The following is a 72,089-nucleotide window of genomic DNA, read 5'->3' on the forward strand; positions in this document are numbered from 1 at the left end:
CTCCTCTCTCGGTAGTCTCATATCCTCCTTTGGCTTACAGTACCATCTGTATGCTGATGACACTCAAATTTATCTGTCCACCCCTGACTTGTCTCCCTCAGTCCTGGATAAGGTTTCATGCTGCCTGTTTCTCCCCCTCAAATTCCAAATCCTCCCCTGACATATTTCTGTTAACAACACTGTTATTCGGCCCTCCCCTCAGGCACGCTGTCTTGGCGTCACCTTTGATTCTGCCTTCTCATTTACCCCCCATATTCAGAACATTTCCTGGTCCCGTCATTTTCTTCTATGAAAAATTTCTAAAATCTGCCTCAACCTGTCCCCTGAGACCACCAAACTCCTTGTACATGCTCTTATCATCTCTCGTCTGGACTACTGTAACCTCCTCCTCCCTGGTATTTCACTAACCTGACTCTCTCCTCTACAATCGCCCCTGTTTGCTCCTCCAATGACCTACTAATAACTTCCTCACTCATAACCTTAGCATACCCACGGCTCCAAGACTTTTCTAGAGCTGCCCCCACTGTCTGGAATGGTCTTCCTTGCCCTATTCAGCTTGCTCCTACTTCTGTTCATTTAAAGGACTATTCAAGACCCATCTTTTCAAACTCACCTACCTGTCCTCTTTTGTCTCCTAAACCCTCACTACTTCCCACCATTCTATATCCCCCCTCCTATTGTGTAATACTTCCCCCACCTCTTAGATTGTAAGCTCCTCGGGCAGGGTCCTCACCTCCTCATGTGTCACTGTCTGTATCTGTCTGTCATTTCCAACCCCTACTTATTATACAGTGCTGCGTAATATGTTGAAGCTATAAAAAAATATTATTTATTCATATTAATAATAATAATAATAATAATAAGAAGAAGAAGAATTCAGTTGCCGGCTTGCTGGTGGAATCTATCATCAGGGATATTTTTATGGAAAGCAGTTTAATTAGACATCTTCAGGTACCTTCACAGCAGATTCCATAGAAGACCACAAAACGGTCTGGTAGGCAAACTCAGACCAGGTTTTTTAATCCAGGGCCAAAATCTTCCCAAGATCATCTTCTACTCATTGCTATCTAACGAGCTCATGAGGAAAATTTGGAGGTTTCCTACAAAAGTAATTGGTCAATAGAAAAACACAGGAGGTGGGAAAAACTCGTCTGACAACTATGGGAAGCTGGCTGAATTTTGCATATGAGAGCATCTTTGGATTTAGAGCCTCTGGGCAGATATAGATGAACAGAAAATGGGGCCTCTAGGCAAGGTAGCAGCTTTGCCCTTCCCCCCTTCATTCCTTTAAATGCAAAGTATAAGGACAGCAATAGGCACTGAGAAGCTGCCCCATCTGCATTGTCTCTACTGGTGTAAGCCCATCAGACACCAACTGTCAGCAAGCGGATTGTCCCTTGTAAAGAGACTAGCAGATGCACAACTTTGACCAACTGTCCTGGACTCCTGGTATAGTACAGGAGCAGAAGGGCTGTGGGTTGGGTTATCCATCAGACCCATGATGTGATTTTGCTTCCAGGGCACTCAGTAGGAAGTGGTGCCATGGCATAGCACAAGTGTTCAATGACTTCATTTTCTGATATTAATAACCAAAATTACACAGAACTCAGAATAAAATAAATAAATGAACTTTCTGACTTTAGCAAATCAGCAGTTTTTCTGGATTGCATTAGAAGCTCACTGAATGCTTTTAATTGTTGCCTGGAAGTGCTCTTCAACAAGCACTTTAGAATCATTTAAAAATTATGAAAAAATGTTGGCCTAATCATAGGAGTAATGAATCAATGAGGAATATTTACAAAACTTGTTCAGTCTGTAATGTCAGCACCCCAACACAACTTTTCAATGCACTTGAACTGCTAAAATGCTGCATGCATTTTTTTGTATGTTATGCAGGCAATTAAAAAAAGAAATAACGGTCTGCCTCAATGCAATGCATATTAGCCTGTGCCATACAGCGGGTCACAAAATGAGAAGCTGCCGCAGCGGGTGATCTGGGCTATTGACATTTCCAAAAGTGTAAAATGCTTTTTCCTGCAAGCATAACAACCCAGGAGGTAACAGATAATACTAGATGCTGCTTACGACTATGTACACACACGCAATAATCATGAAAGATCCTTTCCAATGACAAACGACCGCAGATACATAAATAAGCGCTGTACATACAGCACCATTCTGTTCTATGGAGAGGGGAGGGGGGAGAACGACAGAACGGCAGCCAGCTGCGCTCTTTCCCCCTTCACTTCCATTACGATCGCTCATTGTCACCGATTGGCACTTTGCACACGTAAGATTCCTGTCTGATATCAGCCCTGAGACGATTATCGGACAAGAACCATTGCACGTGTGTACCTAGCCTAAGCAAACATGGTGCTATCTTTCTGGATAGCAAATTAAGGCATTGTTGGGGGAGTGAAATGTAATAAATACTACTAATCATTGCATGTACATAACCAAGCATTGCACACACCTAGCTTGAATACACGGAGCAGCCAAAATAATAAAACACTGACAGTGAAGTGACTTATTGATTAGCTTATTGAAATGGCACATGTGCAGGGGTGAGATATATTATGGAGCACCTGAGCAGTCAGTTGCTAATGGTGATGTACTGGATGCAGTAAAAATGGAAAGGTTAAAGGAGAAGAGTGACTTGGTTTGATATGGACCAAATTGCCATAGCTGGACAAATGAGTCAGAGCATCTCCAAAACAGTCTCGATGGATACCTCCTATATGCTGTGGTTGGCACTAAAACTGGCACTCCAAGGTAGGAGAACAGGGGAACCAGCAAGGACGTTATAGATGCCCAAGGTTAATGGTTGTTCATGGAGGAAGGGGTTTATAATCTGTTTGATCCCAGATAAGATGTACTATAGCAAAAAACTGCTGAAAACCCAATGCTGGCCAAGGTATAAGATTACACAGTGCATTGTATGGTGCCAAATGGCCCCAAAGCAGTCAGAGTGCCCATGATGACTCCTATACACTGCTGAATGAATCTATAGTGGGACAATGAGTCAGAAATGGACCATGGAGCAATGAAAGCAGATGTCCTGGTCTGATGAATGGCCTGGTGAATGTGTGCTAATTGGGCACACATAATTTGTGCTATTTTGTGCTACATAAAATTGTGGACATTATTTGTCATTTTTATGTGTTAATAATAATAAAACAAAAATAATAATCTAATAAATTCTTATATTCTGAATGACAACTTTCGCCTTTATATTGCACTAAATTCACAATCTGTATTAGAGACGGAAAAACAAGGAGGCGCAGTGTGACGTCAGTGTAGTGTTAAGTTGTATGAGACAACTGTTACCGAGCCGTACGCTTCAGTATTGTTTCCACCATTACAACAGTCACCCCGCTCCGCAAATACCGATTCTCATCCCATTGTTTTATTTTATTTATTTCTCAGATGTTCTTTGAGGTAAGTATGACCTTAACTGTATTTTCTTTAACTGTTATAATTAATGGCATCAGAAAGTTTGACTTTGATAACTATTAATTCTTGTTTGGTCTTAGATTTGAAATAAACTCAGAATGAGTGAGAAAAAGCAAACAAATATTTTGCATTTCTTTAGTAATACCAAAGATAATGCAACTAATGATAATAGTAACAATAGTAATACTTCACTTAACCGTGAGCTGATCAATAAATCAGAGCCTCCACAGTCCTTGTCAGCACCATTAGGAAGATCATTATTTTACAAATCTATTTATCTTTTAAAAAAATCATAATAATGGTCCACGGGATTTTAAATTATGAATTTCGTAGTCCATGAGGTCCAAAGGTTGGAGACCGCTGGCTTAAAGGATCTCCCGCCATTGTTGTGGTGCCAGATAACACAAGACCTTCAACTTCAGATTTCTCGTAGACTCCATGCCTTTTGTTCCGCTTTAGATTTCTAAGGATTTATTATACTTGGTATACACTTTTTATTACATCACATGGAACATGCACAAATATTGATCACTTTTATGTAATTGTATTTAGCTTTGGAGGAACTACTGCATTGCTGCACTTTTTTATGTAAGAGAAAGTGATACAGAGCAGAGGGAAGGGTCTTGTTAGGAGGGGGAGGGTTTACTCCTGTAGGCTGCAGCCTGTGCCCTCCCCACTTTTCCTTGTCTCTCTCTGCACCTTCTCCTGCTCTTCAGACCCCTCCAACTCCTGCACTGAGCCTTTATCCTCCTGCAGAACAGGAGGTGGGGAGAGAAGATTTTATACATTGTATCACACACAGGATTTATAAGATGGTTGGGATACCTGGACCATTCCAGTGTAAGTACTGATTACTTTTATCCCTTGTTGGCAGCTTTGGTTATTTCCATGTTGGTGGATGGGGCAGTGGAGAAACTACAATCTCTGTGCAGGAATCCCACATCCTACCAATGGGGTAACGTCTTGATATTTTGCCCTTCGTAACACTTTGCTGCACACCCAAACCATCCTAAAATGCAATTAAAAAATTAGTGCAAGTATAGTTGCTGATTGTATCTGGGACGGTCCAAGGTTTTTTAAAGTTTGTCTCAAAAACTGCTCCTTGTTTTTGTTTATCTGAACTGGCCACCCTATATATTTTTTGTAGAGTGAATATTTAGGACTGACGCCTTTTTATTTCTTAATTTCAAAAAAGAGGTTTGCAACAACGATGGGGTAAATCTTTATACTGTGCCGATCATTACATTTGCTTGGAATTTGTTAGAAAAAAACTGTCAGGGAACATTGCTATTTTTGGTAGAAATTGAGGTATTGGAAGTGATTGGTCGGCCATAGGAAATACAGAGCCCCCAGGGTCTGGATTGGGGTTATGCAAAAATTCTCTGCGTGCTGGAAAATCATTTAAAGCGGAATGAACATATTCATCTCTTCCTCATTCAGATATTTCTACTTTCTTGAGTGCACCAAAAGTTTTGAAAAACTATTTTTAAATATAAATGATACCATAGGATGGAACTGCCATTAACTATTGTTTGTGTGTATATTAATTTATATTCAGTCCCTGGAAAGTTGGGATGCATGCTTACCACTTTGCAGTTTGTGTGGTCTGCAGACCATTGCTGATAAAACAGATTATCTGATGTTGGTTCTGTGTGATGGAATTTAAGGCATGCTAGGGTGTCATGGGACTTTTTATCAATATAAGGGAAACTGCTGAAGGTGATACCAGTAACAGCAAGAAGAATGGGAGGATGAGATAAGAGCACAATATGTATAACTGTACAGTGTCTCCTCCATTCCCAACCACCACGAAGTGTCAGAGCCAACGTAAACAATCCATTCTATTTGTGTGCAGTACCGGGTTGGTCCTACTAAAGCAGTTGACAAATCTAAGGCAGGGATTGTACGGTCACTGGTCAGTAAGTGATTCTAATTCTCTCTATGTATAAGATGAACTTTGGTTGCTTGGTTAATGGACTCTTGCACTTTGTCATTGCTTCTTGAGCTTATTTAATATTTTTGTGTATTGTGGTTGGGGTCATGTCGGTGAGAGGTCTTGGTGGGGGGTGGTAATCCTGTGGCACTTACTGTGTATATACAGTTAGCACTGCTCCATACTCTGTTCTGTAAATATTATGTCTCCGTATGGTGTGATGTTTATTTCAATATATAGCGTTACGCTTTGTATACAGTTCACCACGCTCCGTATCCTTTTTTGGTCCTTTGGTACGATGGGGGCCATGCCCTATCACAATATAGTCAGATCTGCTTTAAAGGGCTTTTGTATATGGCTTTTGTGACTAAAAGTAGATTGGGACTTTAGGGGAGAATAGGTAAACCTGTTGAGGTCCCCTTTTCACTTATCGCCTAAAGGCTTGAGTTACATCCATCCATGAACACTTTAAAGATGGACCAGAAAGGTGTATTATGGTGCCATATCTGTGCATTGTCATTCAAATAAAAACACCCCCCCCCCCCCCATGCAGTTCCGCACACCAGAACACATGTATGTGAATGTTCATGCATTCTATATTCTGTGTTTTTTCAGATTGTACCTAAACTCCAAGAGCCCATTCCAGCCTTTCCACTGTGTTTTTTTTTTTTTTTTTTTATAGAATCACGCGTAACGTGATCCAACTAAACAAAAACCTTGTGCTCAATAAAAAAGTGTATGTGCAAAAACACCACACAAAAAATGTGCACTGGGGTACTATTGTGATCCCTCTTCAAAAGAGGAAGGGCCACCCAATTTCCCCAGACCCCCCGAAGCGGGGCTGCTGACGAGGGCTGGGTACTGAGTCCATCCAGTCGAAGCTGAAATGGACCTACTAGCCCCTCTGGCCAAAGCCAGACGGGGTCCTTTTTCTCTATGGCACTGCGTAGGCAATCCGTTCTGTTAACTTGCGGTATTTTGTGCATTGCTGTAAGGCAAGGCGTGTATTTTGTGTTGGCTGCCTGAGCACCACAACATAGGCTTTAACGCACCCACGGCATTTCTTTTTTCACTTCAGAACACCACAATGCACCCTAAAGAGCATATGCTCCTTGTTGCTCTATTCTGGGCAGAGCATTAGGATGCTGTTCAAAAATCAGTGGCATCTCACCTTGGGGTGCTATTCAACAGAATTCGTAGTTTTGTATCATCTATGGGAAATACTCCCAAAAATGTCATTCATGGTGTCTTTTATAGGACAACTTTATCATTAGGACAGGTTGTCCTTTGAGGCATGCCCTCACTCTTTAAGCACACCACCTGATCCACAATTTACCTGTGCACTTTCCACTGTGGATCCTGCCTGGGGCTGTACAACCCTTCTCCTGGGGCATCTACCTTTATATGCACTATGGCTCCATTCATTCCCAAGGGAAGATGTAGTTTTGGTGGCTCTCCTAGTATAAATGAATGGGGCCACAGCATGCATGGGCATGAAAGAACACGATCCAACAAGAAATATATACGTTTTTTTCTATGTAATATTAGATCTGTAACCTCTCTCAAAACAACCAAAATCTTGGAACTTTATCTTTGGGCTCCAAATGGGGGCATGGTAGTATAAAAACTAAACCATTACCCGAGGGCTAATTTTTGTGTGAACTTTTTAAACTACCATTATTAAGTACCAGTTGGCTTTGTCATATGCCTCCATAGCTGTCCTGAAAAAGAACATAGGTCTATCCCTCCCTCCTCTCCATTTGTACACTACCAGAATTTGACTTGGTGATGGAGAAACCACACAAGTAGCCAGTCAGTTGTGATGATGAAAGGAAAGAACAGTTTGACAAAGTTGAGCCCATCTTGGTGTTGCTTTGTCTTTCAATGACAAGTCATGCAGGGTAAGAATTGTAAGTGTTACTGAACTGCAGAAAAAACAGGTCTCCTGGGCTGTGCAAACCTCAACATTGCAAGGGCAGAAATTCCAAATCTTTAAAACGTGTAGCAGCTCCCTTCCCATCTCTCAACTTCTATAAAGCTTTTTTACAATAACCTTTCATAGAAAACACACAAAATAAATCCAAAAGCTTGAAATGACTATTTTTACTTTTTGGCATTCCCATTTATCCCTGGATTCCGGGGCCCCAGGCAGCTGCCCATTCTGCCCTTATAATTTGCCAAGCAGAAAGAAAATCCTCCCACATGTTCTTGAGGTCCTTGTACATCTCACACACCTTCTACCAGCTTTATCCCATTTGGGGCCCAAAAATAGGGGCTATCCTGTGAAAAGTTGGACTTTTGGGAGAATTGCATTAGGATTACGCAGCATGTTGACACTCTTTCCATGAAATCCATTTGTTCAATGACATGTCAAGTTTCTATATCGTTCACCATGGCCTAATAAATCTGATGAGTGGCCCAGAGACTGTAATACTGCATGGAGCCAAAGTAAATTCCTATTTCTCTGTGGACATTTCCAGGCCCCTCGGAAGAAATGTCTAAGTTATGGTGTGTGAGCTTTCACAGAGCCAGCCCGTCTCCGCAACAGCTGCTATAGATTATAGGCCGAGACTCCATTGATTAGAGGTTTTTTTAAACAGACAAAACTGACCCGCGTAAAAATAGATTTTCCTTGAAGATTTTTTTTTTTTTTAAACAAAAAATGTGTTTCGGGTTTGCAAAGTGTCCCCACATGTGTTTGTCGTTATTGCCATACACATGTGCGATGCATGTGTGTGAGCAGGTAAAAATATAAACTCATTTTAGGGATACATCTTTGGAGCCAGACTGTCTAGCTTCCAAACATCACCCCGGGCTCCAACGTTACAAGGAAATTCTTTATAGAAATATCTTAATTCAGCCTTTCCACAGATAGATGAAAAAGGCTACTGTCCACGTCTGTTGTTTTAGAAGTTGTATTGTGTGTGTGTGTGTGTGTATATATATATATAATATAAATATATATATATATATTTATATATATCTGTGTATATATATATATATATATATATATATATAAATATACATTTTTGGATCTATTGGAAAGATCTGTTGAAAAATCAAACACTTGCAAAAAGCAATTATTACAGCTACATTTAAATATGAAAACCCTACACCCGAGTCAAGAAGATGACTTCCATCTTCAGCTAAACCGCCCAACCTGGTCACTGAACCGCCCACAAAGCTGCTAATTGGACAACAAAGGAGCTTTGGAAAACTGATGTAGTCCTCACTCTGCTCTCTTCTCCTGTTGGGAAGTTTTCAATGTTAGATTTGACAGCACTGAAATGCTGTTGGACTGATTGGCTTACATTTTTCTTTCTTCCTGTGCAAGAAACAAAAGGAAAATTAGATCCTGTTACTTAAAATAGTTTTTTTTTTTTTTTTTTTACTATATATAATGAATGAAAACATTTTTTTCGTAATTTCAAACTATTAAGCTTTAAGCCGTGACGTAAAACAATCTTTTTTTGTTTGCCATCATCCAGTAGGCACCAGCTGGAATTTTAACACGGGGTCACGGTGTAAGTGTCTGCACTAAATGCCGAAATGAAAGACATGAGACATAATGGGAGTGACTGATATTCAATAACATCTGCAGTATATCCCATCTACATTTTTGTCATGTTTAATACAGGGGGTGGGGGATAGATTTCGGTTAATCAGTTCAGAAATACATCTCCATTTTAGAAAAATAATTTGAAAGCAACTCACAATAACTTTAATAGGTTTATTTCTAAAAACGTATAGTACATACCCCTTTGGCTTGCCCTGTACCAACAATGGGTGGCTACTGCAAGAAGATAGCAGGGAAACGGGGTCTAAATAGGGCTGTCCCAATACCAAAAATGAAGACCCTACTCCCCAAATTTATCCCTACTCCCCAAGTTTATGTTGTCAACTGTGTATCGGCAGCTGTACGATCAAAGTGAACCTGTGCTATCTGTCAATAGCTATCTGTTCCCTCAATGCTTTTATTCGCCATCCATCAGTGCCCACAAAGCAAAAAATGAACACCCTACCTATTCTCAGGGCCAGAGCAGCTTGATGCTTATGCCAGGGTTTTGGTTCTTTCCCTATCTTTGTGATTGTTTTTGGCTATTGGATGCTTGGATTTCCGACATTGCAGTGGGAAAAAGCGGTATAGAATCAAATCACTCAATGCTCCATTGGGATTTAGTGTTTATCAATGTGTTTTACCTGATTGAGGGGATTGGTGGCAAGGATGTGTCCATTGCCTGAATATACCATGTCCTGTTCAACATCTCTAACGTTTGTGTGATCTGTCTATGGTGTTGCTTCCTTTGCTGGTTGGCCCATTGAGTTGTTGCTTTATTGCCAAGGTCTGGGAGGAAAGGATTATCCTGGACATCCATCGGACAGGAAATGTGTTGGGTTCTCTATGACTTGCCACACAATAGAAGCCTATAGAACTGTACAAGAGGCTGGAGTTCAGCTTGAAATTTTTGGTAAGTAAACTTTCTTATTTTCACTCTCTACTGATGAGCGGTCTCTTAATTTGTCCTATAGCAGACAACCACCCCTGGGCTTTTATAGTAAACCGAACCCAAGTGATTATGGAAGCTGCTATTGCTCAACTCAATGTAAAGAACTCCAGTTGCCTGGATGGAAAGCTGATCCTTTTTGCTTTCAGTAGTTTGTCACATTTTGTTTGGTATTAGCTGATCACCTGAGCTGTATACTTATTCTGGGTCAGTGATTCAGAAAGTATTAAAAGTAGAGTATCAGAACACCAACCAGGCGAGGAAGGTTAAAAATGGCAGCGTACAATAAATGGCTGTCCATCATCCCTACAGGTGCCAAATCTCTTTATCGATCCATGGCTAGCGATTTGCTGTTGGCATCAGGATCGCTAGTGTGACAATTCATAGTCTAAAAATGTTCATTTGCCATTTCCTATTTTTTTTTCACCCGTATGAAATAGATGAACGTCATTTAAGTTGTGAAAGGAACCTGCTGACAGCTTGTCATTCATTTGTACTCAGTGTACGCTGCCTCTGGGTGTGTGTGAATGGCCAGGTGTGAGCTGGGAGCCAGCAGGTGTGTGTGTGCACTCTTACACCTGGACTTCCTTCTGCTTTTCTCACCAGGTGCAAGGGTCTCTGCATTTCCACAGGCTATATGGAAGGGGGGGGGGGTTAGTTAAAGATCAATAGAAAGATATTCATCTGTTAGTTTATCTGGCCCCTGCCATGGAATAGTTCTGTATCTCTATCTACATCTCTATTCTTTTCATCCGGTCCTCTTTCTCTGTTCACAGGCACAGTTGTGTTTATAGTTTAACAGAAGGAATAAAGGAATTTTACTTTAGCCAGATGCACGTTTTTCTAAGGGAAAGCCAGCCCGGTATTTATATGTTAACAGCCCACTCAGCTGGGTGACAAAACATTTCCTTCTTGCAATGAGCAGCCTTTTGTGTAACTAATGACCCCTCCCAGAGTCCTTTGCAGCAAGCCGCCTATTAGCTGGCTTAGTAATGTGGTTTTAGAACACAAAGGGAGCGCTCCATGCTTGCGATTCAGCTGCAAACAATTCTGTTCGGAAGAATGAATTTGGCTTATTTACTTTTCATTTTTCAATGACAGTCGGCGGGTAAAACATATAAATGTGGTGTTTATTTCTCAATGGCTTTTCAAGCACAATATTTTCCCCAAGGGGATTCCATCTTTTCTACTAGAATATTAATATTCTTTGTATAGTTATACCTTACTTCAGTGTATCTTGAATAGGCCCCATAGGAAAAGCTTTAGGGCGCATTTAGACCTTGATGTCCTGGTGAGTTGCATTGAACCAGCCTATTTTTTTAAAAGGCTGGCAAGGCACCAAAAGCAAAATGGACATTCACCATTTTTTGGCCATGGAGCACACCATGCTACGGTGCGTTGCAATGCATCTGCAACCAACTCCATTGCCCTAGTTCCTTGCATTTGAATGCTGCCTGTTCTGTTTGGAACTGGGCTTATTGGACACAATTGTCATATTGTGGACCCGTTGATGTGGTGTTTAGGGGCTCTAAGTCACTGGCACCAAATTAGTATGCACCTAGGGCTGACTAAATCTAAAGACCTGAAAGTTTTGAAGGCCGTGACTGAGCATAGGAGCTGCACAAGCAGCACTTCATAAGTGATCTGACTTTGCCACAACCGACACTTTTCGGCACCAAGATGCAATATTTACCCAGAATGAAGGCCCATCGAAGTAGTGTTTCCTGTGTCCCCCACTGGGCTAATTGGTTCTTCTGCTGACCCCACCTCACTACAAATCTTGGTAGCGGAGTGGAGGTCAGCAGGGGACACCTGATTTTGACATTTATGGAAGAATTAATAAACAGACTGCATCTTAAGATTCCTTTTAAATGGGTCAACACAGAACTATTACTCTCTCCTTTTGCAGGCATTGTGTTTGGTTTGGGGGGGGGGGCGACAGGGTAACTTTAAAGTTTATTACCCAAGAAGCAGCACGTTACCAGCGGATTGGAGGAGGGGGTTTATAAAACCACAATCCTGTTTTAAATGTGCCTTGGATAATATTCTAGGACATTCTTCTTGCTCCTCGACTGATCAATTCTTCGATATTCTGCAGCCATCCCATCCACGGCTTCTGTTCCTTTCAGCATTGAAAAGCAAAGATCACTCCATATTTGTAATCTTGTACCGCTTATTAATTATGTATTGGTTCTACATGCAGCAAAACATTCCTGAGCTGGGTTATTTTCCTCTAGTGGAATGACATCTTTGTTTACATGGAAAGGCACTTTGTGAAGTTTATAAACAACCAGTATGTCCATACTGATATAGAGTCCAGTACACACATTGCAGGACGCCCTCCCTCCTTCTTCTCTGCCCTCCAGGCTATGCTGTAATGACATGCTGTGTAATAGAGGTGGGTGTCTCACTTCCTTGTGAAATGAATAGCTCCAAGCAGCTCAGGCTCCATCAGACTTCCTGGAGCCATAGGCCGGACTTATGGAATGCAGGCAGACCTCACTCTTTGCTCTCTTCTGCAAGGGGAACAATTACGGGGCATAGATTCTGCAGTCGTGGGAGATCAGACTTATCAAAATGCTGTAGATCTCAATTCCATGTGTTTAGTGTTAACTGCAAAATAGAGGATTAGTGATCTCCAGAAATGGAACTGTGACCTTGTATGAGAACAAAGAGCAAGCTTTAAAACAGATTCACACCTATATGTTTTCTATGATTCATTTTCCATATATCACTACACATTAATGCACTTTGTATTAAATGCCAACACAAGTCAAGATGTGTATCCTTTCCTATCAAACAAACTGCATGAAATCTTTAATTCATATTGTTACATATTCAGAGCTGCAAGGATGGCCCAATAGGCAGCCAGAAAACAATACATTGGCATGCCTGCTTCAAAGGCAGCGTACTATTTGTTAAATGAAGAAGAAGAATATGAGATGTATAAATATATATGTGAACATGACTTCTGGCATATATCATTTCAACATTCCGAAATCCAAAAGCTGGGCTACACTTCACAAAATGTAAACTTAATACATATATATAATCGTGAAGATTTTGTAGCAGCCATTTTCATATAGGATTCCTCCAGAGATTGCTAGGGGTTCTTTGAACTGTGGCTGATTTACCTCCCATTTGATGATGCCTCCATATTTCTGCAGCCAACACCACTTAGTAGAGCCAACTGCATGACTTTCAAGTTGTCTATAAAGGTGTTATTCCAGTCACCGCTATAGGCAGCATTCTTTCCTTTGGCCACCATGTTCAGAGGCATTTTTTCCACAACAACTTCCATATAAATAAAATAAATTGGTTTTTACAGGGGCTCTCCAAGAAATTTTTTTAGGGGTTAGACGGTTGAAAAAGAATTAAAGGAGTATAAGATGAGCTTCTGGGGTCTTGAACATGTGCAAAGCCATGGAGCCCTTTGAGATCTTTACTTACATTAAGATTTACCAATTTTTATTTATTCAGGAAATTGATCAGCTGGATTTATTTCACTTTATCAATATGTATTTATATGTTTAATACTTTGTTTTTATGTATACTTGTATATACAGTTGAGGGTATCATTGCATTCTGTCCATTTATTTTAATGACTGTTGTCACTGTGGCTAAATGTAAGGGAAAATCCAAAATCATCATCCTAAATAGGGAAACTTGTTTTAGTGAGTACGGTCTTATCAGAGGACTTCATTTGCTGTTGTGTCTACGGGACAGTGAATGGTATATTGTATACAAGTCCGGAGTTCTTTCTTTGCCCTAGTTCCCTGTATTTCCATTTGCTGATTCAGGCGGTAACACAATTCCTGTCCTAGGGTGACCACACTCTTCGTACTGTAAGGAAGAAAATGTTTTTAAACTTCATAACACTACCACTCACCTCTTCAACCTAGAAGGAAGGGGTTCTGTAACACAGATTTGGAGAGAGCAAATAGATAGATTGGGATTTCAGCTCGGGTCACAGTGTGGTAAAAGGTACAGAATTTTTTAGCAGGATCAATGGTTCCCTTTTTACTTGAAGATAATGTATTTAATGAATGCAGCCATGAAATCTAAGAACTGGTAGACTGCAATATAATACAATTTTGTTCTTGAGTTTAGATAAATTCTGAAATAATGATCTGCTGTACTACATACACTTATTACATAACCACTCTATGTTTGTATTGCCTGTGACATAATTGCAGACTAGAAGCCTGTTGATTCTTTGTTATTATGATCTAAAGTACATAGAGGTGACATGTGTGCAGCTGTGCAGAGTCTGTGCAATTGAAAAGTTTCTGCAGACTAAAAGAAGTGTATCTGTGGTCACAGGAGAATAATACTCTCTCAAATTACCTTGCCAGAATGTATTTCTTGGGACCAGGCCAGCTCAGAATGGGAGAGGGATTAAATGGGTTAAACATCAGATTCCAGATGGAGATGGCAAGTAAGAAGAATTCATATGGGATCACTTTGTAACGCAATGACATCATAATTTCCTTGTGTGCTTAATACTGGGGCAGACCACATTGCTGCGTGTGCCATGGTCTACTGAACGCTTGGACTCCATGATCCTTAGTGTGGCACTCTTAATAAACTTTGGATCCCACCCAGGGTGTCCTTTTTAGGGTGATGAGAGCAGTCCAACCAGAGGTTATGAGCTCTAGAAATTTGGCTTTGAAAATGTGAGACCTGATCTCTTAAAAATCCAATGGCTCCCACACTTCTTAAAGAGTGACGTCACAGCAACTTTATTTACAAGTTGGATTAAACTTGGGAATATTTTATGGTCTTGTGGCATGGAGAGGGATAAGTACATTCTGCATTACATGACCTTGGAGATCATGCTAGAAGGTTTTGTTTTTTGTGGAGAATGGAGAATGTGGTCACCAAATCTAGCAAAGCCTTTCCCAAGCATATTATTCCAAAGGGCTATGCACCCCATGTTCTTGCTTCATTTTCTGTCTCAGTATGACAACATAAATATAGTTTCTGGCTGTGATGATGTGGCATCTGTTCATCTTGGCCAATGCCTACTGTTGGCTGGCAACTCATAGTACAGTTCAGATGATCTCAATGGTTTGAGGTGGAAATAGGACCTCATATGTGCAAAAAGATGTGGCCAAGGAATGGTAATAAACAGTTGTTTTAAAAAAAGATGAAAATTATGTGTTTTCCTGCGCCTGTACAAGAACATAGAACAACGTAGAACCTTTGTGTGTAAATGGCAGGCCAACAATCTCCAAGTAAACCTGACGCTAACCTGGGCCATTTTAGAAGCATACGATTACATTGCCACAAGCCAAACACAACTAAATCTAGCCAGGTAAAGGTATATGGAAAGTTTGACTTTTTCAAGTACAATCAGGCTTAACCTAGCTCCAGCCTATTCCTCCAGGTTGACCTATTTTTCTGATGGATGGGCTTGTTTACCAGAGGGCTGTGCCGAGCGCAACATTTAAAGGACACATTTTAAATAAGCTATATGCCTATTTCTTTGGATTGCCTCGTCATGGAGTTTTTATATATTTCCATTATATCCATTTTCAATTACCCAGGTTTGCTACGGGTTTTCTTTAAAGAAAGAAGCAGCCATCCCTTTTCATGTCTGAAATACTATTCCAAGATATTTCAGCTGACCCTATCCACTTCCCTGGAACTAATATGTGTTCTGTGAGTCGGGCAAAGTCTACATATATCCGAGCCCTCTAAGACAGGTATCTCTTTATTAGAATAGTCATGCGACCGCCTTAAGGTCACGTAAGATGTAAAATTTCTTCCAGTGTATAGATATCTTTAATAATCCAGACAAATCAATATTTTCCAAGCTGTAGAAGGACTTGCAGTCTTGCGGCCTTCTTTTTCCCACCCCTCTGTGCATCGCTCTTGGCTTGGAGACATCCCCGCTGGTGCACCCAGCCATGCACAAGCCTTGGGTACATTAAGGACTTCCAGTTCTATTGGCTATAAGCCATCAGTAGGTGTATATCTAGTGACATAGACATGCAGGAAGCCCTAGTAACAGAGCTGGAGAAAAGGAGAGCGCTAGGCAGCTATAGTCAGGAGGAGGGGGTATTTTTCCTCCAGGAGGAGAGGAAAAAGGGAGAGGGGGGATAATTCAGTTTGACAACACATCTGCAGTCCATCTGCGCCAGCACAGTCCTGCTTCTTCCAACACACTGAGGCATCACAGATGTGTTAAACACACGCAGGGGCGGAGGGCTATCCCACTCAATTCAGCTTAAAGAAAAAAATCCTATTTAAAATTCCAAACCGGCAGATCCCAGACGGTAAGTGGCTTACATTTCAGTGCATTCCCCTCTTATGTCCTTGAATGGATCAACACCCCTGTCTCCACTGCAGCTCCCTCTTAAAATGGATTAATAGGATAACCTTAATTAGTAAAAGAACACAACTATATATACTTTGTTACTGCATGCCTTGTCATCCGCCTATTTAAATAACTGTCAGTCAATGTTAAAATGCTGCTACACTGTTCACAGCAGTAGAATGCCCTGGACTGGGCCGCAGGGGGACCGATGGCTCTTTTTTTATATATGACCCCTAAATTACCTTAATGCATATATTCTAGTTTAGATCCCAAATTTATTCATTCTAGACGTATAATACCTTGCATGCTAAACACGTGTGTGCCCATATTTAGGCATATTATGCTTTACGCACTTTTTAATGTATAATTGGAAATTTATTTGTATCCTCGGTTTGTAATATCACATATGTATATAGAACAATTAAACATATTTCTGAATTCTGTGTGGGTTTGTGTATGTGTGTGAATATATTATTTTTGTATGCGTATGTGTAACTTGTAGTCAGTGAGTAGACTTCATTGTGTCTACATTTTGAGCATGCAAATTGTTGTAGAATTAAGCAGACAATCAAGGAGTCAGCATTTCTTCCCAAGGACCAGTGATCACCCAGTTTTCGGGGGTCTTGGATGGCTTTATCCTTTACTCAACATTGTATCAAACATTGTATTACTGAAGCATTTGATCCTGGCTAACGATACTATTTAAACATTTGTCTGTTGAAATTGTAAAAATGTCTATATTCTTATCCCAGATAAATAAGAACAAGCATTAAAAAGTTAGCAGTGACATAAATGTGTAGTTTTAATTTCAATTGATAGCAAAGGAAAAAGATTTTGATTTACTATGTAATCTATAGACACACCTGAGATGTCCCAGTTCTGTACTTTGTATATCTACACTTTTGCTTGATGGAGAACACGTCTGTTATTGGTGTCAGTTAGTTATGATTGCATAACATTCTTTAGCAGTTAGGATTAATTCCAGAGGGAGCAAAGACCTAGAAGCCAACATAAACTTGGCTTGCTGTATATTATGGTAAATAATAAAGTCTATATGAAATGAAAAGCTTTGAGGTCGTGGGAAGTTGTACTGTTATATCTTCATATTCTTTTAGAGTTTGGGATATAATGTGTAATGTATGAATGTTCAGATAAACAAACATTAGCTATGACCTAAACTATAGATTAGACAAGGAATCGTAGTACATTGTACTACAAGCTCCCTATATTTAGTAAGCCCCAAATCTACATGTAAAAAAAAGAACAAAGCAAAAAATAAGCATGCTCTTGTGAATTTTGGGTTTCTAAGCTTTCCCAATATTCCACCAGAATTGGTGTCATCACTGGTGCCTGGGCAAAGGTGTTGGATCTTGTACTTTTTCTTTATTTTTCTGCAGAATTTTTACATGGGTTGGGATCTGTTAATATAATGGAAGGTCTGCTTTAAATTATGTAAAATCTGTCATGTGTTTCTACTGAGTTGTTGGGATAATATTGTATTATAAGAAACCATGTAAAGTCCCACACACAATGTTATATTTTTTAAAAACTTTTGCTTTTTGTGTTTTAATGGGAATATTTCATGTATAAATTTGCAGATACTCCCCCAGTGTCTATATGACTGTCGGAGTGGCATTTTTGTAAATCACCTAAAGATTTTGTAGCTCTAAAATGGGAAAAACATTAGGCTGGCACTAATATGAAATATTACTAATTGTAGCAATGATCAGGTCTTGCTAAAGATACTCTCAATTCTACAGACATAAAATTGTTAACACCCCTCATCCTCTTGTGTCTCTGTATTTGTCTGTCATTTGCAACTCTTATTTAACGTACAGCTCTGCGTAATATGTTGGCGCTACAGTGCTCAACCCAGAAATTTTTTTAAGCCGGGTGGGAGGAAATTGTAGGTGGGTGGCAGCCCCTGTATTGTGACCAAACTCTTTAGTAACCACCCAAAAAAAGCCGGGTGGGTGCTGAAAAGTGCCAGGTGGTGCACCCAGCTAAAAGGGCCTGGGGAGACCCTGGGCTATATAAATACTGTTTAATAATAATAATAAGACACTGCAATAGAGGAATCGGCATGCCGAGTCTGGTCGTTGTGTCTTGGTTAAGTGAGTCCTTAACCAACCTCCATAGCTGTCTGATACCTCAATTCACATAGCCTGGCTAGTTTACCACTAAAATAATTTGTACATCAATTCCTAATACCTTCTATTCCGCTGCTTAGTAAACTAATCCTAGCCTTTGGAAGCAGAAAACAGTCCTGTGCCAAAAGCGTGCAACACCATGGTCTCATTCCCGAGGACACTGCTCCTCCTATAGCTAGGGCATGTACATATATTTGTCTAAGTAATGGACTGGGTGAGCTCCATTTGCAAGGCTAGACTAACTGGACCGGAACAATATGAAAAGCTTGGGCCAGATAGGGTAGGTGTATTCTGGAAGGCTAGGCAATGACTGTAAGGAAGTAGGATTGGGATTGACTGTTGGGGTGCAATATGCACGGTAGAGGACTAATGAGACAAGTGCGAGCTACAAGGATGGGAATTGACCAGGTGGGTGCAATCTGCAGGGATGGATGGGTCAAAAGCTCTAATAAATCCTGCATCCACAACAGTGTGTAAAGAGCCATTACACAATATCCAATTTCCACTTTACACAAAAGTCATTGAAGACCTCCCCTGCATAAAAGGAAATTTGAAATGAAAGGATGCCTATATCCTTTGCTCTGAGATCAAAGCCTAATTATTAATTGCCCGGCTCCCCTTTGTTATGGGTATTCTTTTAAACTCTTTTGTATATAAGAGGTAGTAACCTGCTCCCTTGCAATTCACTGACTGTACAGTTCAGTGTGTAGGGTGTTGAAACAAAATAGCGAGTCACTAATAAAAAAAAATCCCATCGAAAAATGACAAAATCTTTCAGAAACAACAGTTGCATTAACTAATTTTTAAATCTAGCAAATGTTCCCAGTTTTCTCATTAAACAAGGAAACCAAGTGGCCAATGTAACTTATCCTGGCGAATGTGCTGGCTATTCCTATCAAGATACATTTAGCTTCAGCTTTAAAAAGTTTATCAATCTTTTATGATCATAGTTAGCATTTTTTTTGTATTGTATTATTATATGTATTATTATACCCATGATTTGCAGCCAAGATATATACCAGTAGATAAAAGTCAAGGGTTAATTACTTTAGTACTCTGCGTGATAAATGTTTTTTTTCCCCAAAGAGTGCTTGGTGTGCCACTAGTGTCCAATAAAAAAAAATCACCACAACCTGTTGCATCTCTGAATCAGCTGAGCCCTATATAAACCCAGATAAGAGTGAGGAGGAGGTGAAAAAGCACTTTTCTATTGTTTAGTAACAGATGTGCGTAGTGCCTCCCCCTCGTTACTGACACCAGGTGCTACCCATAATCCCAGTCACCAACGCTCATCTGTTCCCATTGTCTCCTAAGGAAATTAGCATTGGTTCTGACCTCCCCCATGGCTGCAGGTGACTGCCATCAGCTGTTGTCCTTGACTCCTGTGTATGACAGACATATGAGTAGGTGGGAGGGGAGGACTTCTTTTTTTGTGTTTCAATTAGTCCTTCCTTAACAAAACCATGCATGATTACACTTACTACATACGTAGACTGAAAAGAGGTAATTTATCCTTGCAAACTTCTTTTCTTGCAAGGTCACAAACTCTACAAGTTGCATTGTATAAGTAACTCTGCCGACTGTTTAATATACAAGTGCCGGTGCTTGCTTTGTAAATGTATTTCTCATCTGGCACACGTCGGGTAGCTATAGAAATAACGATGCAATTAGATGGGTTGTACTTGTAAAGCTGGATACAGACACTTCATAATTGTCCCTGGAAACAATTATTGGCGATCATTTCCAGGCATGGTAGAATAATCTAGAACTGTACAGACAGCACTGTTGTGTTCTACAGAGAGGGGTGGATGGTGGCCCATGGATTCCTTCCCAATGGTGGTTGTTGGGTGTTTAGTAATTCAGCATGGCAGATTAATATAAGTCACAAGACAATTGTATTTGAGCTAGGTTTGTATTAGGGCTTTTAATTTGGGTCTTTATAAGCCAATACCATGCATTTTACTGGCATCCTCGGTCAAATTTAAATGTCACTGTTGCGTGTCCCTACCTCCCATTTTTATCTATAACCCTAGTTCTTGTTGTAACCTTCCTATTGCCAGAAACAGTTTTTCATTAAAGTTTGCAGTGATCATAGAAGGAATAAGTGTTATAACTGTTCATTTCTGTATAGAGGACTGTCAGGAGACACCCCGCTGTGTCCTCCTCTATAGGAGGTGACAATGATGTCCCACTAAACTATTTTGGAGATCTCCGTACACATACTTAACTTTTGCCTGGCACTTTTGTGATTGTCTTGGGCAACATTTATCATGTGTACATGTGCTTAAGTCATAAAGTGTATCCATCTGTTGGAAGGAGTAGGGGAGTGTTGAATCCCCTTTTTTTTTTTTCTGGGATCTCTGTGGCTGACTATGAATCCAGGTGTAGACAGGTGTCATGGATCAAGTGGATAAAGTCTCCCTATGCCTGGTTCTTGGTGATCAGGACAGTATGGCCATGTTCAGACTGGCAGCAAGAGCATGGGTTCCCATCTCACGCAGCTTTCGGTCACTGGGATGCCTGCACTACTTCATTTGTACATTTAATTAATCATTCACCTACATCTATTCAATTCACCTACTCCCCATTAACCTCTTCATTCAGTATGGGCAGCCAGGACACCATATGTAGTTCCTCACCTAAGGAAGCTGTAACTGCACCACAACTTCCCTGCCCGTCTGAATCCTTGGAGAAAACAAATCGATGACCGAGAGAAAGATAAAAATCTGATGGTGATTTTAACCTCTCAGCACTCCCCCCACATTCCTAAAAAGATGCCTTTATATTTACTTTAAAATGAACCGTTGAGTTACACTCAACATCTGCTGTTTTATTAATTATTTTTTAGACATTTGCAAAGTTTATTAGTGTCTATGACAATAATAAAAGTGAAACCTAATTCTTTGAAACGTAAGAACCTAACATTTCTGTACATAGTTTGAGTTCTTGCAACCAAAGGTAAAAGTTTAGTCCTAAACCCTGTAATTCCTAAATTGGCTCATTGTGTTGCCCATTGCCAATTAAACTTGCAATGTATCTAAACTGCTATATACAACTTCTGTAGGACAAATAGGTGCCCATGTGTACCTTTGTGGTCAAATATATGTGCCAAATATGAAAGAACATAATAAAATCTGAATCCTGAGTTTACAGACAACTGTATGGCATCCCTGGCATTGTCTTTAGCTTTACTGCACATGATGTTCAATCCTCAAGGTTTTTCTGCATCTACTGGGCTTTTATTATGTTAATTTATATTGAGCACATTGGGTTCTGGAGTTAATGGAAATCTTGGAAGGATCACACAGGTACACATGAACACCTCTTTTTCTTACAGATGTTCCGTATAACAGTTTAAATACATGACAAGTTTAATTTGAAATGAATTTTTTTTTTGTTATTTAATATTGGTGCCAAACCTGTAAAAAGGGGGCGAGGGTGTTTAAAAATCAGGCCATGATCTCATAGTAAATTAAAGACTTCTGTTTTCTTGGTTCTTTTCTCTAAGTTTTGCTTCACAAATCATCTATTCTAGAAAAGAATGGAATGCATTATAAACTACAGGGATTTTCCCAAGGAAGAGTCTGAACTGGTCACTCTGGTCATTGTCCAACTGAACAGCTTAACCCTTAAATTCCTTCACAAGAGCTTTTAATATAAGGCATTGGGCCTGGTATATGATGTGGTGTTTCGCCTTCTAAATAGAACTGGGAATACATGATCGTTTTATTAGTACATGGTAGCTGTGCCATGGCCAGTTTGTTTATTTTTCTGTTAAGCCCCTGCTTGCCATTTTATTATCTGGATATAAGGATGGTATGGTGACAGAGATTCTGCTTCTAGTAACTGTCCCTCCACCTCCGCGGAACAGAAAGAAGAGGGAGATTGACGGGTGGGTGGAGGCAAGATCTGTATGCACACCCACTGGACTTCCTCCCACTTGATTTGTATACAGTGATGGCCATCCAACCCACCTGGTCGCTGGAATGAGGAACCAGTGGCAAGTCACGGGGGTCAGCAATCATAGGGTGTCTGTCCTGGAAGGAAGGGGTGCTATCTGCAGTAAAGTCTGAACTAGGGGGTTGGGTTAGGGTGTGCACTCCTTGGAGGGGCAGTCAGTACTGAGTTGAAATCTGCATTAATTAGGGGTGTGCTCCTCAGGTTTGAAGGTTAAATCATTTAGGAGGGGTTTTGTAATGAGATCTATAGTGAGGGGTGCCTTCATTTAATTCATTATTAAAGGTCCTCCCTCGTAGCCAACCCCCACAATTGAAAGACCCCCTTAGTGCAGACCCCTGATTGCTTGGATTGAGTCTGCAATGAGGAGGGTGGGTGTACACTGTGGGGTCTGTCACTGAGGTTGAGGGGGTCAGCACTGAGGTTGTCACTATGGGGGGGTAGCAATGAAGGGGGACTGAACTTTGAGGGTGTCTGATACTCTTAGGGGTCAGCCACTTTGAGGTTCTGAGCTTTGATGCAGGTACATAAGAAGCAAAGTTGTTAAGGGGGGGACAGTCAAGGTTCAAATTGTTTTTTAGGGCTTATAGGTCTGTAGCTACACCACAGGTCCATCTGACTGAATTTTTTCAAACTACAGATTTTGACAATCTGGATGCAATGATCTTGGGCACATTTTTCATTTTGGCTCAGCAGAGGTTAATGTCAAAGGAAAACCTCAGCTTGGCAGAAACGGGAAACAGATGGAAAGTGGTTTTACCACAGCGCTCAGGGAAAAACACAGAGAGGATTCTGGGAAGCTCACAGTCAGGGAATTTTAGTTCAAGATTTGAAGTCCTATTTTCATGGGGCATTATTTGTTTGTGTACTGACTATTTCTCTGTGATCCTTAAGCCTGATTAGTGAACTTCTCATAAAAAGAACTGAATAGATTCCAGCCAGTTGTGCACAAAACTCTTTTAAAAATGTGTTTTGATTGGTTATATTTAAGTGAATGTGTGGCCATTCAATAGGCATAATGGTCTACGTAGGTTTTTTTTTTTTTTTAACTTTCTGATTAACTTTTTTTTTCTGTCAAGCTGTAAGCAAAAGCGTAACATAATTCTACCTATTTGATTCCATAATGGTTGGCCAAAGGGCTCAACAATGCTAAATACAATGCTGTCTAGGCATGGGCCAATTTGTGGCCAAATAAAGCTAAAATGACTATTAGAAAGACCCAACATTGGAATGATCCTCCATGGCAGTGAGTGGACTGTGGTCATCCCTGTCTTTGGTTGGCACTTATTTGTTATACAAAATTACTGTGTTGGTAAAGTTGCCAAACCAACATGGACATCTTTGGGGACAGACCAGATTTTGGCCAGAAAGGTTGCTATAGGCCTTGTCTATTTGTCAAGCATAGTTGGCACTATCTATGTTTTTTTGGGGACAGGAGATAACTAAAGGTATTTGGGTGGAAGAGGTGTCTTTATACTTCTCCTGACTAGGCCCATACGGCAGTGATTGGCTAACCTTGATATCGCACTAACTAGGTCCAACGTCATAGTCACGCAAGGCTGGAATTTGAGGGACAAAGAGCCACTATATCATTATGCCTAAAACCAAGACTTGAAAAGTGCAAACACTGCCCTATTCAATTGGCACTGGTTTTAGGTGCAAAGATCTAGACCGGAGGAACTGTTCAGTTTTATTTACCACCAACAAAAGAAACTGGTGGTAGGGTCCACAATGATGGGGATTACAATGGCAGACAGAGCAACAGCCTGGGACCTTTTGATATACAAAGAATTAATTGTTGACATTCAGTAACCAAGTATGTGTGTGGCTGCTTGCCACTTAAACCCTTAAGCCCCTTCCAGCTAAGGCCATGACTTGCGTTATCTACAGAGGCGGCTTGGTGAAAGATGTAGCAATGTGGACCTCATAAAACTTCTGCTGTCCTCCACACCATACAAGGTGTAGTTGATACATCACGCTGTCCAAATCTCTGTTGCAGATCTGAATGCCTGTATTTGATTAGCTATTACCATGAGTTATTGATACAGTGTATTTACAACATATTAGAAAAATAGTACATGCGGGTCTTTGTGGCACCATAAATCCAGAACAATAATACAGTGTATGTTTCTGTCAGTCTGTATTTATACTCTTCCTTCTCTGTCACTTTTTAGTTGCTGGAGACAAAAGGTTGCCAGCAATGCCTGGGTCCCCCATGGAAGTGAAGATTCATTCTAGGTCATCACCTCCCATCATGGCACTTCTGCCACCCGTGAATCCATCTGGCCCGAGGCCCGTATCGTTTCCACCCTCCTCACGTATGTATTTTGCACAATTTTTGTTGCTGCATTTATATATATTGTAAACAATTTTACCAGTGCTGTATAAGTTATTTTGCATCATTTGCATCTATTCTTGTCCCCAAGTAACCACACAGTCTAGTCTAATAAATACACATTTTCGGATTAGTTTTTAGATGGAAGCCAGTTACCTAAAAGTAGGCTGTGGGCACCAATTGGAGAACATGGGAGAATCACATAAAAACATGAAATTGTTTTCATGAAGTTATTGAATTTTTTGGCACCCTGTGCAACAAATCAGTGGAAAGGAAGAGGGGGTGAACAGGAGGAGTCCCTATGTGTTTATTAGAGTAAAATAGTGGTCCTTAGCTGTTGCTCATTGGTGATCTGGATCTATATGGGTAAATTACCTCTTGCAAATAAAAGCTCTAAATTTAAGGTAGAGACAAACAACCCCTGCCTGGTCCCACCCTCTATGCCCTCTATAGTTCAAGTGGATGGTTTAATTTAAGTTGTTAGTGTCCACCTAAAGCTTAAAAAAACAGATTTATGTCTACTTGGCTTTGAGGCGATATTGAACACCTACTCAATGATTTTAAAAACACTTCTGAGTACACGCTGTTTTATTTGGCTTTATGTTTGTGTGCGTTCTCTGGATGATTCAACATTAACCTTAACGAGTCATGACTCATGAATGAAGACAAACTTCCTAATTTTATTAGCCTAGTTGATGCTTTTTTTAACCCAGCAAAACCAGAGACTTTCATAACCTTTTTTTAAAGGGAATATGTGGGCTCTACTGCTAAACTCCTTCCAAAAATAATAGTTGCCTGGCTGTTATAATGATCCTCTGATTTCAGGACTTTCTGGTTGACTGACCTAGAACAAGAAGACAGACGGTAAGTTAGATCTAAAAACTTGTTTCTCGTGCTGATCCCACATACTTGTCACGGGTCAATGACTTAGTACTGAAGCAAGTGGTTCATCATAACAGCAAGGCAACCAACATTTTAATGACAGTCATACATTAAAAGTGGATCTGAACCCAAATACATGATGTAGTTTATTGCAGCTTACCAGTTCTTAGATATGCTGGCTGCATTTCATATATATTTTGGATTGCATTGCAGAGCACGGCAGTGTCTCCTGAAAAATACCCCAAACCCGGAGCTGGACCATTTACAAGGCCGCCCTGGGAAGGAGCTTAGGGCCTGTCAGATGTCCAAGGGGGGCCAGCTATAATCAACATTCTCCTGCAGTAATACTTAAAAATAATGCAGTTTGTTAGTTTTGCACTGTTCCTAGAGGATGAGCTTGTAGACACTTGGTGTCGAAGAGACTTTTCCGGTATAGGCCATGTACATAGAGAGGCTTATAGTGGGAACTCTCAATTATTCTAAGCTTGTCTGATCTTGTTGGCTAGCCTTAGAAAACCCTTTAGGTTCAAATCAAGTATTTGGCCTTTATCGTTCTATCTCCTTGAAATAAAAAGCCATATCAATGCATTTGAATATTCTCCTTTATTGGTGCTACCCGACAGATGACTAATGGGATATGGAAGCTGTTTATATAGGTTGTCTACAGTATTTGGGAAAAATGCTGCAATAGGGCAGTCAGGAGGATTTATGTTTAATTAATGGATGTTCAGTTTATTAGGATAAAGCCCCCTTCCAAACTCTGAGTATTGTAGTGGTCCTATAGGTTTTAAATAAAATAGAATTTTACAGATTTTTTTTTCATTTACAGGCAAGATTTAAAAGGGATGCTGTATCCAAGGCAAACCCAGTACAGTTATATAATTGTCTTGCATTCCCAGCCCTGTTGGCGTCCAAAATGTATTTTTTTCTGAACTGGTTAGGGACCATGTTAAAAAGACAGAGAAGGCTTTGTGATAGCTTTCTGTTAATTTGTAATGACTCCTTAAGCTATGCAGGACCCTTCCACTTTGTTAGAATATAGTGTAACTGTATGGGATTCTGTAATGCGGTTGTGGGAGTATGGGGAAAAAGCCTTTGCTGACACCTATGGGTAGTTGCTGAAATGGAATTGGTATTCACTTCCAAAGAAAAAAGGGTTTGCAAATATTATTTTTTTGTCAGAATAAACAAATTACATTTTGCCTTTTTTTTTGCCCACATATTTTAAATATGCATTTTAAAATTTTGTTATACAATTCTTATTTCTGTCTCTTCTCTGTGTATTTTTCGGACTATCATTGTGCATTTCCATCAGCGAAATTGTGGAATGTGAAGTTGCATGCTGAAATTGATGATGATCCTTTGCAACCTCCATAATCACAATTCTGATTGTGAATAGTATAAATAAATCATATTAGCATTTTAAAAACACAGAGTCTAACTGCAACAGTACATTACTTGTGATAGCTTCATTCTAAGTGTTTGTCAGCTTTTTATGTACTTTATTTGAATAATAAATACTGTGGCAAAAAAAAACTAATCTCCTTTTTTCTCATTGTTTCTTTAGTCTCAAATGGCATGAATCATTCACCGTTACTGAACGGAGCTCCATCCCCACCGCAGCGTTCCAGCAATGGACCTTCCTCATCCTCTTCATCCTCTCTGGCCAATCAGCAACTTCCAGCCACCTGTGGGGTTAGGCAGCTCAGCAAACTGAAGAGATTTCTTACCACTCTGCAGCAGTTTGGCAATGACATCTCCCCGGAGATTGGAGAGAAGGTCCGGACCCTTGTACTTGCTCTGGTGGTGAGTATGCCTGATGGCAATGGAGAATTCTCCATAGAAATACGTTAATAAGCGATTTAATTGCTGTGTTGGCAACATAAAAAAAACTAAATTTAAAAAATTTCCGACTTTGTTCTTTTTTTCTCGTTGTTCCCTTCTTCCACTATTTCAACAGGTTTTCACACCTTTCAGGCGTTTGGTCCACATTTAGCTAAAATTTGTATTTAGTCAAAATAACACTATTTGAAACTTTGTTTTAATGTTGGATACATTTTTTCATCTTTTCTCCCTACCCAATGTAAATAACAATTGCTAAATGTATGAAGTTTTACTCATTTCCTATCCCAATGACAATGGTCACCGCCATTGGTCTAACCCCATACCTGCTCTTTCCAAAACATTCACTTTATTCTAGAAACATAAAATAGGCCAAGTATATTTTAGAGAAATATTTAATTCTTTATGTGGAACGCTGTTGCCTGATGATCATTTCTTCTTTTCTGTCACTCAGAACTCCACTATAACCATTGAGGAATTTCACTGCAAGCTCCAGGAAGCCACCAACTTTCCCCTCCGACCCTTTGTTATCCCATTCCTTAAGGTAAGTGTTTCACATCCGAATATAGTTACAGAGAGATTAGGTTCTTTGTGTTTGTGTGAATTTGGGTAAGCTCCTGACTTTAATGAATGCTTTCTGGTTTTGTTTTAAGGCCAACCTACCACTTCTCCAGAGGGAATTGCTGCACTGTGCCCGCACTGCCAAGCAGACTCCATCCCAGTACTTGGCTCAGCATGAAAACCTCCTCCTCAACACCAACACGGCATCCCCGTCTGATTCTGCTGAGTTGCTCATGGAGGTCAACAACAACGGGAAACGGCAGAGCCCAGATAGGTAAGTTAGAAGAATTCACAAATCTTTCTTTGCTCAAGCTATCTTGATTTTGCTTTGAGCTACTTTATTATAATGTTATTCTATAATAATGACAAACACCCCAACAATGAAAAACTTAGTCTACCTCATACGGTATAATGACTTTCATGTTCTAGTTGGCAGCTGCAGTAATGTAGGTGGAAGCACATTGTCATGGGGTCTTTGACTTCATTATTATTATTCTTTATTATTTGCTGCCTACCTTCGCTCTACGCAATGATAGTACCTCAGTTACCAATATTTGTCGGTTAACAATCTGCTCACAAACTTCTTGTGTTGTTTGCAGGAGAGAAGATAGTGTGTTTGAAAGGGATCCTCTTCCTCCTGAACCACCTGTGAAAAGAGTGTGTACTATTAGCCCCGCTCCTCGACATAGCCCAGCCCTATCTTTACCTCTTTTAAGTACTTCCAACCAGTATCACCCCACCCCACCTCCTCTACAGCACTACTCATTGGATGACATCCCAGGATCACAGCTGTACAGGGATCCACTGTGCAAGATGGGGGAACACAGAGAAGTTAGAGAGCGCCACCATCCTGTGGGTGGTAAGTAAAGGCCATGTCAGTTGATGTATGCAATGGGGAAGAAAGATAAGTGTATTGTAGCCAAACCAACCAGTTAAGCAACCTTGGCTAACGTTTACTAGTAAAATGACCCTCAAACCTGGGGGATGCCTAGTCCATGGACATGTGGTTCTTGGGGATCACTTTATTGGTGAAGCAAAGTGGGATTCTTGATGTATGTCACCCTCTTGAAGTCGGGTGAGACAATGAGCCCGATTAATTAAAACTATCCAAAGCTGGAGAGGATACGCTTTCAGCAGTGAAGCTGGGTGATCCAGCAAACCTGGAATGAATCTGGTCTAGGATTCAAAACATTTGCTAGCAAATAGCAAATAACTTGCAGAAATCCATTCCAGGTTTACTGCATCACCCAGTTTGCCTTGAAGAGCTTTATTAAATCAGGCTCAATGTTCTCATCTAGCTTTGTGGCTCCTCAGCCACCCTCTTTTGCTCTGATCTACAGAGCAGTGATGTAGAATCGGCACCCATGCTTCGGCAGGGGGAGACATTGGGTTGGTTTTTGGTGGTCAGGGATTTGTGCCAGTGGGGAAAGCATTGATCCCTACTCAAGCTAAAAATCCATTTCATTTTGGAAAGAGCAGAGAAGGGTTAGTCCCCTCCTGTGGGGACATAGATATTAGGAAAAACATATTTTAGTATAAGGGGTAGAACAATGGAGAGTGTTTTTATGGCATTTTTTAATGTTATTAGGTTTTTTGTTATGAATGGTATGAATTATGTTATAATAAAAATTACATAAATTTACCCTATTTGTTTGTATTTAGGAATTAACGGCAATTTGAGTAATTCCTACCAAGAAGAACTAGTGGATCACAGACTTACAGATAGACAATGGGCAGAGGAGTGGAAACATCTAGATCACGTAAGACTTTCTTTTCATTATATAATGACACTCAGTAGAATTATTCCATGGATAATTTTAAAGTGTATCTGTACAGCTGGAAGAAATATATTGCAAAGGATTTGGGTAGAAAGTACCAGGGGTTTTAACTAAAAATGAGAAGCCAGGGCTTAAATTCATCTCACCAGGTTAACTAAAATATTACTTTGGAGTTCACTGACTGTCATTGTATTTGATTTGATTTTTAAGGCATTTTTGGCAGGTATGGAAATGCCTTGATCTTGCAATGCAATGTGCTTTTCAGTTAGCCCTCCTGTGAGCTTTAAAGACCTCAAAGGGGGGGGGGGGGGGGTCATGTTTAAAGTTTGACCATGGCTCCCTCAATAGACACAGTGGAGGAGTCACCCTAGGAAAGGGTGTTTTTACTTTTTTTATCTCTGCCCTCCTAATTATATGATTATATTATAACTTGTTATAGCAATTTTAAAGGTGATTGTCCAATGTTAGCCAGCTTAGGAATCCTGTTTTTCTATTACATTTTTTATTCATAAACTATATTTTCCCCCAGGCTTTAAATTCCATAATGGAGATGGTGGAAAAGACAAGGCGTTCTATGTCAGTGCTACGTAGGTGTCAAGAAGTGGACCGAGAAGAGCTGTATTACTGGAAGAGACAGTACAACGAATCCTCAGAACTCCGTAAAGGAAGTGAGCACTCCAGCAGACAACACAGTCCGACCAGTACTGAATCTAGTTCAAGTGGTAAGAAAGCTCACATCACTAATTGACAGATTTGAAACCATTTTCCCCCATGTGCACTGGAGATGATGTGTAGGTTGGTGCTTTAGCCCAAAAGGAAACCATTCCCTGAACAACAACCAGTAGAAATTATAACCTAGAACAAAGATGGGTGGTTAACTCGGACTACTAATCATTTATCTGGGTTCTATAGAGTATATTCATATTAATGTGAAATGTTTGTACAGGTTTGCTTCATGTTTTTTTAGTGCAGCATCTGAAAATGTAACCCAATGGCCCTGATTCTGCAAGCCCAATAGCACTAGAATGCTAGAATGTGACATGTTCATATGGTCTAAGAACCTGTTGCTTGCTGTGTGTGCACTTTTGAGTGTTCTATGTGCTACTGGCAACGTGATGAATCAGTCTATTCTTTATTATTTTAACTATTTATCCCACTCTACTTGCCACCCCATTCCACTACCAAAACATGCAGATCCCATGTAGCAATATTTCTGTAGAGTTTATTAGGGTCAGTCCACCAAAAAATATTTAGTTTTTTTTTTATAAACCATGATCAGTTTATTTACTGGCTGAAACTTTCATATGTTATTTGTACTGAGCTATTACCTCGGCACACCTTCTGTGCCCAATATGGGGTTTTACTCTGTGTTAGATATTTTAAGTTTATACTTTGGAAATTGCAACAGGAAAAGCTGGAACACTTTGAGCAGAAGTACACAAAACTTTCAGGTGGTCAGTAACAGTCAGGAATTGTGGTTAGCAGAGGTTGCTGTTGGAGTATGCACAAAATCATAGAAGACTGGGAATGGATCACCCACCAAGCTTGACATTTGCCTAAAATATGGCTTTAGGATAACTCACTCGTGGAGCAGATCTGATGGACCTTGTACGGTTCCTATAGGCACCCCAACAAGGTTCTTTATGGTAGAAATTGTATTTCCTAACTTCTTAGGCTATACCCTTGGGTCATAAGGATTTCTTTTAGCGTTCAAGTCACGGTTCTCAGACAGGGTTCTGTGGAACCCCAGGGTTTCTCCAGCGGTTGCTAGGGATTCCATGATCTGTGGCTTTTTGATCCCCCATTTGTTGATGCCTACAAAATTCTGAGGGCAACACCACTTGGTAGAGCTAGCTGCATGAATAATGTTTTTAGTTGCCTGTTCAGGTGGTATTTTAGCCATCACTGTCAGGATATTCTTTCTCCTGCCCACCAATTCAAGGCTTTTATCCCCACTAACACCCAATAAGATGGTTAAGCTCCCCAAGACCTGAAAATTATTGGAAGGTTGAGAAAGGCTGGGTCAGGAGATCCTGGTTTAGCTTCCTAAGCCACTGACCCCAATAAATATCAACAAACCTAAAACATTATTGATGGAAGAAGTACCTTTTATGTGAAGTGTGCTCATTGTAGTAGTATTATTTTTTTCTATGATTTAAAGCTTACTTATTTTTTATTTTCTACCTTCAGATCCTCAGAGGGATTTTAGTAGCAGAACAGGAGGAAACTTTGTTATTGATGAGATCTGGAGGAGAGCAGGTACTTATTCTCAGCTATGGTTATTTAGGATTAGAATGCTGTTAGGAATTGTTTACACCAAAATTAAAGCCCAATTTTATATTCAGTTTAAAATACCTAATAAAATTAAGGCCGTAGAAAAATAATGTTTAAATGTTTTGTCGTCACTTTCTTCATAACAACAACCCGCCCCCCCCATTACCACCATACCCCCTTCAATTTGGTGTGTTCTAACACAGTTTTTTTTTTTTGCTTTTGTATTTGTTTCAGTTCATTGTTGTTATTTTTTTTGCCTTTGATACTAAGAACTTGTTCATTGTGTAATTCTTGCCCTTCCATGTCTAACCATATTTTCCCCTAATTAAAGTAATACGTAAAATGTTTAATGTATCATTCTGTGACAGCTTATTTGTAACTTGTAATGAGCTTTAATATCCTGCTTATCTTTTTCAGAAGAGGCTGTTAATGAAGTGAAGAGGCAAGCCATGTCTGAGGTCCAGAAGGCTGTATCTGAGGCCGAACAGAAAGCATTTGAGATGATTGCATCAGAGAGAGCCAGGATGGAGCAGACCATTGCAGATGCAAAGAAGAGAGCAGTGGAGGATGCGTTCCTTGTAGTTAACGAGCAAGAAGAATCAACTGAGGTATGAATCGAACCGCACTACTCTTACCTTTTTAAGTGTATTTAAGAGTAGGGATTGAATAAACCCCCAATAGGCTTTTTATGTCCTGGAATCTTTTTGCTTTTTTCCTTTGCTTCCTGTTATGAAGACACAAAAGGAAGGGAGTAGCGACATTCAGGATTCCCAGAGCATTATGAATTTTCTTCAGAGAGCACTGCAGAAGCTGTTTACCGTCAGGCTCTCTTATTTTGATTTAAACTTTTTCTGAGCTGTCTGAAAAGTTGGGGGAGAGAGAAAGACTAATCTTTAGCATTTGGGCTTTATAACCAGGCTTTTAATAGGAGAGTGTGGAAAACAGTCACGCTGTACTCCTACAGTATGCTAAAAAGAATAACGTCTAGATGGGTTTAATGCTGCAGTAACAGAAACTACGGGATGGAAATGATTCACTAGGGTAGGGGTGTCCTAGGTAAGATTAGCGTGGGCCTAAGTAAAGGGTTGCGGAGGTAATCAAATGTGTAGTTGTACTTCTAAACCAGGGGTGCCTAACAGGTGGATTGTGATCTACCTGTAGATCGGAAAGGCAATGCGAGTAGATTGTGGAGCCCTGCCTTTCAAAATAAACTCTACCGCACACAGGAGTTATTAAGTCCAAGTTTTTATTGTTGGTAGATTAATTTGACTTGGTCATTTTAAAAGTCGATCACTGGCCAAAAAAAGTGTGGGCACCCCTGTTCTAAAGAATGTACAAGCATCAAAAAATAGATGGTTCATGGTAATGAGTAAAGACTTGTGTACCTGTAACATTCTGCATCTTACCATAAATCAATATTTATCTCTGCAGACGTGTTTCAACTGCGGACGTAAAGCAAGCGAGACTTGCAGCGGATGTAATGTTGCTCGATACTGCGGATCATTTTGCCAACACAAAGACTGGGAGAAACATCATCGGATCTGCGGACAGAACCTAACCAGTCCAGCCAAAGCTTTAACTCCTGTTCGTCCCGTACCGCCAAAAACCTCTGACCCGATACTGCTTAGCCCAGCTCTTGAACGGTCCTCTGGCACCACCTCTCGCTCTTCCACTCCTGCATCTGTGACCGCTGTAGAAAACTTGTGAATATGGAACTTTCACCCAAACCTCCCATTGTTTGTTTTCTAAAGTTACCTGCCATTTGTGGATCTGGATTAAAAAAAAAAAAAAAAAAAAACATTTGCAAAATTTAAACCTGCTCCCTGAAACTTTATGAGCTATCTATACATTTTAAGTACTTTTAATTTTTAAGGAGAACTAATGGACCAAAATATTTAACTTCTTTTACTTTTTAAGACTTGTACAGCACCGTGGACTGTGAACACCCAAGAGTTGCACAATGCATTGTTAAAAACCAACCGAACTGCTTTACCAATAAATGTCGCTGATGTTGTCATCAGTGTCTGGCAGAAACAACCGATTTTTTTACCGCTTGTGCGGGCGGCTATTTTTCCATCACCGGCCTCACTCTTCCACTGCTTCCAGCTTTGACAATAAAGACTGTTGTATATTTAAATTATTTTACTCTAAAAGCAGCTACACCAAATTGTCAGTTTATAGCATTACAAAAATTGCATGTTTTTATTTTTGTTAACATTCTCATTACTAAAAGTCTTCCCTCTTGTTGTATATGCCCACGTTTGTAGTTGACTTTTTAAATGTGTTCTATTAAGAGTTAAGGGAAATAAAATTTTTAAAAACATATATGACTGGCTATGCATCTTCTAAATAAAATGTTACCAGGTCAAAAGAGGAGCTTGTGTGGGCAAAATGCATTGGAGGTGAGCAGAAACTGGTCAATAGAAAGGATGTTTTTAAAACTTTTTCAAACTTTGAAAATGTTAAAGTTGCTGCCATCATCATTAGTAACTAAAAAGTCTCCATCTCTGGAATCCTTTAGTCCTGGTTTCCCTCTTTGTCCCCCTACTATGGTCTTGATTCTCCCAACTTCTCAGCTAAACCTCCCCGTTTCTTTTAGGTACTCAGGGGCTGGCTGGGTTGTTCTCATTGGGTAAGGGATTAAGAGTGGGTGGAGCTTGGCTATAGAAGCAGGGCCCAAATCTGAATTGAGAAACCTTAGTGCTTAGTAATAAAGTGAACCAGGATCTGAGAAGACCACATATGAGGCTTTTCTAGATAACAAGCAAACAGCAGACACCTTGAACTAAGACAGGACATATTTTTTTTTTTAATTAATTTACTATGATGAAAATGTTCACCAGTAGGTTTGGAGGGGGCAAGCGAAGAAAAGACTGGCATTCCTATTGCCGACACCAGCATGTTTATGATTACCACCAGAATGTTCAGGCCTACCACCAGGATGTCTGTGATTACCAGCATATTAAGGGTTATCATTTCCCCCTTTACCCCATCGTGGGTGTCATTGGTTTAACGTACCTTAACACCTCATCATGGCATGCTGCCTCTATCTTCGAGTTCCCACTATAGTTTATCTGTTAGGTGAGATCATTCCACCTGGCAAAGCCTCCAGGGTACACCTGGCACTTCAAGGGAATTAAAGGGTTATTGTTATCAAATGGTCTAGGTCAGTGTTACCTTTTTACTATCAAACCCTTGAAATAACTTTCAGGTTTTGTTGAACCCCTTCTATAATTACTATATTCACAGTTCACAGTACATTAGTACCTCTTACATTGCTGGCCCCTGGACAAGATGTCATTTATAACCAAAAGGATCATTGTCCCTTAAACTGACCTGAGAGTCACAAATAGCATATTACTTACCTTAGCATAAAAAACCCTTAGCAACCTCTGGAGAGGGGAAATCCTGGTCTGAATAATTGCCAACCTGGAATCCTGTGACTGCACCACCCTCACCCTCTAAGTGGCAGCAACCATAGGGGAAATGTATGCTACTCCCTGTTTCTTAACTCCCATGAGTCCATATATTCCCAGCTCATACCGTTTTAGCTCTGGTTAACCAGAGAGTGCTGGTTTCCCCTAAAACATGTCCCCCAAGTTGCTGTAATATAAAATAAATCAAAACTCTTTGGATGAGGCAATTTTCCTATATTCTCAAAGTTTGAACTTTGTCTGGGGTGTCAGATTTGGAGTTCTCTGGTCTGGTCTTTGAGAAGTGGTCTCAGCAGTCGGCTAATAAACTCTGTGAACCACTTGTAAGTTTTTTTTAATACATGATTGCAATATGGAACGATTCATGTCTTCATAGCCTTACTTTGGAAACTTAAAAGAAACCAGTGACACACCGTGCTCTTTCTCATATCCTTGCAAATAAAAGCTCTCTAACCCTAATAATTCAGTTTATCAAATACAACTCTGCCGTATATTTCCAAAATTGTATTTTTGTAAGTAAAGAACAATTAAAAGCCTAAATCTGCATGCTGCCTGAAACTGGCAGGGAGATATTTCTGTTAGAGCATCCAAGACATATCCAAGCTAGGGGCCCACTCTGCAAATGAGGTACGACCTACCACTAAGTGGATAAGTAAGCTGCCATTGCTGACAATATTGAAAAATAAACAAATTGCCTGGATGTAAATCTGAACTTTTGGTTTTAGTAGGTGCAATCACCCGGAACAAGTATGAAGGTAACTGTGACAATTACCTGAACACCTGAGCTACACTTATTTTGGGTCAGTGACCTAAAATGTACTAAAAGCAGAGGGTCAGAATACCAACCAGCAATCTGTATTTTTTATAGTTAAGCAACTGTCATGATCTTTATTTTAGGTGGAGAGGTTCAACTTGAACACTTTTGAGCAGAACTAATTAATACAAAAAAAAAAAAAAAAAACGTTTAAGCAGCCAGGTACTTTATTGAAATAAACTTACAGTTTCTGAATTAAGTTTTGATAATTACACTCATGTGCCCTCACTCACATGAGCACCTCCACCTTCATCAAATTCTCTTCTGGAATTCAGATTTGTAGCCAGGCTGAAGCTTACCCATTTCTGACATTGTATGCTGGGCATATGTCAGGTAAGTTTGTTTTATTGAAGATGGGGCATTGCCTGTTTCTTTAGAAATTATGAGTCTGTATCTTCATATGTTTTTTCTCATATTTCAATTTGAACCCCCCTGGCGGTATTCCTGAGTGTGGCTTGGGGTGAAATTTCTTTACAGAAAACAGTAACTCCAAGCCACAGTGGAGAAATGAGGTCCAGCATCTAGGTCCACTTGGTTATGCCCGGCCAGCATTGGCGTCCTGTTGGCGATGCCTGGCATCTGCCTCCCCTAGCCTTGCATCCCAGCGTGTGAGCGTTGTAGACACGAAGCAAGGGGATGCAGATGCCGACCAGGTATGCGACGTGTGTGCGCCCAGGCCAAAATTTAAATACGAAAGTATTTTTACTTGTCAACTGTACTGATTTGACAAAATAATCATACCGCCAGGGAGGTTAAAGTGTATATAAACCCAAAAAGTAACCTGTAATAAATTGCAGATTTAGATGTGGGGATTGCATTCTTTTAAAGTAATTTACTTCCTGTCCAATTTTGACCAGCTGCAATGTTTTTATAAAGAACAGATATAACCTAGGCTGCTTTCCTGAACTGGACCTCAAATGTTTTCCCCTTCTCCCTATTTCTAATAACTAGAGACGTGGGCTGTGAAATACAAAAAATGTATACTCTCTTTTAGATTTGCTGTATATGATATAAGCTAGTTCCACACATTTTCCTATTCAATAAATTGGCCTTATGGGTACTTTCCAGACAAATGTCATAAAAAAGTGTCCTTTCCTACTTCTAAATTTTACATTAGTTAGTTGGCGCAAATTAAGTATCCAAAACCACAGGTGGTTTAGAAGAGATTATATTTATGTAAATTATTAAAGCAGAACTATACATATATTCCCATCCCAAAAACCTTTGCTACCTTATTACAGTCACATGTGTTCCTAGAATAAGTGTATGTATGATTGTTCACCACTAGATGAAGCTCTTGTACTTTTCAGCTATTTAGAGATTGCTTTCACCATTGGTAGCATGGACAACAGTCCTAGATAAACTCTTACCATGGGAGTAATTCCTCTTACTGTCTATGATTTGTCTAGGCTGACTTATATAAATAATATATAAGAAAATAAAAACTCTAAAATGTTTTTTTTAATAATTGTATGCTGAAATGCAATCCAGCTTTGCTTTGTTATTCTGCATACACAGAAGCTGTGCAAAAGTTCACTTTTACTTTTTTACCATTTACTTTTAGCCCTTGATGCAGCCTGTGTTGTGTAATTTTATCTCTCTACTCCCGGAACTACCAATTGTGATTTAATGTCTAGGGAAAATCTAATTGGTGACTGTTAGAAACTTTTGGTCAGTCCTTCTGTAAGAGTTTACAAACAGCCAGCATGGGAATGCATGGTAATTCCTCTCCTGCATCACAAGCGGGTGTTCTCAGATCATCAGACCACCAACAAATAGGAGAGGATCAGACTGGGGAACTACAGAAATCCATCCCCAAAACAGTTGCCAGCCTACATTTGTTATTCAATACTCCCCTTTACCTTTTCTTTGTGTCCCTAGCAATTTACTAGTTGACCCTACCAGCTCATTGCTTGTAAATCAATCTCCACCCAAAGGCTGACAACGTTGCCTGGTCATTGCTCAGATTACAGCGCGTTGTCAGCACCACTCCTTAGTAGATATTCTAAATGAGATAGGTTGCTTGTTTCAACAAATTAGCAGTCATATAAATTCATGCAGGCAAGTCATCATGGAAGGAACGATGTTCTATGGAAACAATTACAATGAATTCTTATCAACCACTTTATTGAAAATGTTATTGTACAAGATGACAGATACAGGTAGTCACACTATCCATGCATCACATCCAAATATTGCCTGGTCTCTCTGACGCGTTTCGCCCTTCTCATAGGGTTAGTCATTGAAGAGGAAGATGCTTTCTTCCTTTACATCAATGCATCCTCCCACAGAGGATGAACAAATATAGAGTTGAAAATAAAAAGTATTTATAGTTTTTTTAATATCTGTTGTGTTATACTTACTGGACCTGAGTTTTTATTAAACAAGTTGCTGTAGTAGAGCCTTTTACAGATGTACATAATGAAATGATCATTAGTGATTGTGTCCTGCGTCAAAGACTGTACAGTTGTATTGGGGGGTTACCAAAAGGAAACAGCAGAGGTAATTTATGACAATGGTGTAGGGATCCAGCAGGACAGATCAATAAATTACATCAGGATACAGCTTCATTGATGCTAAATCTCTCACGATGACCCAAAACGTTCATCTTATTATTTTATATGTTTGGTGTATACTTTGGAAATAGCACTAACTCCAAATAAGCCTAAAGTTTTAAAGTCTAAAGTAAAAAGTTTTGCTATTGTTGTATTATGTGCACATACCAGGCTGGGATTGCTTACAAAAAACGGTTCTATATTCAATAAAGTTTCTATAGGCAAGAATGGAAAACATTCAATAAAGTTTCTATAGGCAAGAATGGAAAACAGCGAGTCAAGTCGAATCCCATCAGTACAGTCAAGAAATTCAACTGGTTACAGAAATTCTGGAATTTTTGGAAGTTTATTATGTTTATTTTTAGTGAAAAATCATTATTGATGGTTCCTTTAACTGATTTTAGGAACCATGAAGAGCATAGAAACAGTATGAATATATTTTCTCTTTCGTTCATGTTTATTCTGCTGATAAAGAAAGGCACATTTTTACTTAACAATGAGAAATATGTTGCCTTTGTATAACTGGAAATAATTGCTGTTCAACTTGACTAACAGTCACAAAATGAGCAGGTTATATTTATTGCAACAATGAGAAAAATTGCCTGTACAGAACTGTAACTACCGGTAGTTGCTGTGGTTTCACTTGGTTAACAGTCACAAGAAAACAGGTGATTTTTTTTATCGTATCTTTTTTTTGTTTTTTGTAACATTTAAATGAAATACAAAAAATGAAATCAGCAGTCATTTTGTCTTACAAAGTATAGAAAATATGCAATAAACAAATTAACAAATACCAAAGCGTGTACATCATTATTCACAACTGTTCAACAGTATATTAGGAATGTTATTAGAGACAGAGTCCTTGATAGCCCAAGTAATGGTGAAACTGTTATTATGCACCTAATATGTTTGTACATTTCAATATGATGACCGCTTTTCAACTAAACAACTATACAGGGCCCATGGAGTATTTCAACAACAAAACAAGGTGTACTCACAATTTGTTAATTAAACAAACTACACAATAACAGAGAATGATTCCTACAAAACCCAGCCCAGCTACAGCACATCCAAACGACCCAGAGTTCCTCTTAAATTTTGTAAATGGTACGTTTTAATAGGGACATCAAATCTACTAATTATACACTTATCAACTCCATAGGTAGAATTTCGGCCCAGGTTCCAAAAATGTTTTTGGTATTTCCCTCTATGTTTTTTAAGGTGTTCAATTTAGCAATGTCTAGGAGTTTGATAAGAATCACTTTTGTTTCCAACACTATCGGAGGTCTCAGATGATTCAATTTCTTTAGATTAGCCTTTTTAGCTGCCAAAAGTCACAATATCTCCCATCTTGTTAATAGAAATGCATTTAGGTCTGGCGTGATATCAGACTCTAGGGCGACAGGTGAATTTTTGATACATAAAGAAAAAATTCAGTTGTGTTACTGTAAATTGTGTTACTAGAACTAATTGCTGTGATTTTCTTTGTTTAACAGTCATAAAGTTCCCAAAATCAAAGTCATGTTATATTATAGAGGGCTACACTGACATCATTCCTGACGTTGGTCACAGTTAAAGATGGAGAGAAGTGTGCCAATGAGGCAGCCTGTCATTGGGTGATACCAAGCATGGGCACTTTTAGCAGCTTTTACTTTTTACAAGTTTGGTGTTTATCTAAATACAAATGTGAATTGATGATTGTACTAGGATCTCAATGGGAACAACCTATGCTGATATACTAAGAATGTTTTATGTGGTTGTAACTTGTCAAAATGTATATGTTTTTTTAGAGTTAATAACACTGGAATTAAAAAATATTGTTTTTAATGAACGCAGGATTGTGCATGTGGAGTTTGGAGGTATGAAGGGGGACAGTCATCCAAATCAGGGGCAGTTGGGAGGCATGAAGAGGGACAGTCATCCAAATCAGGGGCAGTTGGGAGGCATGAAGAGGGACAATCTCTCCAATTCAAGGACAAGTGGGAGATATGAAGAGGGGCAGTCCCTCCAAATCAGGGGCAGTTGGGAGGTATGCCATGGGGACATTGTGCCAATGAACTGGCCAATCCTCTCAGTTTATTGATCATTATAATATAATTTATTTATTTTTTGGATTGAGAAAGTTTAAAACCCCTATCAGATGTCCTTTAACATTCTGTTCTAAAGGCATATCAAGAAGTGAAAGTAACTCTCTATGGAGTTGAGTTCCCGTTTCAGAAAATGATCACTGCACTAGGTTTGCCTACTGGAATATGTTTCTTGTTCTGATGACAACTCTAAAATTCCTCATTTTCCATCACTTGACAACTATCTGACATATGGACTGCCACAAGAATATCACAGAAAATATAGGGCAAGACAAGCAAGGAAATTAGAAACCCTAACTAAACACACACACACACACATATATATATATATATATATATATACATAGGTAGCAGTGACATCATCATTGTGCTGTACATGTGAGTAGAACTGTGGGAGAAGTCTTATAGCCCCACCCACTACAGGCTGCCTGCAGAAAACTAAAGGAGGAGGCGGATACAAGACCAGCCACCCTGCACAAGGAGAGATAGCAGCAGTGACTGGTCTTTACTACCTTCAGAACAGCAAAATTTTATGATAGTTTAGGGCACAGATTTTTAAAAAAATACACACAGGACACCAAGACACATTTACATTCCCACATTTGCTTATCCCAAATTTCAGTTTTATCCCAATAATTATATTTAATAATTTTCTAGATGAAAAAGGAAACTTCTAGTATTAAAGAAAACCACTTTCCCTTTCTGTCCAGTTGTAGAGCTGTCATAATGTTGCTGTCAATCTTCAAACGTGAAAGTTCAAACGTGAATTTATGACATTACAAGCAACTGGAAACTCCATGCTGAGATTTGCTGCTGGATGTTGCAACTCTTGAAATGCATGTGTGTACATTTTTCATTCTTCACATGTGCAGCATGGTTGTTATCTGACCACAGATCACCACTAAGATACTGATCTCCTCTAAAGAATGTTTACAATTATATGTCAAAAATAATCCAAGGCATGTCAAAAAAGTAAAGGAAAGGTTAAAAGTTACCTTTGCTTCCTGTACTGGAGACACAACAGGAAGTTAGTTTTTGTTTTTTGCTTACAACAAAAAATGTTGGATTGACGATCAATTTCAGTTTTGGACATTGTGGTCAGCAGGACACGTTGAGATTGCTGGTCTATAGTCATAAAAGTAGTAGGGTTCTACCCCTTTTAAAATCATATATATATATATATATATATATATATATATATATATAAATTAAAACCAACCAATGAATTGAATTATTTTGGGGAACAATGCCGGAGGAGGAGGTAAGTACCGTGTTTCCCCGAAAATAAGACCTACCCCGAAAGTAAGACCTAGCACTATTTTCTAAACCTGCCCTAATATAAGACCTACCCCGAAAATAGGACCTAGTCTAAATCTGTCCAGTTCAGAAAATAAACCCACCCAAAACTGTCATTCAGCCTAAAAAATCTAAAGCTTAATACCCCCATCTAAAATTTAAAATCCTAATCTAAAGCTTAATAATCCGCACGCAAGCCCTAGCGCCCGCCCCCCGTCCCCCCCCCTGCACGCGGGGGTCCGTAACAGCCAGCCCACCCCTGTTTAAGATCCCCCTTAACTACATACAGCAGGTCAGAGGAGAAAAAGAAAAGAAAAGCATACATAAATTAAAAACCGGAGGACAGTACTCACCGAGTCGTGTTCTTTCCCTGTGAAGGCAGCGGGACACTGAAAGAAAGCATGCGGCAGTGCACACTCCGGAGCCGCACAAGCCGATGCTTTCTTTCTAGTTTCTAGTTCTAGTTCCGACTCCGCCTGTCAGAAGCCAGAACTCGGGCTCGCGTCTTCCGAAAGGTACATTTTTTTTTATTTTAAGACCTACCCCGAAAATAAGACCTAGTGTGTTTTTGGGAGCCAAAAAAAATATAAGACAGTGTCTTATTTTCGGGGAAACACGGTATTACAGTTCTGGCAATTAAGAAGAAAAATAGAGAAGAAGAAGAGAGAGGGCAAGTTCACTACACAGTGGTACCTTGGTATAAGTCCTTAATCCGTTCCACATCCTTGGACTTATACCAGACAGGACTTATACCAAACAAATATTTCCCATAAGAAATAAAAGGAAAATGATTTGTCCGTTCCCATGAAAAAAAAATTCTATTGTTATTCACATATTATACATTGATGGGGCTGTATGAAATAATTTAAACACCGCTTAATACTAAAATACATAAATACAAAACCAATTAGATGAAATAAATGAAAATGTAACCTCACTTACCTTGCTGAGAATATTAGAGTGCCTACTAGGATGGTGCAGAGAAGGGAGGAGGAGGAGATGTTCTGTAACTCTCAGTCAGTTATAGTTATTGTTCACTGAATGGTGGCAACTGGGGTACTGACGTTCGTGGGCAGTCGTGGCTTTGACTCCATAGAGGTAAATAAAGTTAGGATGCGGTGTTATGACTCATTTTGATCCATACAAGTTCTAGCAAAAAGGTTGTATACCAAGCAAAAGTTGTCTTGTGCAAACAGGACCAAGTTGGACTTATTCCAAAGCGGACTTATACCGAGGTGCCACTGTATTTTTTATATTGGTAAATGCATAAAATGCACAACAGACTAGTCTAGGGGTGTCAAACTCTGGCCCACGCTGTAATTATATTTGGCATGCGAGAAAATAACAAATGTCTACCAGAATTCTCTGCTGGCACATCAATCAGGACCCACAAGCTTCCCCTTCTCTATTGACATTTATTAGTGACCTTCCTCAATTGTAGATATTTTTTCAATAAATGTCAAGGTTGGCCCGTAACTTTGTCCAAATTTTTCATTTTGGCCTACTGTGTATTTGAGCTTGACACCCTTGTACTAGACGGAGTTCACCTGTCACAAGTTAATCAGTAGATAACACACTACAAGTGGGAAAGGTAGAACAAAAGTTATACAACAAAAAAAAAATCTCAATTACTGACGTGTTTCGCCATATTGGCATCACAGAGAGTGAATGATGTATCCAATGGCTAGTGAATATCAAAAGGGTTGGAGATGTCTGATGTCTACCAAGCTACTGGCAAATAGGAGGTAAAGTGATCCGTGAGTGGAGATTGTGGGCAGGCTGCTTGTGGTTGTGCTATCTGTAACCACAAATCATTTACTGGCTGTCTTTACTTCTCTATATGGCGAAATGCGTCAGTAATTGGGACTTTTCTGTTGTATCCCTACAAACTTTTGTTATATTGTGGCAGATAAACTCTGTCTAGCCCTTTGTGGGAATCAAGACTCTTGTTTTATCCCCACTTTATTTATCACTTTTGTGATATCTCTCCCACTTGTAGTGGGTTATCAACTTGTGGCAGGTGAACTCTGTATGTTTTGAATTTCAGGCATTTAACAAAAAGACAAATATACAGAATTTGCCAAGAAGCCCCCTTTCCCTCTTCTTCTTTTTATTGCTTATTGGCAATAAAAAAAGATAAAGATATTTAAAAAAAAATATCAAGGAAACATTCCTAGGGCTATTGAGTTAGGATCAGCCAATTATTGTTCAAGAGGAGCTGAATCGATATATCTGGGGGAGATGGCAATTGAGTTAACCCAATCTTTCATGTTCTTTTTAACACAGGGGAACCCTTTAAAATAACGCCTGCTTTGATCACTATATCCACAACTCTACACAACAGTAGTCTCTTACCAGCCCTGGCTATTTAGCTTGCTCACAGACTCCATTCTGTGTTAGTGCATCAAGTTAGTAGTGCCTAGCTCCCTAGTTCTGTGAACTAGTTCCTGTACACCTGCTGCCTAATCCAGTGTTTCCTGTGTCCAGCTTCTGTGTTAACCCCTCTATGTCCAGTCTGTTGGTTCCCAGCCAACTTCCCTGTGCTGTTCCTGTGTTCCTGTCTGCCTGTGGTTATCCCGGCTTCTCCTGTGCCTCCTGCTGTTTCCAGTGTCCCCAGTGTTTCCTGTGCCCGCAGTGGCCCCCGTGTCATTGCTGTCTGTCTCCTGGATCCCTGGCTATTGACCCCTGGTGTGTGACCTCACCTCCTCTGCTTGCTGCCTGTCTCAACCTCCTGCCTGCTGATTTGGTACTGTGCTTGCCCACCTTGGCGTGCACAAGGACCGCAACCTGGCCGTAACCAGCATCGCAACATCCTCACCATCAGAGGCTCTGGAAAAAACCCGGTTACAGCTTAGACTCTGCGTCATGGCCCTTCTCAGGGCTTGCACCACCTCCATACGGCCCCTAGTGGTCCTGTCTCCCCGAGTGTGACAGTATGCACTTAACCATGATCACACCTTCCCAGACCTCAGCAGGCCCCAACCAGCTACTCCCCCAGAAGCTCAACGCCCAGGAAGCTACCCAAATTCAGGTGCTTTGGCAGCTTCATGCACTTTCTGCTCAGCTGGATCAACTGCTTGTTTCTCCCAGGGCACCGGCTGAACCACCAGCCCAGGCCCAGTCTCCTGTCCTCACGCTGACCTCTGCATTAAACTTACCACCTCCACAGTAATTCTTTGGAGACCCCAAGACCTGCCATGGCTTCATCAATCAGTGCGGCATCCATTTTGAGCTTCGGCCACATAACTTCCACACTGATCGGGTCAAAGTGGCATATGTCATTGCCTTGCTGTCTGGAGAAGCTCTGGCATGGGCATCCCCACTCTGGGAGAGAGAGGGAACCAGTTACCAGCAATATTGAAGCCTTCCTGAGCCCCTTCAGAAAGATGTCATTTCAAATGCCTGACCAAGCTCACACCTATCAAGCCTTTGCTCTCTCTACTCCTGAGGTTGCAGCATATATTCCCAGTCAATATATAGATTTCAAGGATGTCTTTTCCAAGCGCAAGGCTGAGCAACTACCTCCTCATCGGTCCTATAACTGCGCAATAGACCCCGTTCCTAACTCCACACCTCCAAGAGGTCGAGTGAACCCCCTCAGTTCCCCTGGGACCCAGGAAATGAGTGAGTATATCAAAGAAAATCTGCAACAGGGGTTTATACATAAGTCCTCTTCCCCTGCTGGGGCAGGGTTTTTCTTTGTTCAGAAAAAGGATGGGACTCTTTGTCCATGCATTGATTACCACGGTCTGAATGCCACCACCATAAAGAACCGCTATCCCCTGCCACTCATTCCTGAGCTCTTCCACCATCTCCATGGTGCACAGATCTTCACCAAACTAGACCTCAGAGGTGCACACAATCTAATCCCAATCAAGGAGGGGGAATGAACAGAAAATCGCATTTAACACCAGAGATGGGCATTATGAATACTTTGTGATGCCCTTTGGTCTCTGCAATGCCCCAGCAGATTTCCAGCATTTTGTAATGAGGTGTTTCAAGACCTTTTATACATCTGTGTTGTAGTCTATTTAGATGACATCTTTGTTTTTTCCCCTGATGTGCCTACTCACAGACAAAATGTTCTCTTGGTCTTACAATGGCTCAGAGACAACGGACTATATGTGAAGGCAGAGAAGGACCTGTTTGAACTTCCCCAGGTACCCTTCCTGGGTTACATTGTTTCTAAAGAAGGCCTCTTCATGGATCCAGAAAACGTTGTAGCTTTTTCCAAATGGCCTCTGCCTTCCGGTCTTAAGGCTACTCAGCGCTTCCTAGGATTTCCGAACTATTACCGACAGTTTATCAGGAATTACTCCACTCTGGTAGCTCCCATCACGGCTTTGACCCAGAAGGATGTGGACCCTAAGAACTGGCCCTCTGAGGCTATTGAGGCCTTTCATTCTTTAAAGGAAGCTTTTCTTTCTGGCCCAGCTCTGGTTAGGCCAGATGTCACCAAGCCCTTCTCCATTGAGGTTGATGCCTCTTCCATTTGAATGGGAGCTATTCTCTTCCAGCCCCCCACTGGAGCCAGACGCCCCTGTGCCTTCTTCTCAAGGAAGTTTTCCCCAGAGGAAAAGAATTACTCCATTGGGGTCAGGGAGTTTCTAGCCATCAAGCTAGCTCTGGAAGAATTGCGATACCTCTTGGAGGGTTCCCCTCACAAGATTACTATTTTTACTGACCACAAGAACCTCCAGTATTTGCAATCAGCTCGCCGATTCAACCCCTGGCAGGCTCGTTGGTCTTTATTCTTCTCTCGGTTTGATTTTTTCATTACGTTCAAACCTGGTTCTGCTAACTCCAGAGCTGATGCTCTTTCTCGCTCCTTCAACTCACAGGACTCCCAGACTGCTGTGGAGTCAGAATTTATCATCCCTCCAGCTAGCGTCCTAGCCTTGACCTCTATCCAGGAGTCCGCTGTTCCTCCCAGCAAAACTTTGGTGCCACCTCAACTTCGCACAAGGATGTTATAAAGGGCACATGATTCCAAACTTTCTGGTCATCTGGGCATGAATAGAACGTTCACATTTCTCTCTCAACAGTACTGGGGGCCTGATCTTCATAAGGATGTGAGGGATTATGTCAAGGCCTGTGCTGTCTGTGCTCAAATGAAGTCTGACACCTGTGCCCCTGCAGGACCACTTCGTCCACTACCTATTCCCACAGAACCCTGGTGTCATCTATCCATGGACATTATTACAGATCTCTGCTTCTCCCGTGCCTCCTGCTGTTTCCAGTGTCTCCGGTGTTCCCTGTGCCCACAGTGGCCCCTGTGTCATTGCTGTCTGTCTTGACCCCTGCTTTTCTTTGACTATCCACCTGTCCATGCTTCCCCGCCTTGTTGTGCCCAAGGACCGCAACCTGGCCGTAACCAACAGAGCAACATCCTCACCATCAGAGGCTCTGGATAAAACCTGGTTACTGCTTAGACTCTGCGCCTTGGCCCTTCTCAGGGCTTGCACCACCTCCATACGCCCCCTAGTGGTCCTGTCTCTCTTTGTGTGACAATTACAATGGTGGTCAGTGGGAAGAATGCCTCTTACATTGCTGACCATTAGGAAGAATGTCACCCTTACAGATAGCCAAAAAGATCATTGGTGTCACCTAAGAAAAAAGAGGCTCAAACTGCTCATTGCTCAGGGAACCCCCAGCAACCTCTGGAAGAACCCTAAGGTTACACGGAACTCTTGTTAAGGAACATTGAGTTTACCTATTAAATGGGCAAAACACACATTCTCCATCAAGAAAACCTCCACTCTATAAAAATAAATAAATATAATAAAGCATATTTAAAAAAATCACCTTTTGTTTTCATTCTGCAGCTGCTGTAATTGTTTGTAACTGTCACAATCTGTGATGCTGTATGGCAACCTGAATGTCATCATGTAGGGAATGTCCCCAGAAATGTCATTCCCAGCCTCTGTGATTGGTTTTTTGGTTTTTGCAGAAGCATTAAATAAGAAGTAAGTAAATGTCAGAAATCCCCTGCAACTTTTATTTTCAGTGAGATACTGCCTAAGGGCCATGTCACACAGACGACGCTAGCAATGCATTCGGTCTCGTGGGAAAGCAGTGCACTATTCTCCGTGGAATCGCTCCCTCATTGGCCATGAACTTTTATTACCATAGAGCAGCGTTTCTCAACCTTTTAACTTAGGGAAACCCTTGAAATAACTTTTAGGTCTTCAGGGAACCCCTCCTATAATTACTACATCTGGAATGGTGCCTCTTACATTGCTGGCCATTGTCATTGAAGAATGCCACCCTTACACACTAGTCTGCCAGGACGGATCCATGAATGACGTCAGACGAGCGCTGTACTCACGCCAGATTCTCATCATCATCACACGTTAGACAATCATCTAACGTGTGTACATACCCTTAGTCTTGTCCACTAGAGGGATGGAATTACTGCAGCTTTCTTCATTGAAACACTGATATCTGCTCAGGTGGATATCATAAAACCAGACATGAAAGTAATACTGTAAAACAATTAGCTATTTCTTCAGAATTGAAATAGAAGGAATCTGCAGCAAAGTTTGTTTTAAATGGCAACAGCTCCAATCTATTCACTGCTAGCTTTGGGCGCACATGGAGACTGCATTTTTGCAAACAATTTCAAGCACACTAAGTTTAGATGGATGGTGGGAGCAGTGGTTGGCAGCTAGATGCTTGGCACATAACCAGCGACTTGGAAATCCCAACTGCTGTGCTGGATCCTAACGACAGTGGGCAATTGTCAATGGCCTATTACTACTCCCATCTATTCCCCATGGATGGATGGTGGGGGGGATGCAACATGTGGCAGTATGATCATGGTTCACAGGTGTATGGAAGCTGTAACTGCACTGCAACCTCCTGCTCGGCAGAAAAGCCAATCTACAAAGCCAACAGCACAGCCATGCCAAGCTACAGTTTTGCATTTTGCACCTCGCACCTTGCACCTCACACCTTGCACCTTGGACCTTGCACCTTGCACCTTGCACCTCGCACCTTGCACCTCACTCCTCGCACCTTGCACCTCGCTCCTTGCAGCATGGTGGCTCAGAGCTAAGTTCCCTGGCTTTTGCGGCTCTAGGTGCCAGGTTTGAATCTCAGCTAGCACACTATCTGCATGGATTTTGCAGGTTCCCCTCATGTCTGTGTAGGTTTCCTCCCTCATCCCAAAAACATGCAGTTAGGTTAATTGGCTACCCCCCAAAATTCATCTTAGACTCTGTTAAAGACAGAGGGAGGGACAGTTTGTGACATGACTATGGACTTTGTACAGCGCTGTGTAATATGATGGTGCTATAAAAATACTGTGTAATAAATTTAAGTTTGCAATGCACACTGATCACCCAGTTGGCACCATTTGCTCCTTAATAACTCTTTAAATCATTGCATGCCTTGCTCCACTCCACATACATTGTGAACACATTAATATACTGGTATCAGGTCCGACCAGTCTGGGCAGGTGTGACCACCACCTTCTTCCGTGTCACCTATTTATAATGAATCACTCCGCACCACTTAGGTTCACCTTGCGCTGACTACCTAGCAACCGTCAAAAATACACTTGTGACCTCCCACTAGAAATACAAAGCTGCAAATATTTATCCAAGTGCGGTTAGAATGGAGTAAGGTGCGGGTCAGGGAACTTGTACAATTGGCTGGTAATTAGGCCGGGAGGTTGTTTTTGTGCTTGGATGGTGCTGTCTGACAAGGTGTTGTATAATGCGATGCTTGCTGCCAGCATAAGAGGCTCGTGTTCAGAGCCAAGCGTGTACAACGGCTTCATGTTCAAGTTGTAAACAATGTCATTAACCCAAGGTAAAGGTCAGGTTTGTGTAGACTTTGTAGAAGGGACAATGCAAATGCACAATGTTTTTGCAGGTGTCACCTCTCTATGTGGCTATTTTGTGCATTTAAAGCTGAACTCTGAATATAACAAACACAACATATTGCAGCTCTGTCTGTATAGATCAATATATTATTACATGTATTACATTTGGCTTAATATTAGCCTGCCGCAGGGAGAAGTAGCACAAGAAACCCCTGCACGTTGAGTGTAGTGATAAGGATTGGTTTGAAGAATGATGAACCGCAGCTCAACTGCTCTTATTCGACCAATTTTTTGCATGCCGTTGTACGCAGTTGCTGCAAAGTTCCTGGAAGTGATAAGTTGCCTGTGGCCACTTAGTTATGTTTCCTCCTCTGAATGAAGAACTGCTCCCGTCATAAAAGCAAGGGCATCGTGTGCAATTGTATACTTGTATATTGTATTATTGTTACTTGTGGTGCATTTTGGGCTACCTGTGGTCTTTCGCACAGTGGCGCTCACTCGGTGCTATTACCCTAATGCACAGGGATAGCTGTATCAGGGACCGGTGTTACTTTATTATCCAAACACAGACTTGGAGCAAGTGCAATACCCTTGTTAATGGGGTCACTGATTGGTCTGGCTGGAGTTCTGCTAAAGTCTCGATTTGCATGAATTAGTCTCACTTGTAGGAAAGACTTAAAACTCCTATGTTTTTGCTGTCGATAATCCTGTTTGGGAGATTTCCCTTCACTTCCCATCATTTAGACCCAACAGGAAATAAGAAGAAATCTCTCCTAAATTAACAGATTTCCACCATAGAGCGTTGCCAGAGAGACATGTGTCCCCATTAGAAGATTTCTCTTCATTTATTGCTCTAGTTATAATTGTAAAATACATCGAGAAGCATGTAGAAGTGAGTAATAAAAACAGAAAAGTTTATATTTAATAATTTATTAGCATGTTGATGGGGTGGGAGGGAGGAACCAGGGAAGGTAAAATATAGGCAGATTAAACTTCACCTTAAAGCATTCCAGGTGACACAATCATTCATATAAAATGGTTCCATTCTGTCATTGGTTTTGATTCCGTCACTAGATTTCCAGTTTAGGAAGGCAGCCGGGAGCCCAATTCTTGGGTGTAATGCTGGGTGTAGTTCTTCTTAATTGTTATTAAAGACGTAAATCTTTATTCACTTAGAAGTCAGTTCAGTGCTGGCCTCCCATTTTATCTGTTTCTGTATTCTGTACTACTGACCCCCCACCCTACATACAGCCTATATATGCCAGAAAAGTGTATTTCCTGCTAAAGAAATTGTAACACTGCCCAACCATAGTTATTATCCAGGTATGTCATGAGCAATCTCAGATCTTCAAATTCTGCTGCAGCAACATAGCTTGGTACTGGACACACTCCTTACTGCTGGATCTCCCTGGAGACTTAATATTATATTTTGTTTGCTCCTGCTACTCCATGTACGTGATGCACCCAAGGTATTGTGAGGGGAGCGTGCAGTGGTTACAGCAGCACTGCTGTGGAGGCAGAGATTTGATTGGCAGTTGTATATTTTTATTACAAATTATGCCACAACAGCGGTATGGATGGGGTTTAGGTTTGCTGCTACCACAGGTTGGAGGTGAATCCTGTAGGTTCAGGTTTGGTGGCCCCTGTAAATGTATGTGCACATTTGCCCATGATAATTTATTCAATTTATTGTATCCTGACCCCTGCACTCTGTATATCAATTTGTATTCCTAACCCCTGTACTCTTTATACCAATTTTGTATTCCTGACCCCTCTACTCTTTATATCAGTTTTGTATTTCCAACCATTTGGAGGTGAATCCTGTAGGTTCAGGTTTGGTGGCCCCTGTAAATGTATGTGCACATTTGCCCATGATAATTTATTTATTTATTGTATCCTGACCCCTGCACTCCCTATATCAATTTGTTTTCTAACCAGTGCACTCTGTATATCAATTTGTATTCCTAACCCCTGCACTCTGTATACCATTTTGTATTTTGACCCCTACACTCTATATAGCATTACATATTCCTGACCCCTATACCCTGTATGTATCCTGACCCTTGTATACTCTATAATAATATACAAAAATAACTTTGTATATTATTTTGTATTCTTGACCCCTGTACCATTGCCCAATTCACTCTGCACTCTATACCATTTTGTAAACCTGACCCCTGCACTCTGTAGCTGCCTATGATCCTCCTACTGGAGGAATTAGGCTAGGTACACACATGTAATAATTGTCGTTAGAAAACGATCGACTAACGGCAGATCAACAATTAAGCACGAATATTTTGAACGATCCTATTGTGCACAATTCTGTACATGCTGTAACAATACGATCGTTCAAATATAATCCACCAACAGTGTACACACGCTAGATACGATCATTTGAACGATGCAGGGAGGGACATGTAAAGGAGAAAGTGTACTGCAGAACCATCCATGATCACTGAACGACCGTACTCACAATAGATTGCGAACAATCGTCATCCAATCAGATCCGCCGGGACGGTCGTTCGTTTCCAGTGACAATCCTCATTCATCGGTGTTGTTGTGCACTTCCAACCATAATTATTGCACGTGTGTACGCAGCCTAAGAGGCATGCATTGGCATCTCTGCTGGGAGAGCACCTCGGCATGGAACGTTGCATGAGATTACAAACAAGATGGTGACCTCTGCCAGACATATCAGAACGTCTATAAACAGGTCTAAGCAATGTGTGATACAAAAGATAATAAGAGTATAAATGGGAATGTACAATTATGTATATATCTTTATATTCTGTATATTTATGTATTTTTTGTTACATTTATAACAACATTTTGATAGATGAGATGAGAAAACATGGATACCTAAATCACCATGGGGTATGAAATCCTTTTGAGATTTGGATCTTAAAGGAGCCCTAGATCACATTAGTCTCCAGAAGTATATACATGGTTGCTTTAAACAAAAAGCCAAATGAAGGATTTGGAGCACCTTTTGTTTTGTTGTACCTAGTATGTGTTTAACTGATGTTCACCTGATTTAAGCTGATTTAAGCTTTCAATCAGATAACAATGCAGTGTAAAACTTTTGGTAGGTAAATAGTAGATTTTTAAAAAGGTCTGAACATCAAACCAAAAAGTGGATAAAAAGAAGAGTAATAATATACAGGGGGTCTTTCTTCCAAAGGCTTTGCAGTGGAGAGCTCTCTATCACCACTCCTATTAATGACAGCACGTGTAGGGCCCCATTTCTAATTGTAAGGCCACCGTTCTATGGATGGGGTCATTACTATGTGACTTATCACATGGCTGACTTAGCATTACCCTGGATAAAGCAGACCATGCTGTCTCGCACGCACTGCAAATCACTAATGTTTACCAACTTTAGATCATCTTACATAACGTGGAATTTATAAGGTGGGGACATTACTTGGCAGTACTGATTGTCAACATACCAGTTCTACTGACAGCAATAGAGTAATGACAGCATATGCCTGCCTTTCCTCGTAAACACCTTGTTGCCTAATAAGAAGAGTTCCAGGTAAAGACACAAGGCTAAATGTGCATTGAAAAGGAGACGTAAATTCCTCATCTTTATGAAATTTCTATTCATTGTACACTTTATGGCCACCCTAATAAATAGCTTGTTCAGGTGTTTCCAGTAAAGTGTCACGTGTATGCTACAATATACAAAGACAATTTAGACAACTGTGCTCTTGTCTACCGTTGAGTAACAGTTTGGAGAAAACTTTTTCTACACTGGCACGGCTTTGTTCTTGATGAGTTTGGTGTGGAGGAACTTGGCTGACCTGCACAGAGCGCTCAATCCTTTTGGACACCTCTAGACTGGACTTAAACAAATTGCAATGCAGGTCCTCCTACAACATTATTATCCAACCTCATATATAAAAAGTCTTCCCAAAAATGTAACGACTGTTCGAGCCGCTAAGTAAGGGAAGGGGGGAGAGCAACTCCATTAATACTTATGATTTTCAAATGGGATATCCAGCAAACTGATACTACATATAGATGTAATGACCATGGTTCCATATTTGTTTGGCTATATGGTATAATGTAATCATTTACACTTTAAATTTACCTTAGACTGTGGTAATGACATATGGATATGGTAGGGACATTAGATTGTGAGGGACTGGTAGTAACATGACTATGTACACTGTACAGCACTGTGTAAAATGTCGGCACTATATAAATACTGTGTAATAATAATACAGGTAGTCCCCGACTTACATAGGGACTGTAGGTTTGTTTGTAAGTTGAATTTGTATGTAAGTCAGAACAGGTACACTTTTTTTAATAAATGCAATTAAGACACATGTTTGTCTCAACATAATATTATGCAGCATGGTGTCAGTTACTGTATAAAAACCTCACTGTGAGTTAATCACAAACAAAGTAAAATAAAATAAAACATTTTATGGAGCCTAGAAATTCCTTAGCTTCTGGAGCAAGCTGTGCTTTGATATGCAAAAAGAAACAACTACAGAGTTTGTCTTGGTCATTAAAGAGTTACAAGATGTTACAGATCAGCTCAGCTCCTAAGATTACCCACAACCTCAGCTGTGTTTAGCAAAAGAATTCTGCAAGTCATGCAAACCGTCCCCTCCCCCTTCCAAGCCTCCATCCTGCACATGAGCGAGCAGGGAAGCCCGTTCGTATCCAGTCATCGGTATGTCAGATGTCCTTAACTCGGGGATTACCTGTAAAAATAATTGTAATACATAATTAATTACATTTATTATCAAATGTATTTTTTTTATTTATATTTTATTTTTTAATTTATAATTTTGACATGATTTTGTGTTTCAAAACTTTATTATACTCATACTAATATAATATACTGTAATGTCCTCCAATAGGAGCTGAGATGGAGCAACAAATAACTGTATTTTTGGGAGTGCAGTGGAGTTTTATTTGGCTCCTGAAAATCAAAAGTTTCATTTAACTATCCTGGTTTTGTTCCTTTGTTCATCATTTTTCTTCCTGGAAAATTGTTGACCCTCGTCAAATTTATTAAAACAGATTGAATCACTATTCTAGCTAACCAATTCCCTTCAAGGCTTCAAACAACACATTCTATACATCTTACAGCAAAGATATTCTTTCCTTAACAAATGGATCATTACCAAATATCTGATCTCCCCGTAGCTCTGTAGCCAAAACTTGTTGAGTGGAATTCCACCTAGTCACAGGAATCATCTAACATATTGGAAGGGTTCCCTTATTCAATAATAAAATTGTTCAGAAAGACAATTGTGTTAGTTTAGTTAGTTGAAATGACGCACCCCGCGATGAAAGTGATCAGCCCCAGAACAGGTATAACGTCATTGTTTTGTTAACTGGTACAAATCTGAAAGTGTGGTCAATATAGAACCAGCCCCAGGCTCTTGACCCAGTTCATCCATTGTGTTTATCTTCTCGGAGGATTAGCTGTCCCTTATCGGAGGTGAGATAATCAGGACTGTAGTCACTAAACAAATATCAGCTGATAAGTTATAATGAACTCTACATATCAGCGCACTAACTCCAGTGCAGAGCCTTTATGAATTCTAGATAAAAAAAACTTACTTTCATTTTTCTGAGCTATACATAGACATTTTTGGGTTGCATGTAGCCCTCCTTCCCCTTCTTTGTGGTCTTCAATCAGTTAAACTGATTAAATAACATCTAAACAAAGAACAAAATTAGTAATACCAACCAAGACCAAGAACCAAAATGTAATACAAAATACTGCGTCGTATCATCTTTTTCCATAAAACTTTTTTTCAGGATTCTTTTTACCTTTCCTTACCTAGGAAATAACCTGGCAGTAACACATTGGAGATGGGGAGGAGTATTATGTTGTCCAAACATGCTCCATACTACACTACAGAAAACTAAATCAATCTCTACAGAAAATCAGCATTGTCACTCTAGAAAAAAAAAGGGAATTGGACTACAGAACTCCCCTCGTCTTGTTTCCTTGACATAAGAGAAGGTGTCCTGAAATTTACAGAAAACCCAAAGGAAAGCCAACTGATACAAGCTACATGTATACTGGATTCCTGGAAGGATGAACTGGTATTTTTTGTGCCAATAAACAGTTTTGGCAATGTTGGCATAGTAGGTAGCACTAGCAGCACTAGGGTTTGAGTCTAAACCAGTACACCATCTCTATGACGTTTTTATGTCCCCAGATGTTTGCATGGTGTCCTTTCACATCCCCAAAACAAATGGTAGATTAATTGTTGATCCTTCATAAATTGAGTTAGACTGTAAAGGACATTAGACAGTGACTATTACAGGGACATTAGATTGTAAGTTCTTCTAGGGGGCCTTGACGTGACTATGGACTATGTATATCCCAGGTACAGCAGGTCATAGGCAACCCATTCCACCAGGATTAGGAACCCGGGAGCAATAATCAGCAGAGATGAGACGGTTATAGGAGAAGTTCATTGTTAGGGTTTACATACTATTTGAAGTCTATCGAAAGCCCAAAGAAATGGTCAATTAATTTCCCGACTTGTCCAATGCAGATGTCCACTTACTTCTAATCCTGAAGGCACCACAAGAGGTGGAAGAAAAACTCAAAGAGGAAAGTTTAATTTTTCCCCACTATTAGTGTTGGTTAAAAAATGGGCTCCAAAACAAGTGAAAAAGGTGTTTCCTGATGGGTACCCTGACAGTACCACCCCAGACAACTTCCAGCAAATAGGAATTCTGTCCCACTTTTTTCATTAGCAATTTGGATGCAGACTGTTTTTTTACTAATTAGTGGGCAGCCTTCACCAACATGTGTTTGTCAGGATTGGGTTTGTGAGGATTAAAGAATGTATGAGGAACTAAACTCAGACTAGTTCCTCCATCACTTGTAGCAATGTTGAATTATCATGATATATGAGTGCCATATAGTGTGTATATGATGCTGGAGATGGTTCTTAACCTTTTTTTTTGTACAAGTGAGGCTGCGTTTAATTCAGGGAAGGTCTTCAACATTACAAGACATGTCCTGTTAAATGATACCAACAACTACTAATACCAATTTGGAGACAAACGGAGAGGGTGAACCCCCCTTTCCCATTGGGTACCCTGATACCACCCCTGACATCGTGGACATTCCCCAACATGGGTTCATAGTAATTGGGTCCATGAAGCTTAAAGAATGTTTTAGGAACCAAACCCAGAACAGTTCACCCATCACTTGTAGCTATGGTAAAATAACATTGGTAAATGCCAGATGGTGTGGATATAATACTGTAGATTGTTCTTAACATTACCAATGAAGCTGTTTTTTTCATTGAAGTTCAGACAAGTCCTGTTAAATGCTACCAACAACTACTCATGTCCTTATCACTCTTCCCCCACAGTTCTCTGTTACCTGTATTCCTTGGGGATTATCATTAGGTTTTCTTGGGTAGATTTTAGAAACAAACATGGAAAACTGATCCTTACATTCTTATATTCGCAGATTCATTTCAGAATGTGGTGTCTTCAGTTCTGGATAAAAGTATTGCATTAGGTGCAAACGCATAGTTAGACTGCTTTTACTGGAAGTTTTCTAGATGATAGACGATGAGGACTCATGAGGAATCACGCAGGTAAATTCCAGCGGGGTACATTGAATCATTGATTAAGCTGTGAGTAATAGAGGGAGTGTACACCCTGGAAAGGTCACACTCTTCATCGATAACATCAGACTATGTGGTGTTTTCCCTTAGAAGGTCTTTTCCAAAAGCCTCAGGCATAGAGCACAATAATCATTATAGATGCTGCTTATTGCATTGTAAACAGCCACCGGTATAATGTCAGCTGAAGGTATTAGTGTTGTGTAAATCAGATAATACTTGTGTAAGCAAACAAGACTGCACACCCACCTTCAATAACAACCCTGGTAAACAAAAGAAAAAAAAATATAATCCAGGATTTATTATGGTTACTACCTCTACAGGTAACATGTAACATGTGGCACTGGTTTATTGAGGGCCTAAAAATGTGTAGTATGTGGTGTGAGATTGTAGTTTTTTATTTTAACTTGTGAAACAAGCCTGATGTCCATGTGCATGCGCTAGTATCTCATTGATTGATAGGTGTGTGGCTTGTGTGCCATAGCAGTGGCAGAGGTCTCCAGATTAGGCAATGGGCAACTGATGCCCCATCCACATGCAAGACATTCTATGTTTAAAGAGCAGTTTTGCCCGGATCTGGGATCATGTTGCTGATTTCAGTGTGACCCTTTCATTGCAGAGGCTGCTGTAGCTGGATAAAGATGGGATGTGGCAAAATTTGGAATCATTTAGAGTTGGAGGCCATCTTTAGGTATTGTTGGAGCTTCCAACACACTCGCTGCAGAGAGGTACTTCAGACTTTAAATACAAATTCAGGGCCTACTATTATTCACAAAAAGCAAAAAGAAAATCCAAGGTTTTTTTTTCCCTCGCAAGAGGTTTATTGTCATTCACAACATGACGAAGACACAAAATTTAGCCTCCAGGATCTGGTCTACCTGGCATAGGTATACACCCATGTTATTAATGTTGAGAAACACAGCTTGAGGGGGTTTTGAGTGCTAAAGGAATATCCCTCAAACACCGCACAAGTAGCACAAGCACTGGCATGTAGTGGCAAGGTCACCAGCATGGCTGCCAACAGTGGGGTGGGGAAGGATAAACTTTATTAAAGGCCTTATTCAGAAGAACTTGAGTTTTGGAAATGCTGGAACTTTTAGACACAATGGAGGGGGCCAAGTTGTTTACTTACTACGGGGCCCAGAATTTTCTGGTTGTGGTCCAGGTCAGCAGCATGGAGTAAATTGCAATCACCAGGTCTCCATTACGGGTCAGGTGGTCATAGATAAACTGAAATGAGGACCCAAAAATGTATTATTTTGCAGTTTGAGATCCTGAGCCAGGACATTAGAGCCGCATTAGTTGCCTTCTTCTGTAACACATTTCCCATTCTAGGGTGACAACGCTAATTCACTATATTGTATCTCTGAAAAAGCAAGGTCACCCTAGGCTGCTCTATTGATTTAGACTACAGAACACAAAATAGAACCGGGAAGCTTAAAACATAGTTTGGCAATTCATTTAGGTACACAGGAGGAAGCACATTGAATTTTTGGTTTGATCACCATGTATTTTTTTTACTTACAGAAAATGTACGTAGCCTAAAAGAAAACCAATACAGTCCACCACATTGACTGGGTAAGCCAACATATATTTATTTTTTATTCTTGAGTTTTGATAAACTTCTTAGAAAAGTGCCAGAATATTATTTTAAGGGTTTTGCTTATAGATAAAATTTAAATAAAAATGAGATCACATCTGTAAAATTTTATTTTAAATTCAGTTTTAAAAGGAGGCTATGACTGCCAAAGCTGGACTTAATGGCATTGCCTTGCCCTTAGGCACAACACTCGCGTGGGCTGTCTACTAGGCGTTGGTACTTTTCCTGCTACCCCATCCCTAAGATTAGTCCCAGAAGAGCTGAGTCTTCACTTTTCTATTACCAGTCAGTTCGGTATATTTAGCAGAATCAGTGCTTCCTGTAATTACTCTGTTTTCATCAGATATCATGGCATTGTAGGTCTTCAGAAAGCTCCCTATGATTCTCTATGAAGAATCACTAAGAAAGTACATTTCTCGAGAGGAAATAGATAGCAGTAGTATTGTAAATGTGGTACAATAGAACTATGGAGAAAAATGACTCAGTTATTTTATAATCAATCTGTTGATTATCATTATAATTTAAAGCAAAATTCTGGGAAAAGGCAAGATTGTCCTAATACAGAAGATGTGTATTCTAAAGCTGCGTACACATGTCATGGCGTGTGTACAGTCGGTGTCGTTCATCGTCCCTGGATCCGTCCTGGCGGATCCACGAACGATGAACGACGACCGATCCTAATGCAAGGGAAGGGGGAGAGCGCGCAGCAGGGTGCCGCTCCGTCGCTCCCCCCTCCCCTCTCCATAGAGCAGAACGGTGCTGTATGTACAGCACCGTTCATGCATCGTGTAGTCCTTTGTCGTTGGAAAGGATCGTGAAAGATCCTTTCCAAGGACAAAAATTGCACATGTGTACGCAGCTTTACTTGTATCTTGGTATCCTTTGTATTTTTCTTAGAGATCAGTGCAGTAATCTATCATAAAACTTTTTTCCTCTGTGCAGAAACTTCCTACCATAAAGCCCCAGAACGTGATCATCTCTCTCGCTATGCAGGAGGATTGGTTTTGTAGTTGTAGTTGGAGGGAGCTCCCATTCCCTTTTACGTTAAAGCACAGAGAAGATGGTAGATGGGCAGGTAATAGGCAGTCCAGTCACCTGTAACTGCCCAATAACTTGCGTGTGGATTAGCAAGCGGTCTGGTATAGACTATAGGGCTTTAAAGCAGAACTAAACCCAAAAATTTAAGAATTGTGACCAGGTAGGTCCACAGGTGGTGTCCCATCCACAATACAATAAGTTTACCTGTATGATCACCATTTTTTATTTTTTCACTTGTCAGCTGAAGCCAACATATACCTACCAACATATACCTGTCCAGTTCCACTTCAGGCACCATCATCTTCTTCTTTCTTCTCTTCCTGCTTTGACTCTTTTTTGGCCGGGCCAGAATGACGTACCCCCCTACATGTATTGGGGAGCTCACTCAGTTCTAGCTGCAGGAAAAGCTTAGCGATTTTTTGACAGATAAGGGTGGCGATCGGGCTAGCAAGGTCACTTATTGCAGAAGGGACATCACAAGTCTCTTTCTTCGATAAAGCCCTGCCTGATCCCAAAAGCAAAACTGGTTCCTCATTAATGTGCCAATCTGTATGTTATTAGTTAGTATATTTATTTAAAATCTGTATTATTGTCACAAATAATATTACTAGTAGCGTTGGTCACTGTACTATCCCAATGTACTATACCCAAGTTGCCTCCTAGTGGTGCCTGCAGAATTCTTGAATCAAAAGCAATTTTTAAAGCCAGTAGCCTGGGACCAGAGATCATTTTATCTGTCTTTAGGATGGTACTCAGACCTCCTCTATAAGGGGAACATTCTTTCAGCTCACCACTAATGTAATGGCTATTTATTTCATTGACACCTAATGAATTGGTTTTAACAAGGGTTCTTCTTAATCTAAAAATAATTCAAAAGGTTTCTCTGGAGTAAAAAGGAAAGGCTGCCCAAAGGTATCATTTCAAGTCCACTGTATCCTTAAAAAATACCAAATCCAATATTGTAAATTAGTGGAACTTTGTCAAATTTCTCCAATTTTCAGGAAAACTCATCTCCACTTCTAAAACTATTACCAAACTGGTCATTGGAATCTGTGGAAAATCAGTCCTGTCATTTCTGTTCAGAGCTGTTTGTTGTTGTTCACACGACTATTGGTCACAGCCTAATTGATGGCACCAGTGTGTATATATATATATATATATATATATATATATATATATATGGTAGAAACACAGAGCTAATGACCCACCTTGAATTTGGAATGGCATCATCACCAAAGTATTTAGATATAGCGCAATGATTTCATCACCCTTGATGATTAACACAGAACATACAGTGTAATAATTACCATTTTACACTCACTAGTTCCTGCGGCACGTAGTCACCCCCTGCCAACCTATCCAGTTCACGTTTTTCATGCTTCCACTCTTCAGTAAGTTTTCAGGAACATGTAACAATTTCCCTTATTTTTACTTTAATGAGTTTTTAAATCTGATTTTTCATGTTGCCATTTTTTAGTGGCCTATTGAAGGAAGAGTTACAAATTTCACCTTCTCTGCATTTCCATCACATAGGAGGTTGACATTCTGTTGTTCCCAAAGGAGAACTGGGAGGGCCAATTGCATCATTTGATGCAAACATGCTTTATAGAGTTGTATATATCTCAATAATCTCTCATCCTCTACAATTATTCAGCCCTCTTATACCTGGTATTTATTTTGAATACAATACAAAGGTTTAATGGACAAGTGCCCTATTACATTACAAAATCACCATTATTCTCCTACTGGATCTATGACATGCTCTTATAATGCACAATGAGAAGTCTGAAATATTACCATTTTTTGTATTGTAATGTTAAAATGTTTGAAATCTTAAAGCTGAACACCAGATTCCAAACAGCTAAATACATAATTAAAAAAAAATGTATGAACATATCTGTCAAAGTATTTGTAATTCTATCTGCAACGTATAAGCTTCTGCCAGTGAGCACTGCCAGACAGGTGACACCGCATTCTTTGGTAAATTTAAAGAATAGACAGGTGTCATCCGTCCAACAACAGCATTGTTATGGGAGAAGAAGGAGCCGAAATACATTGCTGTTTGAATGAAAAAGAGATCCTGCTAATACCTCTACCTCTGTACTGGGAATGACAAGAGACTGATAATAAGATTTAGGTACTTATACTATATAATATAAATGTAGTTCAGCAAGTTGGTTGAGGTTTGGCCAGTCCCTTAGGCTAGGTACACACGTCAGAGGATTCTTGCCGGATAAGAATGGTTGTGCCTATCTCTGGTGAGAATCTGACATGGGATGTCATTCATAAATCCACCAGAACCGATCCATGAACGACCGATGGGGAATGAACGCTATACATGTCAAAGGAGGAGAGCAAAAGAGGTGCTACTTACTTGTTCACCTCCCTCCCCTCTCCAGAGAACAGAAAAGCAGTTAGTTCATCTGTCGCTTTTTGACGCTGTAAAACGATCACAATGGATCAATTTGCAGCCGCAGTGTTTAAGCTGATTTGGGTCAGATTGGGTAGATAGTCTTCATCTGAGATTATCATGCACTATTGTTTTATATCTAATAGACAACAGGAGGTGCATGGGTTAGTTAAATATGAAATTGTTATTATATGTATAATAAGGGCATTTGGTGGTCAATGCACAGGGTAACATTTTTATAAACTTTAATATGCACAAAGTGTCATTGCTTTTGTCCTTTTTCTGGCTACCTTTGGAGCTTGTTTAGACTGCCAGTTTCTGTGCATCTCCTGGGCCCTTGAGCCTTTCAGCCTTTCAGCCATGGACAGTTGGCAGGCATTCGTCTGTGATTCCTCCATAGAGCCTAAAGCTGCCTGAAGTCTCCATGAACCAGTAACTGAGTCACATCACAGCTGCCTGGGAACAGCCAGAGTCACTAGAGAAAGCCGTGAAATGTTCTATCTCCACATTCTAGCATTGGTAATTGAAAATGTTTCTATGGCACAAGGGGTGGCATTGTACAAAAGGGCCGTATGATATACCTGAATTGTAAAAGCTCTCTAAGACTGCAGAAGACGGACTCTCATGGGAGATTCTGGGTAATCCAGCACACCTAGAATGGATCTGGTTCAGAATTGAACCTTCTAACAGCAAATCTATTCCAGGTTTGCTGAATGACCCAGGTTGTCTCATGATGGTTTATATTCTCCAGTCTTGGAGAGCCTTGAGAATTTTGCTGGATTGGATCACATCTTGTTTTCCTCTAATGCTTACAATGAACCCTTCGGTATGGTAAAGACTATTTTTTGAATATATGACCTTTGAAGGAAGTCACACGCACCCCTAAGCTATCACAGGGCTGTCCAGCAATATGCATACATGAAGACGTCTCATGTTATTTCATCAGACAAGGTCTTTCACAGTGATAGGTATAAAATAACATTTAACTAAGCACGCAGGCTGCTCTGGAGACACCACACCCTATTACAGCAAGAATTATACCAGCTAAATAATCAGTCATTGCTGCTCAACATATCAATCACACCCATTAAAAGCCACAGAGCAAGAAAACACCCACTGAATATTTAACGCTGTATGTACAGCCTATGGAATAGGGAAAGAAACGGGTAGGACCTGATGTGACCAAATAAGGAGGTAATGAAATTAGAAATAAAGTACTGCTAAAACCAAGAACGAAATTGTAATGTGATATACTGTAAATCTGGCATCCCTTTAAATTCCTCTGCACTGAACAGAAATTTCAAATGATGAAATTTGCCCACCCAGTTCTCGTTTGAATTTCAACCCACTATGGTATAGAAATATGGAGAAGGACAAGTAGTTTAAGGCTAAGTTCAGACTAATAGTTAACCACTCTTGGGCACTCAGCTTCAACCGTAAGGCATCCAGGAGCATTCACTAGCGGGTTTGGCATGTGTTTGCTGTATAAAATTGATGGGGATGTAGGATGTGATGAAATATCCGCTGTCCTGATGTTCTACTCCAAACAGTGGAGTTTGCTTTTCAGCCGTTTGCAACCACTTTTAAAAATGTTTAAATGTCTGTGGAACAGCAAACTGCTCTGTAAAAAAACACTTTGAAACCCCAGTGAAACCCTACTGTAGACAATGGCTGTACAAAAAAGGATTTCCACTGCTCCAATACATTTCAGTCATAATCAGGGCTTTGGGATGCTTGGGGAATGGTTAACAATGGTGCACCAAAGGGGTTCTGTGGTCAAAATATGCCCATTTGAACTTAGCTTAGATAAGAGGCACAAAGTAGGGTGACAAAGTTGCTCCTCCATAGGTACAGTACAGCACTGACTTCTTAGGCTAGTGTTTCTCAACCAGGGTTCCTCCAGAGGTTGCTAGGGGTTGCTTGAACAATTTGTACCTCTCAGGGCAGTTTAAGTGACACCAATGATCTTTTTTGGCTATCTGTAAGGATGACATTCTTCCCATTGGCCAGCGATGTAAGAGCCATTCTTTCTACTTATTACGCTAATGTACAGTGAGCTGTGGATATACTAAATGAATCAAGGGTTATACATAAATGAAGACAGAACAGAGGGGTCTTTATAGGCAAGGTTATTGTGTTAAAGATACAGTGCTTCTCAAAAGTACAATGTAAATATTTAGGATCCTTACAACCGTAAGTGATCTATGAGGAGGCCATCAGAGACGGCACTATACAGTTAACAACTAATCACAAGTAACAAAGAATATTAGTCCACAAACCTGGACTGTAACCTGGAGATCTGTGGTAAGCAAACGTTCCAGAAAATACCCCATGCGTTTTCACGCTTCCTCAGGGGTACAATAACAGTAAAATACAAAACTAGTCCTGAAGAGTATTCCCCTTGGTCAGGCAAGGGGAATCCGTGGCCGCAGCTCGGACCTCTGGCCAGGCTTACCTGAACTTCCAGCAGTTGCCCCTACAAGGATTTGAAAAGTCTGGTAAAGATGTCACGGGGTGTATTAAAAGTTGTTTTTTGCTACAAGAAGAAGGTATAAAAAAATGAAAATAATGCTGGGACAATCTAAAAGAGCGGGTGAGAGAAGTTTGGGCTTTAACTACTTCAGTATATCATCCATAGAATGTCGGTAATCTAAGTCCTCATACAAGGAAAGGCAGCGTGGGGGGGGGGGGGGGTTGGGCAGGTTCACCATGGGTGCTATCCCTTTGTGGGTGCAAAGGCTGCTTCTGATGATTTCCTAAGTAAGGCTTTATTTTTTTATTATTATTATTTTAGGAGTGTGCTACAGTTGACAATTATTTGAAAGTCAGGTGTGTTTTACAGATGGTCTTTGAAGGCTCAGATGGGTTGCTTGCTTGCTAGGCTGCAGAAAGGACTGGGGTCCTATGTGCAAGGTGCTAAAATTTATTTTTTAGGTTTATTTTTGCACTGTAATTTTTTTTTTTATAAAACCTATAAAAGAGAATTTTACATGTCTAAAAAATATCAGTTCCAACAAGTAAAGATATGTTCCTTTTATTAGAGAAAGGGTTCCATCCTCTTATGCTGGCTTATAGGTTCCTTAAAAAGCAAGCCTTCAAACCTACCTTTTTAAAAATGTTGTTGCTCTGATCTTACACGCTTATCCCAATACAGAAAGTTTCCTTGTTGATTGAAATCTAGCACTTTAGCTGTGCACTCTCATAATTTAGTTTGAATCACAGTATTTCTCGTTATATGCAGTCTTGAACTCTAGAACCTGAAGATGTATCTAATGTCACCTCCACTGACCTTCTGATATGCCCAACCCTTGATTTTCAAGTCTGTGTACTGTTCAAATACCTGATGAAGACATTTTAGTGTCTTTTACTGCCTATAGTGTCCTCCTCTATCATTATTTTGTGTTATGTGGCCAAGCAAAACTCCCACCAGCAGCTGCTTGGGCAATTCAGACAGAGTCTCACAAAATAAATAATTACTGATCGATTTTATTTGATGCTCAGAAATACATGTGCAGGAAATGTATTACAGTGCACTGGATATAGAAATGTTGGATCAATAATTTGTCAATAGCTTTTCTAAAGGGTATATAGAAGGTGACACTTACGGCTATCATGGAATGCAGGGTAAAGTTCTCCATGCCACCAGAAATCTGATTGGCCATGCCCACCCTAATGGAAAAATATATTCTATTATACAACTAAACCCATAGGAGAGGGCATTTGGTCTTCATTAGACTACTTATGGATAAAAACAGGACACAGCAATTGGTACAGTTAAAAAAATGATTTTACCAGCACGCAGTTATCCTTCATTTTATTATTAAAACATATAAACTCTACATTACAAAGCATACAAAATGCAAACATGCAGCTTCATGGAGCGGACCCGTCAGTCTATATTATATACAACCTTCCTGATTGTCCATATGGCCTTATCATCTTCTAGAGCTAGCTTCAGTCAACTGAAGAAAGAGTAAGTGCCAAAAGTCCTTTAGAAATCTTAAATATGTAGTTGGTAAAAAAAAAAAGAGTGTACAACTTCATAACTTTGATAAAAGAGAAACCCAACTTATCATACAAAAAGTACAAAAACTTATTTTATACAATAACACCCTGTACAAAAAGAGTAAAAAATGTTTACAAATTATTCAGACACAGTGAACTGGAAGAACATTCAAAACTTTGATATATTTATTATATAAACTTTATAGACTTTGTTTCATTTAAGTGCCTTTGAGTTCTTCTTAGTCAATTAGTGGTCTTAGGGAGATTTGAAGTAGCTTGGTTTTAAATGGAAAGTATTGATTTCCTTTCCATATTCTTGCATCCAAAATAATTATTAAGCAGATTCATGGAAAGTGTTTTAATTGTAATTTTATATCAAGGTAATTAGTGTAAAGCTCACTTATTCATGTCACCCATCAATACATCATTTTCCATACCAAGACCAGTCTATACCGACTGAATGTACGTGTTTCAACGTTCATTATTTTTATGTTTGGTTGAGTTATGTTGAAGAGCATGTATAACTTGAAGAAGGTCATTCCATTAAACCTGAACTGTGTAATTATTCTTTAACAACAGAATCTCCAGAAAAATCAAAGCGAATTCACTCGTGATCACTGACAATCGTTGCCTGAAGACATTTAGGGAAATCGACAGATGCAGAACTGAGCAATTCTAATGTGTCGTAATTTGTAGATGAATCTTGACTTCTTACACTTGGAAGATTTGTATAAGACTGGCACTTCTTTGTAGAATGGCACACTGACCATTGAGTTGGTTTTGGATAAAACACAGCCTTTGCACAGACAGTAGGCCTCAACAATCCTTTGGGGATATCTGTTTAAGTCTTCATTGATCCTGAAAATGAAAAGTAAAGGTAGGTTAAGAACTCGCCAGATATGTTTATTTACCATACATTGTTCCCTGTTCTTACTTTGTCAGACGTCTATTGCTGGGTTCACGCTAGGCTTATGGTGTGCTGCAATCCAATGCAGTGAAGTGAAGACACGCCAAGGTAGCTTTACGACACACAACACTTGGGGCCTGATTTATTAAAGCTCTCCAAGATGGGAGAAGATACACTATCATAAGAGAACGTAGATGATCTGGCAAATCTAAAAAGGAATCTAGGAAATAAAACATTTGCAATCTAATAGCAAATTATTTTTAAAAAATCCATTTCAGGTTTAGTGGATCAGGCCCATGGTGTTCATTGTTTTGCTCCTCCAGAAACACACTCTACCTAACGTCTTCCCATGGGCTAAAAACACTGACATTGCTGTCTTGAAATGATAAACTGTGTTACAAGCCCTACATTGGAAAGTATGTTTAGGAAAAAGTCGATAATGTCCACAAGCATTGTATTCTTCAAGAAGAACACACAACAGAAGGACTTCAGAAGACAGGATTTTTACCTGTAGGACCAAGGAGAAATACTTCTGTCCTGCATCAGCTCTGAGGAGACGTTGATGCTAGATGGGCACTTCTTCATTTTAATGTCAGCCACAACGTCTGGACTGGTGTAGATCAGGGCATCTGGTGCCAGTCTCAATAGCTTGGTCCTCATATGTTCCTCAGAGGGGTCTTTGCATCTATGACTACGGTGTCCTTGACATTCCATGTACATCAAGATGAAGATTAGAGCCAGCAGTAGCTTCATCTGTAAAAATAGAGGACAAGACAGGTCAACTATCATCTTTCAAATTCTGCAGAAACAAACAATACTTAACATAGAATGTCATTTCATTAATAATCTTTCATTTTTGTAAATAAAAGAAGATATGCTAATAAGGTTTTTTTTAAACACTTTTTGTCAATTTCAATATTTTATATTTTTACATAAAATGAAAAAAATGAAATTGATATTACATTGTTTTTAAATTTGGGATTCTTACACATATAGAAAACATTTGCCTCTCTTTCTCAACACTTTTACCCTTTAGGAAACCACTGAATTAGTTTTCACGTCTCGGGGAACGATTACTAAAATTAATATTTTGGAGGTCAATGGAAAAAAAAGCCTCTGAAATTGATGCTAGTGGAAAGAATGCGCTTTACAGTGGTAGCTAGAATACGTCCTTTATAGACACCTATAAACATCATTAGAGTGGTCACCAAGTGGTATTGGCCCCAGGACTATACAGACAGGCCTCAAAGGAAGGCCAATCAGTTTAAGGGACTCCTAGCAAACTTTGGAAAAACCCTAGGGTTCCAAAGAACCCTGGTATGGATGGCTAATCTAGGCTATGAAACCCCTGAAAATGTTGAACTTGCTATATTACTCCAAATACTATGGCAAAGCGTTTAAAGAGTTCATACATTAGCATTGGAGAATAGATGGATTAGTTTGATTTAGTATTATTTTAAATTTTTATGTTTGCTTTTGAAAGTGTGATGTTATTGGAAACATTTAACGTATATGATGGTCTTGCCTTGTAATAAATTTATATCTTTTAATATCTACTCTTTTCAACAAATTGCTCCAAATACTTTAAAAGCCTTTTACATTAAAGGAAAGAATCATATACTAAAACATATCAGAAACATGCTTCAATAATTCTTCTTTCAGCAAAACAAAATATTGATAGAGTTCAGATAAGTCATGAATGGTATGGTGGATGGTTAAAAAACACAGGCATGGCTGACTGAAAGCAACATTAAAGCCCGGAGATCCTACAATAGTTTCTTCAATTCACCTAAATGACCTTTTCTTGTGAACCAAGGTGATATTTTTTGTGACATAAAAATAACGAACATTGAAACACTCACATTCAGTCGGTATAGACTGGTCTTGGTATTGAAATTGATGTATTGATGGGGGACATAACTGAGTGAGCTTTACACTAATTACCTTTATTTAAAATACAATTAAAACACTTTCCATGAATCTGCTTAATAATTATTTTGGATTCAAGAATATGGAAAGGAAACCAATACTTTCCATTTAAAACCAAGCTACTTCAAATCTCCCTAAGACCACTAATTGACTAAGAAGAACCACTGTTGCTTCCTATAGAGGAAGACGCAAAGATAAGCCTACGGTTAGTCCTAATTGATTTTCTCTAGTGTAAAATGATCGCAAAAGATTGTTTGCCACTATATAAACATGATATCTGTATGTGGCTTAAGGCAAAAAAGAATATGCATACGCTTCATACCTCCCAATTTGAAGGGAATGTCCCTCTTCATACCCCGTAACTGTCAATACCCCCAACTGCCTCAGGTTTAGAAGGACTGTCTCTCTTCATACCATCCTCCCATCCCTGATTTGGAAGGAATGCCCATCTTCATACCATCCAACTGCCTCTAATTTTGAGGGACTGTCCCTCTTTTAAATTCAAGTTCCCCTGTCCTCCTCAGTCGTCCCTTTTTGAAGTGGATATATACACCTCTAAAAATGTGTTGTTTGACTGTTACAAAGTTGTTGTTTTTTTGTATTAATTTTATATGGTCCCCATTTGGCAGTGTTTGTTTGTTCTACTGTCATTGGAAATGATAACAAACTTCCAAACTTTCTCACTCTCCTCTCTAATTAGGAACTTACCTTTCATGCAGGTGCAGCCAGTGTTAGGCTGCAGAAGCTTGCTGCAGAGAGTACCCTTGCTTATTGCAGAATCCCTTACCCATGAAGTAAGATGTCACTGCAAAAATCCTCAGAGACGTACCATTGGGAGCAGACAAAGGTAAGGTCGCCACCTTTACTGGGAACCAATGCCCTTTGGTCATTTTCTTTTGAATAATATTGCCCATGAAACCAATTATTACTAGCCAGGGTGGTAAAATGCCAGCAAGTTGGCAAACCTAGCTTGAGTGGACAATTTTTACTAGCCAGGTCATGTAAATACTGGTCAAGTGCCAAGGAGGAAGGTAAGGCTGCACAGAACACTACAGGCATTCTCTACTATTAGTCATCCTTTAGCTCAATGGCGTCTTTATGCAAAAAAGTTACCCTGTGAGCTCTTACTATTACACAGGCACGTTAGATTCAAAAGCAGGATTTTAAATCATTAGGAAATCCCTTTCAAAACAATCTTGCCATGATTGGGAGACATTACTAGGTAAGACCTCCAGGGAAATTGCAAGAAGTAAATATTGGGTGGTTCACAATGTTTTTATTCTGGACTGGGCTCAGTGCACCATAATGATCCTAAACATCACTTAAGCTGCATACACACTTCCAATTTTTATCGTTGGAAATGAACGACGAACGAACGACGAACGACCGATTGGCCAAAAATCGTTAGTAAAAAAAGTATCCAACGCCGCCGACGAACGAGGATAGTCGTTGAAAATGAACGACCGGACCGGCGGATCGGATTGGACGACGTTCGTTGACCATCTATCGTGTGTACGGTCGTTCAGTGATCGTCCATGGTCTGAGCATGCGCGATGAACGAACGTTCGCTCACTTCCTGTGGTGCACGTCACTTCCTGTATCGTTCAAACGATCGCATCTATCGTGTGTACAATATCCTTTAACGATCGTGTCGTTATCTGTATGTACAGGATCGGTGCCATACGATCGTTCGCAGATATCGTGCAGGATCGTTCGTCGCAGCTTTACAATCTGTCTCCTTTCTGAACAAAGGCCAAAGTCACTGCAAAGGTGAGGCAATAAGTGATAGGACTGATTGCTTTGCTGGAGGGTAGGGAAGGTATATATATACACATACATTGGTGGTGGCAAATAATGAAAAGTCGGATGCAAAGTGGACTTCTTCATCCTATTTCACAGTATCAGGAGAGATAGAGGTTGTCAACAGGTCCAACATCTTTCATAAAGTCAACCAGACAAGACAAAGCAACAGGTTCTCTTTAGTGCCAGCTCAAAATTATGCATACACTTATCCTCCCTGGTGATACAAGGAGATGAACCCTTATTTATTCTCTAAGTCACCCTAGTCTGAGCTCACACAAGTTGAGGGCTGTATGGAGATTTTATTAGAGAGAAACAGCCCCCAACCTCTATTTAGCAATATTAGATTCCCAAGCAGCCAACACAAAAACCAGTGCTGTCACATAAGAGAAATGGGCACAAGTTCCTCATACTCAAAAGTACCAAGTTCACTTTTCTGGGCAAACACAGCAGTTGGCAAGAGATGATCCTTTTTTTCAATAAACATAAAAGGTATAAAAAAAAAATGATATAATAATATGAGCATTCACACAAATTCATCTATACATGGTTATAGAAATTCTACAAATGTATTGGAAATGTACAGAACAAGTACGCAGCTTGCCTTTGCTGACCTTCTTTTGGAAATGCTAGCGTCTTGACTGTTATGCTGATCCAATGGCTTCTTTACTTTGTAAGCCTGATTTATAGGGGTCTCTTTATAAAGCAGTGAATCTGACATTCACTGAAACATTCCTTGGTGGAGAATCAACTGCTGCCATTGAAACACATG

At 40.0% G+C, this 72,089-nt stretch overlaps 2 protein-coding genes across 5 annotated transcripts; one reads left to right on the plus strand and one right to left on the minus strand.

Moving 5' to 3' along the window:
• Positions 1–4,164: 4,164 nt before the first annotated feature.
• On the plus strand, positions 4,165–34,315 carry CBFA2T2 (CBFA2/RUNX1 partner transcriptional co-repressor 2). Of its 4 annotated transcripts, none has more exons than XM_072403676.1 (11): positions 4,165–4,293; positions 24,495–24,638; positions 27,105–27,343; positions 27,834–27,923; positions 28,033–28,214; positions 28,540–28,799; positions 29,603–29,700; positions 30,248–30,440; positions 31,909–31,977; positions 32,410–32,600; positions 33,424–34,315. In XM_072403676.1, exons 1-11 carry the CDS (start codon positions 4,266–4,268, stop codon positions 33,697–33,699), a joined length of 1,770 nt encoding a protein of 589 aa, XP_072259777.1. In that variant the 5' UTR covers positions 4,165–4,265; the 3' UTR covers positions 33,700–34,315. The 4 variants fall into 4 exon arrangements, with proteins under 4 accessions (XP_072259777.1, XP_072259779.1, XP_072259778.1 ...); XM_072403677.1 differs by lacking the exon at positions 4,165–4,293 and adding an exon at positions 15,818–16,172; XM_072403679.1 differs by lacking the exon at positions 4,165–4,293 and adding an exon at positions 25,481–25,519 and having other exon boundaries at positions 24,501–24,638.
• Positions 34,316–67,322: 33,007 nt separating this feature from the next.
• LOC140325378 (interleukin-17F-like) lies at positions 67,323–69,929 on the minus strand. The gene is made up of 3 exons (XM_072403202.1): positions 69,873–69,929; positions 68,097–68,341; positions 67,323–67,539 (listed from the first exon to the last, which is right to left on the minus strand). The coding sequence occupies exons 1-3, from the start codon at positions 69,927–69,929 to the stop codon at positions 67,323–67,325; spliced, it is 519 nt and encodes a 172-aa protein (XP_072259303.1).
• Positions 69,930–72,089: the final 2,160 nt, after the last annotated feature.

The sequence above is a fragment of the Pyxicephalus adspersus genome, chromosome 3 (genome assembly GCF_032062135.1).
Source record: "Pyxicephalus adspersus chromosome 3, UCB_Pads_2.0, whole genome shotgun sequence".
Classification (NCBI taxonomy): domain Eukaryota; kingdom Metazoa; phylum Chordata; class Amphibia; order Anura; family Pyxicephalidae; genus Pyxicephalus; species Pyxicephalus adspersus.

Coding starts and splice junctions, on each gene's coding strand:
- CBFA2T2 (XM_072403676.1), top strand. CDS start 4,266: ATGGTTGGGATACCTGGACCATTCCAGT. Junction 28,215..28,539: donor AAACGGCAGAGCCCAGATAG/GTAAGTTAGAAG, acceptor TGTTGTTTGCAG/GAGAGAAGATAGTGTGTTTG. Junction 32,601..33,423: donor AGCAAGAAGAATCAACTGAG/GTATGAATCGAA, acceptor TTATCTCTGCAG/ACGTGTTTCAACTGCGGACG.
- LOC140325378 (XM_072403202.1), bottom strand. CDS start 69,929: ATGAAGAGAGACAGTCCTTCTAAACCTGAGGCAGTTGGGGGTATTGAC. Junction 68,342..69,872: donor GGGGTATTGACAGTTACGGG/GTATGAAGAGGG, acceptor CTATTTTTACAG/ATGAAGCTACTGCTGGCTCT. Junction 67,540..68,096: donor ATTTCTCCTTGGTCCTACAG/GTAAAAATCCTG, acceptor TTTCATTTTCAG/GATCAATGAAGACTTAAACA.